Raw genomic sequence first — 65,446 nt, forward strand, 5'->3', positions numbered from 1 at the left:
TCTATTACTAAGAGGTGGATTATGGGATGAAGAGTTTCATATTTGTTATGAAGGTAAAGAAATTATGAAATGGTTTATGCTTGTGATGAGGATAGGAAGCTTCTTGCAGGGGATTTTCTTTTTTGTTTGTTTTCTTGCACTTTTTTATTCTTTAGTACGTATTATCTTTTATTGTTGAAGCAAAAACTTTTCTTTCTCTTTTGTAATTTTAAGAAAAGAAAAGAGCTGTTAAAGGTCCCACTACTAAAGAAGTGTTATCATAAGGGACCCTGTGGTTGAGCCTTCTCAGAGATAGCTCCCTTGTCTAGAAAAGTTCAGTCATTCCCTGATATAAGGAGAATCCATTCTCTATTACTTTTCCAATGAGCCTTGAGAACTAGCTCCTTTACAATGCATTTGGGTCAAGATAGAGTCATGAACTATACCTGAAAAAGAAGCATGCTAGAATAGTACTGATCTATTAATGGACTCTCTTTAGCTCTTTGTGAATTTAGAAGGCTCAGAATTTTACAAAATTGGAGATAGCTTTCAAGATTTTGGATACCACTAAGTGGAGTCACAACAGCTACCATATAATAATAATTATAAATTATTTGACTCACACCTGACCCATCACAAGACCCATCACATGACCCTCACTGGATATACCCAGCCCTTTTAAACAGAAGAACACTGACACTGACATCCCTTAAATTCTACTGAAAATGTTATCTAGCCTGGTAAATGTTCAGAAATCAACCAATAAGCTCAGAGAACGAACATTCACCTTCATCCTACACCTGACCTATCAATATTCACCACCATTGCAAACAGTTTGTTTTAGAGAATTAAGAAATCCATTGCTTCCATTTTTCTTACCATTAAATTTGCAAATTTATTAAATGACCTATTTAACTTCCCAGGACAAACTAATATAAATATTGTTTTATTATCATACTATATAATATTGCACCTAAATGTATGTTTAAACACTGTTATTATGTTATATGATTCACTATTTCCATTTGATAAGAAATAATCTCATATTTGATCAAATTTACTTTTGCCTATATCATCTTACAGTCTCATCATTTTAAAGATGTTAAAAATTCACAAGTTGCCACATTATTCATCTCATAAAATTAATGCATGCTTGACAGGTTTTGTAAACATCTGAGTCTCTGTACTGCTCTCAGTCCACCCTCATGTATAGCCCACCCTCTTGAGTGCATATAGCGTCTCTGAAGACGATGTGTTTTGGATGTTGACTATTGATTTCTCCCATCTTTTCTTTCTATTGCTATTATTATTAGGATGTGATTGCAAGTCTTTGTAGTCTTTGACCTAACATGTATGATTAATAATAATGTATGAGTTGATTCAAAACAGATATCCATGGAATAAGCAGGCAATAAGCATTGCTGTTTAAGATTCAGAAAGGGACAATTAAAAATACAGAAAGAAAAGTTTTCTTTTCAAGTATAAAAAAGATTTGAATACAGGTTCAATAACTGTTTATCCTATTAGAATCTATTTCACTTTTGTTTGATAACTTTTCTACAGAATTTCTCTGACATTCTGTTCATCTGAATGTAAGCTTGATTGCAGATTGGATTAGGTTCAGGGTAAAAAGTATAATAGCAACTGCTGTTTAGCCACTGCAGGTCAAAGATGTAGATATAGATAGTGAATAGACCTAGACATAGACTTGCATACAACTACATGAGAATCAATTTTTCACAGATATAAGTGATGGAATATTGGTATGGGTTTAACAAATCAGATATTGACCTACTTTATTATTAATCATAAGAAGGGATTCAATGCTGCGGGCTTATTTTCTGTCACTGGAGAAATTGACTATCTCCATTATCTTGACTTTGTGGTACCCTACTTCATATTTAAAATGTCTATAGAGAATTTTAAAGAACTAAATGTAGCAAAGAACCAGGTGTAGATCTTCAAAGAACTGAGGCAATGTGGGAAATGTAAAATGGCAGTTCATTCCCATGTCTATTGGAGCCATGACAGTATGACCAATCGCTGCAGGGTATAAATCAGCAATTATTGTGAGTGGAGAATCTGTGCCTGTCTGTGCCAATCCTGTCCAACTTGGCTATTGATAAGAGAAGATGAACATTATAGTTCAGCATTGTCCAGAGAGTAATATGTTCCTAATCCTTGGCCTACCAGGTTCCATAGCTGACTCAGGCAGTTGATCCAGGACTGTTATAGATTTAATCCACTACAAAAATAAGTATTGCTGATAGAAGATAAAGAAATGTTGTTTCCTTTTATGCAGTACCTTCCTTGTCTGCATACACGGATAAAGGCTTGCCAAATCAGAATGTTTCTGATGACAAAAATAACCAAATACACATTTTCCTCACCTAAGAAAATGATCTCTGTGAAAATAAAACTATCTAGGAACGAGTATGAGATATTACAAAGACACAGCAAAAACAATTTTATTTCAGATTTTGCCTAAAATAGATAATATGAAAACAATCCATTCTTAAGAGCCAGTAACAGCCATCAATTTTTTAAAATACTTTTGCTATATTCAGCGAACCAAATAGAAACTGAATGGATAATTTACACTTACAGGTGCTACTAAGGTGACCAACCGTCCTCCTTTTGGGAGGACAGTCCTCCTTTTTTGAGTTCTGTCCTCCCTCAAAAAGTGTCCTCCTAAATGTCCTCCTTTTCCATATACTGTCCTCCTTTTGGGAGGACAGTCCTCCTTTTGGGAGTTCTGTCCTCCCTCAAAAATGTCCTCCTAAATGTCCTCTTTTTCTATATTTGAAGACTTATCTGCAGGGCTTTTTTTTTCCTCACAGAATGCCCAGAAGGCGTTCCGGGACCTTTTTTTGATGGTTTTTTTCAACTTTTGCCTGAGCTGTGCTACTCCCCTTATTGGCTTTCGAAAGCCAATAGGAATTGCTTCTGAGCGCGCCAAAACACCCAGGCGGCAAACTTTGCATGTGCAAGTTGCAGGAACTTTGCACCCCTCACTGCTACCCAACTACACCATCTCTTACTTAGTTCCGCAGATAGCTGGAGGAGACTGGAGCAGTAAGTTTCTCTAGATGTTCCCTGTTCAGTTCTACACAGGGATGCACAGGGTAGGCGGTGGTGGTGGGGGGTGGCTGCAGGGCCGAGCCAGCATGGCTGGTGCTTTGCGAGCCATGGGGCCGGCTCTACGGGGATGCGCAGGGTGGGCAGTGGTGCTGGGGGATGGCTGGGGGGACAGCTGCAGGGCCGGAGCAGCTGGTGCTTTGCCTTTGCGAGCCATGGGGCCGGCTCTACGGGGATGCACAGGGTGGGCGGTGGTGCTGGGGGGCGGCTCAGGTCCGGAGCTGGCTCTGCTGGTGCTTTGCGAGCCGCGGGGCTGGCTCTCCACAGCAGGGCAGCAGTGCTGGCGGGGTGGCTGTGGGCGGGGGCGCAGCGGGCAGTTGACCTTCCATGGGCATAGCTGGTGGTCTACGCAGTGCTGACCTGCACTGCCACCACCTCACCCTGCGCATCTACGTGGCCATCCTGGAGCGCCTGGCTCACAACACCTGCCTCCGCCGCCCACCCCCGCGCATTCCAGCTGTGTAGATTTTTGGACAAGTGAGAAATCGAGATTAAATGTTGATACTCTAGCTGCAGCACTTGCCGTAAAATTCAATATGAAGGATATTTCTTGTTCAGATATTTCCAATATATTGTTAGAAGATGATACATTGACAAAAAAAATTCATTCAATGGAAAAGTACTCATTTAAATAATTAATAGGCATGTAAGCATAATTACAATATAAAATGTTATTGTTACAAATGTTTTTTATTATGCATTGATCATATTATAGTGAATTCTGTATTATTGTTGCAATAAATACAATGTTTCTTTTATTTACGATATTTTTTCTTCAATTTATTCGTGTCCTCCTTTTTGTTGTAAAAAAGTTGGTCACCTTAGGTGCTACAGAACAATTCATTGAAGCATGACCTGAAAATTGTGTACTCATCTATGAATTTCTACAAAATAGTGTAGTGTAACATCTTACATCATTTTTTCAGATGTATTTATCTCACAGGAGCTGTCTATTTTGATTGTCTCAAAAGTAACACTACGTATTTACTCATTTAGTAAGATAAGTCTCACCTTCAATCAATAAGTAACTGGTCTAGCAATACTTATATGTATAAATAAGAATCAAATAGTTCATATTATGAGGAATGCTTTCCTTGAATTATATTTCTATGTTGACAGTGATCTGATTCAACTGAAACAAACTACACTTTTCCAGTGAGAGGATTAAACATAAAGAGGGATATTATCTGAACTGTCAGAAGTTGGCAGAAACAGAAATCTCCTACCTCTTTGTCCATCTTATGATAATCAGACTGTTTGGCAATCAGATGAAGGAGCCCTAATTTAAGTAACCCTTTTAAGCATTTGTCTCACTGGGACTATGAAATGTGGTAGAACGTAGCAGTTAAAGTCTGAGCTACGAACTTGAAGTAAGAGCTTCACTTTTTTTTAATGAAATAAATGACTCCTTAAACTCTTTGAACATTATGAAGTGCTATATGAGTGCTAACTATCCTGTGAAGCAAGGAGGCAGTGGACCCTGGGGATCAGGATAAAGAGCTGCAAATCAAAGGCAGAAAGCAGGCACACTTGAGCACTGAAATGCCATCCCAAGTTACATGCATGTATACCGGTTCTTATACACAAAGATCAAGTGTGCATTGTTCACATTCCTATGATTTCTTTTAATCATAGTTTATTGAGTAACTTACAGCTGACTGAGTTCATACATATTACTTTATAAATCATAAAGGCTGAATTTGCACAATATTATAAGGGCCAGATTCAAACAAACATAATGCCAAATTGGAACAATTTAAGATAGTTGGTACAGCAAAACCACTGCACAAGATTCATGGCTTGATTCATGTCCCCCCTTCCCATTCAATAATATTTTTGCAAATGTTTGAAAGGTACCACACTGGCTAGGCAAATGAAATTTATCCCATTTATACTGTATACAGGGGAAATTTCAAGACAGTCAAATATCTACCAGAGCAGAGTATTCAATTCAACGTAACCAACTCAAGATATCCCTAAAAACCTAGAAGAAGTCTGAAATAAAAATGTTCAACAGATACCAGCTGTGGAAAAAAAAAAAGGTGGGAAGGAGAGAGAACAGTCTGTCGGACTCATGCAAGTGCTATGCTATAGTGACATATACACAATAAAATGGAATAACACAGCCTTTCTCAACATAAAGGTTTTTTTCCTCCTGTTGCCTCCAGGGAGCTTCCTTTTTTGTTTTGTAGGAAACCTTTCAACTAAACATGTCAGGAAGCCCCTTTGAGGTCTTATTAAAATTCTTCCTTCATGCTGCAATATATGTTGTACAAGGCAGATGACAGCACCCCAACAGTTAATTCTTTATAGTGTAAAAATGGAGGCAATAGAAGCAAAGCAAGTAAGCAGCTGACATCTCTGGATAAAATGCACAGTTGGCAACTTGGAACAAGAAATTAATCAGGAGGGAGAATCAGTTCATAATCCCATGGCCAGCAGTCCTGAGGAGCTGGTCTGCATTATTTACAGTGCACAGCTGTGAACCAGATTTACAAGCAATGGCTGCAATCTTGCACCTGGTTATACAAGCCCAAGATCCAGTGACCTCAAGGGGATCAAGTTTAGTAAAGATCTATAGAACCAGATTAGTACACATTCTTGACTGATCATGCAGTAGCTATTTTGACACTTTATGAACTAGAATCATTTCTTTAGTCTGCTTCTGGTTGTGTAAAAGTTTGCTTCATATTCATATACTGTATAAATACGAAAACCACTCTAAAAGAGTCAGATCTTTATAAGTCTATTAATCCCACCGACTGAAATTCTGCTCTTGAAATTCTGATCATCAGTGTTCTAGAATCAAAGTACAAAATTGGATATTATAGCATCCAATTAATTTAATTATTTGTTAAGATGTTTAGTCTGGATAAACAAAAAATTAGTATCCTTTAATGAAAAACACAAACTATTATTAGAATTAATGCATAGTTATAAACCTAGTATACAAAATGAAGTAGCAGAAATTGCAGATCTTCCTTATCTAAGGTACTGTATATTCATTTCTGTAGAAGGGCTAGACCTTAGCATGCAGCCTTTTGTATACTATTTTATTTGCAGTTATAAAAAGATTATCAACACAAAAATGAGCTATTGTGAGAATTAGCATGAGTTGGTCTGTAAGCAGAAGTTAGTCAGATATGTAAATGTCATAGTAACTTACCTGCACTACCTGCCAGTAAAGGATTCAAGCTGAGAAGCGAGAAATGCCAAATCCAAGAGTCCAAATCTGTAGGGGGTGACCTTTATTTATCAAATTATTTTTACAGCCTAGAGCATTTCTACTGCTTGGAACAGTAATTCTCAGTCTTATGATTCTCAGTATTATTGGGCTACAACATGAATCATTCCAGACCACTGCCCGTTCTGCCTACCCCTGGCCTAGACATAATGTGAGTTTTACTCTGGGACCTAATGTTGGCAGCCACAACTCTAGAGCAATCTTCCCAGCTCACAAGGCATTTTGGGACTATCGTCTCCAAAATTCTTCACCAGAAATTCTGGGTGTTGCTCCCCCAGGCTACTGAAAGTTGGAGAAGACTGATGGACACAAATCACAAAATAATTTTGCTTCCCTTTACAAAATCATTGCCTTTTTAGAGATCTGTTTATTTATTGAAAACATTTACATGTCAACCCTTGCCATATTCCAATTTCAGGAAGAAGTGCAATGCAAAGTTTTGTATTATACAAAATATATTAATAAAATAGCAATTAAAGATTTATTTTTCAGAAGAGTGGGACATTAAAACAATTTATAATGCTTGGGTCAATTAAATGTTTTTGCCTGGTATACAAAGTACTGCAGTGAGAGCTCCAGGTGAATACCTTCCATAATCAGAGTACAATTGTCAGAAGCTTGTCTCCCTTTCTACTGAATAATCTGCTTCTGATAACACACTGCATCTGAACAAGAATCTTACCAGAAAAACGTAGTGTATGGGTAACCTTGTATAATTCTGTTTCAAGGGCTTGGGTCCCATGACATTTTAAGGCTTGAAAATAATCCTGAACTAATTTTTTAAGAGTAAAAATTAATTAATTAATTAATGGGAGACAAAAAATGCCCATCTTTTGAGAACTGAAAGTATTAACTTGATAACATGAATTAAGAAGTATGCAGAAGTATGCAACTGAGGCTGTTTAATAGTTTCTAGCAAACAGACAGAAAGCCTGGAATGCAAAAAAATCTACTTTCTTAAGTCTTTTTCAGCTTACAGCCTTCTGGAGGAGATATAATATGTTAATCCCCAAAATAAAGCCATTCTTATTAAAGGTACGGATCCAAAATATTGTAACATGTAGACAAAGATTGCGGAGACATATTTTTCTCATTAAGATAGCCAATCATATCTTCATTCAATTGTATGGTTCAATGCACAAGGGATAAAAATATGAACATGTACCCAAATCATTATCTCCAACTGAAGGTGCTTTTCAAAAGTGGATTTTCTTATGTGTTTTTTTCTTGAAAATGTTTCACTTCTCATCCAAGAAGCTTTTTCAGTTCTCATTTCAATTCTCAAGGAAAATAAACAAGACGCTCCAGTTGCCTTCTGAAAAGCAGCTTTGGAGCAACCATGATCTAGATCACGGGTGTCAAACTTGCACATCACGTGACGTGTTGCGATGTATCACAACTTTTTTTTGCATTGCCAGAGCTGGGTTGGGCGCAGCCTCTGTATGATGCAACTGGCCCGTGGGCCAGCAGTTTAACACCCCTGACGTAGATGATTGAGAATCTTCGTGGACATTACCTCCAACATTTGTTTGTTTACATATTTATGTTTCTGACATCAAAATTCCTTTGGTTGTCTCAAATTCTGCTGTATTATTCCCAAATACATACAACTTTTAGCCATCCCAATGTCTAAATTTTTTTGCATGGAGATTATTGAAATCTTCAGGTTCTAGAAAGTCAGCAACAAGAAAACAAGTTTAACCATGAAAGTTAACTTTTTCTTTCCACTCTTCAGAAGGTCCACAGCAAATTATAATCAATGTCATGCAGATTCTTAAGAAAACATTTTTCCTACTTGAATTACATTCCCATACCCACTTTTCTGGAATAGGTCCAACTGAATTCAATGAATTTATTGAATTGATATAACTAGAGTTCCACCATTTTCCTGTTATTCTCAACTCATATTTCTTTTCTCTCTCTTCAAAAAATTCTACTTGCTAGTTAGTTACAGAATACAGTTGGAAGGGACTTTGGAGGTCTTCTAATCCAACCTTTTGTTCAAGCAGGAGACCCTATATCATTTCAGACAAGTGGTTGTCCGATGCCTTCTTAAAAACCTCCACTGATGATGCACCAATAATTTCTGAAGGCAAGCTATTTCACTCGTTAATTGTTCAGTTAGAAAGTTTCTCCTTAATTCTAGGTTGCTTCTCTCCTTGATTAGTTTCCATCCATTATTTCTTTTTTACTTTCTGATGCTATAAACTTAACCCCATTTTTTGTGGCAGCCCTTCAAATATTGGGATAATGCTATCATGTCACCCCTAGTTCTTCTTTTCTCTAGACTAGCCATATATAATTCCTACAATCATTCCTCATGTTTTAGTCTCCAGGTCCTTAATCATCTTAATTGTTCTTCTCTGCACTTTTTCTAGTCTTATATTTTTTGTAATATGGTGATTAAAACTGAATGCAGTATTCCAGGTGTGGTCTTACTAAGATTTCATAAAGTGGTACTAATATTTCACATGATCTTTATGCCTGTTTATGCAACCAAGGATTGCATTAGCTTTTTTGGCTGCTGCTGCACACTGCTGGCTTATACGAGGGCAATTCAGAAATAAACGTCCATTTGGTTATCAATGACACTCGCAGATACAGAACTTTTATTATACACATTAAAAAACTACATTACATTATTTTTGACATAATTGCCATTCAAATTGATGCACTTGTCATAACATCTTACAAGGTTTGAAATTCCTTACTAGTCGTCACTTGGTGCCAAATCTGGACTATTGTGGGGGGGGAGATTAAAAATATCCCAACAGAACTGCTTCAAAAGTTCTTGGGTGCATCTAGCTGTGTGCGAGTGGATATTATTGTGAACCAATTTGCCCCGACACTTGTTATGGATGGCTTGTCTGAGTTTTCATAACATTTCACAGTAGACTTCTGAATTGATGGTCGAACCACGCTCCATGAACTTCACTAGCAGTACTTCTTTGGCATCTTCACATTTGGCAGGATTTTCTATGGCACCACTTCCAGTGTGGTGTTGATTCATGATAATGCTCACCCGCATACCACTAGACCAGGGGTGTGGTGTCAAACTCAATTTCATTGAGGGCTGCATCAGCATTGCGGTTGCCCTCAGGGGGCCGGTGTGGGTGCAGCCTACTGGGTAGGCGTGGCCACCTCTACATCATTCACGTCAAGGGTGCCTGTGGGGGCCTGGGCAGGAGTGGGATAGATCTGTGGGTCTCTGGTAGAAGGGAGTGGGACCAGGGCAAGTGTCAAGGCATGGTCTACTGGAGGAGCCTCACTGTTCCTCTCATGCCATGTGGGGGGGGGCTTATGGACCTAAGACTGAATGTGTTTCAGCATAGATGGCCACCAAAAAATTGTACATGGGCTCCTGGATGGCCTGGGCCAGGGCCAAGGCAGAGGGGGCCGTTCCCTCACTGTTTCCAGGATGGCTTTACGGGCCACATGAAACCACTTCGCCGGCTGCATCTGGCCCCCGGGCTTTGTGTTTGACATGAATGCACTAGACATACCCAAAAACTTTTGAAGCAGTTGTGTTGGGATGTTTTTGATCACCTCCCCCTATAGTCCAGATTTGGCGCCAAGTGAGTATTACTAAGGAATTTCAAAACTTGTAAGACATTATGACAAGTGCCTTAATTTGAATGGCGATTATGTCAAAAAGTAATGTAATATTATAGTTTTCTAATGTGTATAATAAAAATTCTGTATCTGGGAGTGTCTGTCATTGATAACCAAATGGAGGTTTGTTTCCAAATTGCCCTCATATTTATGTGATCATCTACTACAGGGGTGTCAAACTGCCAGCCCATGGGCCGGATGCATCACGCCAAAACCGTGCCCACCCCATTGCCGGCTATGGGGAAAAAGTTGCAATACGTCGTGACACGTCATGTGATGTCGCGAGTTTGACACTTGTGGACTACTAGGACTCCAAGATCCCTCTCATAGTTACTGTTTTTGAGCCAGATTTCACCTAATCTATACTTGTACCTTTTCTTTACTGTTCTTGCCTGAGATTTATATCTGCCACATTGTTTGTTACTATAGGTTAGATTGATTTTTACACAACTGGCTAAACTATATACCATGGATTATAGCACAGTCAGAATCAAGCATATCTCAATATGACTAGCAAAATGTATGAATCCAGCTATTAGAAAAACTATTTTTATGCATGTTTGGTTTTCAATATGACAAACATACATGCAAAAGCAGTGAGGCAGAATCCCAACATGTGTTCTTGTTTTATTTGCTTATTACATTTAAATCCTGGTTTTCCTCTAAAACTGTAGCATACATGGTTCTCTCCATTTCACTCATTTTACTCAACCCAAGAGGACGGTCAGCCTGAAAGATACTGATTTCTACTCAGAAACAAGCATGAAAGGACATAATAATGACTGGTGAACTGATGTGTCCTGAGCCTTGAATCTACTTTAAATCCATTTCCTCAATGAGTTCTAATGTTCCATTCTTTTAATTGTCTTCTATTGGCTTTACAGGTAGAAAGAAAGAACACAAATATGTTGCTATTCATACTCAGAATGGTATATGAGCACAAAATACACATTCATAGGAAACACAGTATTTCAAACAGCTGAAGGATCAGAGGTGCACATGGGTAGGAAAGAGAGGAAAAGGAAACTGGCAAATAGTTCTTCAGTTATGGTGGCAATGATCTCATATTTTCCACCAAATAATTTCTATACTATCACATGTTAGTATTGACAACCCACAGGAAATGAATAATAGGCCCTTCCCCTAGTGTCCATTTGTGGGGCCTGGAACTCTTCAGTGGATTTGATTTGCTGCCAAAATTCAGCTCTGTAATTTGTTGTCAGTGCTATTCAAGAGTTGTAATGTTCATTTTAATTCTAATGTTTTAAAATGAGTTGGAAGTAAAGATTTGATTTATCTTCCCATGCTTCTTCCCATGGCATGGCTTTGTAGCCCTCAGCCAAGTGGAAAAAAAGAGTACCGTAAGTGAGCCCTTACCTATAGTCAGTGACATATATTTTATCTTCTTTGAAAAATGTTAACCTCAAAACCCATTTTAAAATAATGAAAATAAAATAAGACAAGGCTTTGAGGTTTTCTCCATTTTCTTTTCTCCAAAAAGAGTTTCCTTCACTTTATGATTGCAATTAATATTTCCATTCTACTGCAAATGCTGGTGTTCAGTATAAATATTAGCCGAGCGAGCAACACTGCCATCCTTTCCTCTGCAGTCAGGGTAAACTCCCCCAACCCATCACCGCCCAGCTGTATTTTTCCCATTATTCGTTTAATGCAGAGCAGGGCTGCTGATTACAAAGAGGCAGTTTGACTCCAGCAATAGGTCTTCTTCACTAATCCTCACTGTCATAGAAATTCCAGCTGCTACATGAATAAGAAGCTCAATCCATATTTGCCAGCTCTAATATGAAATCTGTCAGCACCCAAATTAATGAGTTCCAAATTCCTTACATCACGATAACAGGTTAAGACTGGTCAATTAATTACATAAATCCTTCCCGATTCATTGTGAATTTTCAAGCAAGATTGTGTCTTACATTACTCCATGACACAAGGCCTTTTGGCTCTTGTTGTTATGGACGAAAAGGCCCCTCATTTAAGCTCAGCTTGGCTGCCACCAAGAAGTGTTAAATGTCATGCATTGGATTTGCACTTTTCTGTAATTGCTTTTGTTTAAAAAAAAATTAAATTAAAAGCTTTAGCACAATAGTGCTTTCAGGAAAGAGAGGAGACAGGAAGGAAATCCTGTATTCCTTGTTACCATGAGACTAACTCAATGAATGTGAGTGGGATTCCCAGAATCAACTATATCTTCCATATACGTTTTTACTGGTTAAAACAATTTCAATATAAAAAATATAGACTTTGAAAAATACCCTCATGTTTTGTGATCAAATGAGTAGCATTTGCTCTAATTCTAGATTATCCTGTAACCAATGAGAAGACACTGTACTTTTACTCTATCTACACCAGATTATTGTATTTTTTGCAAAACTGTTCCTCTGTATAGGCCCCCTTGTGGTAAGATCTAAATTTATCACAGTTTTAGTCTCAGTTTTCAGTATACTTTCCCTGATTATTCCCAAACTACTTTTAATATCTTCTTTATGTTCTTTTAAATGATGCATATAAGAATCTTATATAAAACTACAGAACCTGAATAGGACAATTGGAAAATTCACATTTGCATTTACTATTTCTCTCTGAGGGAAGTTAGCCCCAGAGAAGGAAATATTAAAAGGGCAGGAAAATATTTTTTTTCTCCAAAAGGATTTTTAAAAGCATTTTTTTTTGAAAAGCAGAAACCAAATCTCTCTGGCCTCAAATCTCTGCCCCAAGCAAGAGCCAGCCCTATACAAATGCAGATGTAAAACCATCAGAAAGTTGGAGCCAGAGAACTCAAGAAGACAAAGAAAAAATCTGCATACCCCACCCAAACTCTAGGAGTCATTAGCCCCATCATCAGGGAAGCAGGATATGATAATAGGATTAAACCACAGATATCAAGGCCTAGAAAAACACTCAGTAATAGCCTCAAAGTTCATGCCACAGGAACAGGAAACTATTCCAAACAAAAGGCTGGAGGGGGTATAAAAACCTACTACCCATGTGTTCACCCCTTCTCTCTCCTCTGCTCTTTCCTGCAAGAACCATCTTTCTGCTTCTTCAATAAACTGTAACCATCTTCCCAAAGCAGTCGCCATGTTGCTTAGTTATTCCCGGCTTGGATGAACCAGGATGAAGACTTACTTCTGACATCTCCTTGCAGCATCTTTTTTTCTTTTTGGGGGGAGAGTGTAACAGCCTTGCCCAACTTCCATCATCCAAAGGTCTTTGACTTCAATTCCTAACATTCCCATTCAGAGGGCATTAGATTAGGAGGGGAAACCTGCTCTATAGCATGCTACAGAACACTTATAATTCTTTTATGCATGATTTCAATTTTGGATAAATTAAAACATTCCCAAGAACACTTTACTGCAATAAAATTTATGGAACGTTCCTCTTTCATCTAGTGAATGTAGTATTTCCTGAGCATGTTTCTGTGGTTTAAAATATAGAAGGGTAAAGTATAATTTGTGCAAATAATCATCCTGATCATCCTGTGGCTAATGTAGTAGTTTGCTCCATCCACATGACTGCCAGTTACTACCATACCTCTATAATTATGGGAATTGAATTTGAAACTTCTGTTCAGGCTGAGTGTATGCAGTTAAAAATAACAATGCATGATGTGTTTCTAGAATTAGGAAATTATTCATTAACAACTATTGATGACAATAGAGCATTGCATATGATGACTGCAGTTGGATGGGAAATTATGCAGAAACAGAAAATTCTAATGTATTTCATCCTTAGGTCCTTATATTTTTGATGATGCATCAATAACGCCACACCCATTGCTCTTTCATTTACATACACAGAAACTTGGGTGGTGGTGGTAATCACATAGTTTTTATCAATAATATGCCATTCTTTTCCTTGTTAAGTATTTGTTTATTGGATTTATATTCCATCTTTTGTGAGGAATGTAAAATGTTCATATTCCGTGAAGTAAGTTGTTCTGAGTGTAACTGACTCAAAATGATATGCAGAGATTCGATATTAGAAGCTAGATCTTCACTAAACTAGATTCTGAATAAAAAGGTGAACTATAAATTGAAATTTAGTATCATTTGCAGCACTTAAAACTCGAGTCCTTTATTTTCCCATAAAAAAGAAAATGCAAGCTTCAATACAGCCATAATCTTTTCTTAGGTCTTTCATTGTAAGAAGTGTTCAATATCTGGAATGCCACTAGTTCTTCAAAGCCATCTCTTAATGAATAAAATATTTAAATAAAAAGGCCAACAGTAAAACAATAAAATAGGATCTGGAATAATATGTGTTAAATATCAGATGTAAGAGGATGCAATTTAAGGATTACAGTATTGTACTTCAGTCAGCTATTCCCAGTGAGGATTTCCTATTTCCTCTACAACTTCCAGCCAGTATAAGGAAGATGTAATTGCACAAACAATAATATATTTTGCCTGATTTTGGATTAGTTTATTGTTGCTATGATCCATAAATCACAAATTATGCCTTAGTATTACATGAATCCAGCCAGTTAATTCAATAAATCAGGGTTTCAGATCAGGCCATTTGAAGTTTGAAAATCTCCAGTGACCAACAGGAGATTGAGCCAGTTGGAGCTTGCAAACCTCCAAGGAGATCTTCTCCAACCAATCAGGTTTTATGGGCCCGCAGCTTGCAAGACTCACAACCCAGGGATATGCAGGATATGGTCTGCTCAAAGGTCCAGCACACTCAACTTTTTTTTTCAGATTCTGAGAGAAGCACCCAGCCGGATATAGGACCAGCTTTCTTGAGTGGAGTTAAACTTCTGTGTCACTGCAGGTCAAGGAAAGTATGCATTTGTCATTCAGAAATAGTTGCATAGCTGTTGCATTTATACAACTGTGAATGTTAACATTCTGGCAAGAAAGCACTCAAACAACAAAATACAGAAAACATATTTGTTAAATGAGTTTTGCTCCACTTTATCATCTTTTTTGCCACAGTTGCTAAGTGAATTGCTGCAGTTGTTAAATTAGCAACACAGTTGTTAAGTGAATCTGGCTTCCCTTCGCAAAATGGGATTACATGATCCCAGGACATTGCAACCATCATAAATACGAGCTAGTTACCAAATACACGAATTTTGATTCTGTGACCATAGGGATGTGCAACAGTCATAAATGTGAAAAACAATCGTAAGTCTGTTTTTCTTAGTGCCATTGTAACGTCGAATGTCACTAACAAAGTTATAAATTGAGTATTATTTGTACTTTCAGATTGTCCATGTAAAGGAAGTGGGATAGCTTGGCAGATATTTTTGATGTTGATAGCCATGGCCTGACTTGTTCAGTTTGTTGACAGAGGAATCAATGCAATGACAAACAGTAGCAGTGATAGTTAGTCTCCTTGAAAGATTCCTCTCTTGATAACCTGTCCGAATCTATCACCATTGTAGTACTGATCTTTGCACAGATCTTCTCATGTTTCTACTGTTATTCTGTTATTTCTAGATACTTGATTATCCAGTCATGTGTCAAGGAGTCAAATGTCTTCTTGTAATTAGTTTAAACTACATTCAAGGGTTTTTTTCTTTTGCAGTTTTCCAAAATCATCTTGTCAGTCTCTGTCTCACACTGCCTCTTTCAGATCCGCCATGGTCAACCAGGTGTCATCCTTTATAGTGTCCAGCCAGCAGGTACTAGGGCAGCCCCTTCTCCTTCCGTTGATCACTCCCAGCATGACTTACTTTTCAAGTGAGTCAGCTCTCATGACATGACCAAAGAATGACAGCCTGTTTGATGATCTTGGTTTCAAGTGATATTTTTGGTGAGGTTCAGTGTAGGACCTTTTTGTTATTTTTACAATCTATGGGATGTGTAATAGTTGCCTCCAGCACCACAGTTCAAAGGCATCCATCTTTCTCCTATCTGCCTTTTTCAGAGTCCAAGTTTCATAGACACAATTAGCAATTGGGAAAAATTATTGTGTTGACTAATCTGCAATGATTGTGAGGCTGATGTCTTTACTCTTCCACATATTATTCATGTCAGACATTGCAATTCTTCCTATACACTTTCTGATCTCAGGGCTGCAGTCATAATTTTGGTCGATACAGAGCCCAGGAAGATGAATTCCTTTACCGTTTTGATGATCTTATTGTCGATCTACACTGACACCTATGTGCAATTGTCACCTAAAAATATGGAGCCACCTGAATAGAAACAGGACAGCTCATGCCAGAACTAAGGCAAAGCTTTTTAACTGAGTATTGGCAGAGAGCCCACAATGTGACTGTGGTGCATCAGAATAAACACATATAGTTCAAGTATGTCTCCTCAGGAAATTTCAATGTACCTGGGTTGATCTCATCAACCAGAAGCAGTTAGATGATTAGCTTTCTTAGCTATCAAATTATACACCTATGCTATTGCAGCTTATTATTGAGATTTTATCATGGCTTTATTCTAATTTAATATTTTATCTCATCTACTGTATTGTCCACATACCTTATATACATGTATTTGTTGATGATTTAATATATATTTATGTTTGTACATATGTGTTTTATCAATGTTGTTTATAAGTGACTGTATGATCTATGCCATACAATAAGTAAATAAAAAGTAGGACCTGATCTTTTGACCCTCTGCTTTTTGGCTTGTTGATTGATTGATTGATTTAGTTTGGTTTGCTACTCCTCTTGCCTCAAGGCAACTCTGGGCAACTTACAACATTAAAAGCCAATAAAATCATAAAATAAATATTTCTAATAACAGTAAAAATACAATTAAAAAGATGGGCAGGAAGAAGGCAGGCTGAACAATGGGGGAAGGTGGGGGGTCTTTTCTTAATTCATCAATCACCTCCAGCATGATGCACACACTAAAACACAAACAACTGTAATCACATTAACAGAGTTCATAAATATACTGAGCCAGAGTACCAAACTACACTATTGCTTATATGATAGAAACTGAACTCTAGTGACATGACAAATATGTAGTAAATCATTTTCAAGAGTCACAGATAAAGTCAAACTGTGGTAGGTAGTTTAACTAGTGTATGATATTAACACCAACCAGTGGCCTCATAAGCCTTAGTTTGTAGTTAATAACCTGATTGAACTCTCCAGCTGTGATTCCTTCAGTATATCACGTTTAAGCCAATCATATCTTAGCTTGTTGCATGATCATGAGATATATGAAGATTTTTATTTCAAGAGGAGCTTGAGAAATTACTAGACTATGCCTTATTCTGAAATACTCATGGCCACTGAGAATGGAAAAGTCTTGCTGTCTCTTCTTTAGAAAAGGTGTCTTAGGTTTGGATCTTTAAGGATATTTTAAAACCATACAATCTTTCTCGTTTTTAAAAGGAGTCCAATCTCTCAAACCAGGCTTGCAAGCACATCCTGCTTTTTTTTTCCCAGCGTTTAAGCTCCTGTATCACTGCACAGCGCTGGGAAAACAATAACCCTCTTCTTCTGTCCGCCCTCCCTCACCAGCTCTGCTGACCTTTATTTCAAGGAGTCATTCGACTACCTCCGTCCCTGCACAGAAAACGACAGCCGGCTGCCTATGCGTTTGCATAACAAAAGCCCACCATCCAGCCGACGCCTGGGAATGTCGTCGTCACCCCTCGCCCTCTTTCCCTGACTTTCCCCCCCGCCGCCCCCACAGTATATTTGCCTCTCATTTTCCAGCCTCCTGTGTCTGTCATTTCATACATTCATCCAAAAACGCAGGGGGGAGGGGAGGAAGCAATGAAGTATTTGCAAGGAGAGCAAAGCCTTGAAAATCCTTTGTCGTTTGCAACCCCCGTCTCCGCATTGATGTTCCAGGGCTACCGCATCGCTTTCTGGGAGGAGGGAGGGAGAGGCGCGCGTTGACGTATTCTCTATGGGCCTTTTGGAGCAGCAGGCTATTGCTCCCTTGATTTGGGCCGTTGCTATGGGTTACGGGATTACGGTCGGCGACAGGCTTCTCTCTCTCCCTGACAAACAGCCCCCAGCAAAGCTCAGGCACATGGAGGGCGCCTGGAACACACATTCCCCGGGCGGGAGGGGCAGCGAGCGAGCGGGCGAACTACTACTGCTGCTGCTGCTGCTGCTGCTGCTGCTACTGAGCCAGCGCCCTGCGCGCGCCGGCGGTTCCGCGTGCGGCATTTGCAGCTGCGGGGGCAAATGTCCAGCATGTGGGGTTGAAAACAGGGGGGCGGGTGGAAGAAAAAAAATGAATCAAGGCCTTGAGGTAAGAAACCAGCGAACTACTATGCACCAGGTCGAAGGTGCAAAACTGGCCCACGAAACCAGGGAGAGAGAGAGGAACGCTAATGGCTAACTGATGACGAGGCATTCCTGTTTCGCTTCTCCTAAAATGAAGCCAGATGGCTTACGGATGGATTATTTTTTGCTTCGTGCAGGGAGACGGGGGAATCTTGAAGCTGCAGGCGATCCCAAAAACCGGGGAACGAGGTATCGCTGAATAGAGTATCTTTTTTTAAAAAAAAAAATCCTATCCAGCATAACAATTAACAATGACAGGGAAAGTTTTTGAGCTGAAGAGCCGGTTTGACGGCGCAATGCTAAGCAGTTGGGTTGTCAGTTGCGACTGTGTTTGCAAAGCAGAGAAGGCCAGCAAGGAAAGGGTTACGTGGAAAAGCGGAAAAGTTAAGATGCGTCAGCCCGTGACCACGTATTCTTTTTCTTACCCGCTTGGCCTTTTGCAATTATAATTCTGTTTTTCTGATTTTATGAGATTAAATTCGAGAGCTAACCAATTCTTCCTAGTTGATGGATAATTGTAGGTAAAAAGAATTACATTCCCCAATTATTTCTAATCGAGATAAAATGATGAGGAAGAGAGTAATGTATCCGCAGAGGAGCTAAGCGTATTCGAATAATAAAAAGGTGTATAGAATTTCTTTCTTTCTTTAAATTTTGTAAAATATGATCTTCTAAAAAGAAAGGGCTGTCAAATCCACATTTTATAAAGGATTTGTTAGAAAAAAAAGTGGAACAAAAACTTTAAAAAAATTAGGCAAAGTTAAAAGTATCATTGCAAAAGCACTTTAAAAATATACTTTAAAAAGTGAAGACATTAAGGAAAATATTGAATTAATACACTATTGTTTATAACTACTAAGAAAATAAGCTTTATACTCTGCTAGATATTTTTGCCTGATTTACATGAATATTTACCAGATTTAATTTATAAAATGAGCTGTACAAATAAATGTGACTTTATTTGCAAAGCTTTGTAATAGCAAGTTACAAAAAAAAGTCTTCAGAAATGAAGGTGTGGGAATTACATAAAACCTATGTAAATCATAAAATTAGTCTTACCATATTTAACAATAACAAAAATGTCTGGCAGACTATAAAAATATATAAATTTAGAAAACAAATTCCTTTTCCTTGTCTTTATAATGCATAAAAGGAACAATTTAAATCTGAGAGAGAACAGACTGAATCCCAAAATAGGACATGTGACTTGGAAAATTCATGGGATTATTCTTTTAAAAAATTAACAACTTGTTTTATTCATGCTTCCTTAAATATATTATTAAGTTCAGTATGTATATATATGTATGTGTGTGTGTATACACACACACAACATGCTATATAATTGAATATCTTGCAATTTTCAAAATCAAGACCACAAAGACAAAAATAAATCAACATAGAAAATGTTTTATTTTGGAAATATAACAAAATGGAAGCGTTTTCTAGACATTTTAAGAGTTCACACATTTCTGTTTTAAGTATTTCACTAATATTTGATAGACATAAAATATGTAAAGGGTCATGCTGCAATCAGATACACTCTAAACAATTTAGATGGATTTACATCATAGTAAGCATGTAGAGCTTTGCTGTATAAAAATATGAATATAGTAATACTGAAGCAACATGATTAATATGCACAGTATTGATAAAACAAATGACAAACTACATTAAATCCAGCAATTCACAGTGGAATTTTAATGTAACAGTGGTTCCCAAGCCTTCTATTTGCTATACTTAAGGCTGAAATAATTGTTTATCCTCCAGCAGGCATCAATTAAATGACATCACATAAGTCTTTACACATCATATACTAAAATTAGCAATCAATAAACTTATAGCATACACATTGCTTCAAATTGCTTGACAGTAATAATTAGATTTCTATAATTTTAGTAGGCGACAATATCTTATTCCATTTTCTTTGGTCTTTTTTTATCTTCTCTTTCCTCAGAATGCCTTTTGTTCATTTTACTGTAACAGTAGCAAATGCTACACTTGTGATTTTACTTACATGTTCAGGCTGTTATCTAAGCATAAGTGCTTAGCACTTTTTCTTATTTAGGCCTAAATAGTTTTATCCAATTAAATAAAATAATCTGCAAGATTATTTAATGCTCAACCATAATAGCAAAAGGATTGTTGGCTCTAAATATTTACCACTTCTTTCCCCTCCCCCATTCCAAAATATACTCCATGACCTTCAAAAAGTATTACTTAATATGAATAGAATATGAAAATTAGTTCCATAATAAATGCACTTTTTGGACTGGGTACCAGTTAATTTTACTGAGCATTTCCAAAATGAATTGAGCTTATGAAGTAGTCCAGCTAGATACTTTAAACATACATATCCCTAAAAAAATTAAATTATCTTTTGGTGTTTCCTGCTCCTCTGGCTAAAATCTAGTTTCTTCACTGTTATATCTAGAAACAGAAATTTGAAAATATAGCATAACACGTTTATAATGCAAAGAGAGTTTGCTATACAACATTATTTCTTTATTGCATCAAAGAGCAAGACATATTAGGTTCCTTCAACCTGGTGCCCTCAAATGCGATGTACTTCGATTTCAAAAAGATAAAGTAATGTTTATTGTCATTTTTTTTTATTGTGAGCACACTAGCCCACATTAAAAATGAAATTCCGTTGCCTGCTGTCAATGGGAGTACGGGTCTGAAATATATATTTACACAACATGTGACAATTGTTAGGCAAGCTTAAACCTATTGACTTCAATTGCATCTAAGCATACTGACTCAAGCACTTGATGAAACTCTGTAAGTTTGATTATAACATAGTGTTCAAGTATTTATTGGGATGAAGCTAATATTTTAGAATGTTCATTTAAAAGTAATTTGGTCATTTATTCCTGTATTGCTGAGTACATACGCATACTTACCTGGCAATAAGTGTAATTAAAAGCAGAATTTTTTAAATTACATTTTGCATTCAGTTAAGTTTAGTTTGTACAATATGATGGAATTATGTGGCCATATTGTCATTTAAAATGCCAAATGAAAATAGAATTTGTACATTTTGAGGTCAGATATTCCAACATATTTCAACATCATTCATTTAGAGGTTTTCTCTGCTCTCTCTTACAATGACCCCCAAAGGATTACACCAGGAAATCTAAGATACTGAAGGTGTCTCTACAGTTATAATTCATAACTGTTCGATAACATAAATCAGATTTCTCCTGCTTGGTTTGCAAAATGACTTGGACTATTATTTTCATAATTCCCAGCCCATACAACCTCTACTGCATATACTGTATATTTTTCAAAACCATTTTGAAAACAAAAAGCACGTGCTTTGGGAAGTAGTTTGAAGGGTCACATGCAACTTTCAAGTTATGCCTGTCATTCCAGGAACAGTAGAGTGCAAATAATATTTCAGGGTTCTTCATGAGCTGTGCTTGCCTTATGTCTGTGTGAATTGCTATCATTTCCACTGTGTTCAAGCCCAGAGGATGAACTGCAGAGAAAAAAAAAAGGGGGGGGGGGAGAAAATTGGTTTTCACAACACACTCAAAGCCTGAGTAACAGAGGAGAACTTTAATTATCCCCAGTCACAAAAGAGAGACAGGAAATTTGGACTTTTAATTAGTCATTTGGAGTGCAGTTGGATATTTTTTTTTAGCGAGATAATTTAAACGCGAATAATTCAAGTCTGACTAAATGAAATTCACATAATCAGAATGCAGATAATTGAATTTCTACTGCATTCATTAATTCAATGTGGAGGTGTATGCAAAGACTTCTATGATGAGCTGTCACAGCTCAATAAAATCTCAGTCAATTAATTTTTCCATTATCTTAGCATTGCATCAACAACAAAAATGCTGAAGTGTTTTTATTATCATGTATGCCTGTTTAGCAGAATGTAAGGAAGTAACCTCTCAGAATCTGAATCGGCATAATTTTCTTTTTTCTTCTCTTCATGTTCTACAGGAAATCGTCGTTTCAAATAAGCAAAGCCACGGATTGCTTCAGCTACAGAATATTTCGTATTTCCAGATACACAGGCCTCAATGTCTTCAGGACTCAGCTGTGTTTGTACGAAGAGATGAAGTCTACTGTCTGAAAGCAAAACTGGATTCTGGAGTACCCTTTAAAAAATACAAAAATTTCAGCTGCCTTCCAAGAACATTTACTCAATATTTTTTGCCTTAAAATTACTTTTAACTTCATACCCATTGCAATTTGAATGCAGTATAAATGTTAGAATGTTTGAGTAAGTGATACTTACCTTTACTAAAGTATTTGGAATTTTAGGTGAGTAAAAAAACATGAAGCTAATAGTTACGAACATCAGTTATATAAGTAATTTTCAAGGACATTTTTTAAATGGACATTTTTTAAATTTATCCATCTGTTGCTACCATGTGGATCAATTACTACTTTGGCTGGGAAAAAAATGTGCCTCTGTATGTGTGGGGGAACTAATATAATATGGGAAATGATGCATAATCAGTAATTTTGAATATGTAATAAAACTATTGCCTTAAAATAAGGGCATTATAGAATGTACAGAAATTAAATGCCTATGTAAAACAGAAATTTATTTTGCAAATATATCTATTTTTCTATATAAAATATAAAAAAATAGTTTACCACTATGTATGTTAGGTTCAAGGATGATAAAACTATTTGAGATGAATGTGAAAAAGAATCTTTTACTTCAGTTAATTTTTAAAAGTGTTTTGATTCTAGCATATAATCTTAAATGAGAATGCCCAATTCAGCAAATATTTAAGACAATTTAATACAACATTAAATATATCCAACTATATTTTTTATTAACAACAGAATGGTCTTGCTTCTATCACACCATATCATAAAATCTATTTTTTCCAATCTAGTTTTATTCAACATTAAAATACATTTCTATTGGTTTATTTAGTTCAGCAAATACAAATCCCAAAGTAACATTACTTCAATATTAAAGTTATGGAAGTTTAGATCCCTTGCTTTTTTATTTAATATTTGTTGATGTCAGTTAATTATTTGTATCATTCTGAATAACTGAGGGTAGTAAAGTAAACAATTTCAGGACTCCAGTTTATAATTGGCAAGCATTCAGGATAATTTCTACCAGAGAATTCATTATTTTAATATGAGTAACCAATGCTATACTCTGCCTTCTATATAAGGTTATCTCAAAATATCTCATAATCCTGTTCTAGAGAAAGCACATTTGGATTAATTCTATTAAAAATAGCCGTGAGATGATCAATATGGACATTATGCAACCTTCCTAACCTGGTGCCTTATAGATATTATGAAATTAGAGCCTACATTATTTGTCATCAAAACAATGGGACCTATAGCCTAAAATATTTCAAAGATGTCAGATAAAGAAAGTCTGATACAATGAAGAAGATTTTGATATTCATCAGGTCAATAAAACAGAAAACAAGGGTTGGAACTATTTCCTGCAGGCTAAATAATATGAAAAATAATGGCCGTGGCATACCCTTGAGTGGAAGGAAGACGAAAATTAAATCATTTCAAAATTGAGATGATAAAGAAGAGAGAAATAAAATGAGGTTTAGACCAGCCTCAATTATATGTGCTAGAAAAGAAACACAAAGGCATCTCTTTTGACCTAGATAACCAACTTACATATCTAAGCAAACAAAACAAAACAAAATTAGGCAAGAGAATGAAATTCTAATTATTCCACTAAGTATATGTAATATCATGATGCACATATAAAGGGAATCATACTTGTATCATAATGCCTGTTTCATTATTTGCCCCCACAATGGACATCCATAGTCATTTGTTTCCTGAATTTAAGCCCCCACTTAGCCATAAATGCCCTTGGATTTTTCTTCATTCTATCCAAGCCCACTTAAGTTTAATCCACTTTATAAACTTACGAAAATAAAATTGGGGAGGGGGAATCATATATGCTACCTAGAGACCTTGGGGTATAGTGAAATATAAATGAAATAAATAGGAATCATACCAGTCCTTGAAACTGTTCTCCCTTAAAATCAAAACTATACTCACTTCCTTCCTCCAAGTTTCTAATTTAGTCTTTAAAACAAAGACATCTTGGATAATACAGAATTTATCAGTGCCTGAAGCAGCACTCCTGTCTGGAACCACCTCAACTTCCAGTTGAGGGCAAGGTAGCACCTTGATAAAAACAAAAACAGGTTCCTACACTTGTAGATGTCAATTTTTTTTCTGCTGTGAAAATATATTCTGCATATGCATGTTCAGAACACTAATGAACATTTGTCATGTAGCAGCTCCAATACAATACTTGAAAGGATGCAATGAAGAGCTGTGTTCAGAGAATGCTTTGCCTACGCGACAATCAAATCAAAGGGTTCCCTTGTTTTGTACAGATATAATTCATATATACAGACAATACTGCTCCGATATATTATCTAATTGCATGCACATTAACGTAAACATGCAGGAAGCGCAGATATTTGTCAACTCTAGCGGATTCAGCTAATTGCCGTGGTCATTAAAGTTGCTGCATATATCATACTCCTCAGACCACATTGATGGAGGTAAAGGGGACAAAAATATTACTGATAATCTAACCTGGTATTTTATCTTAATCATACATAAAATATTTAAAAAACCTAAAATTTTTAATATTTAATTTTGATCAAGTATAAATTGCCCTTATCATCTCCAATACATCTGCATCAGTGTAAGATATTGGACACTGTTCATAAACAAAGGCACAATGTAGTAAAAATAAGCAGTTTAATGGAAAAAAACTATCTTCTAGAATTCATGAAAATCAGTTGGAATGCGAATGGAGACAGCAGTAACATCCGTGGCTTAAACAAATGGTACATAATCTCAGCTTTACTTTCAGTTTCCAGATATACTCTGATAGCTGAATCAAATTGTAATTTTAATTGATAAATAGGGGGAAATGGTAAAGAATGTGGAAAGCAATCACATTAATGATATCTTTAAAATGTATGTTAAATTAAAGAGTGAATCAATTAAAATTATTTTTAAATGTCTCTTTGTTCCCAAAAGTGTTTTGTTTTCAGTAGCATACCTCTACCTCAGCAACCCATTGAAAGGTTAAGTGTAACCTACATCTGAAAAATGTATGCAACTTTACTTTAAATTCAATTTCAAGCTGAATCATGTTACATTAGAAATCCCAAACAAACTAAGCATTAATCATCCCTCTCCCACAAAGGAGAAACCTATTTATTTCCTAACAGAATGTCATAACCAGATACTATTGTTTAAAGTATGTATATAATGATGTAGATAAAGAGGGGGCAAAAATATTACTGATAATCCAACTTGGTATTATTTTATTTTAATCATACATGATCATACATACAATTTAATTCTCAATAGATATTTTCAGGGGTTACTTTAGAAGTGTGATTGTGTCACCACACTAAAACCTAAGTAACTGTTGATACGATTACACCACAGTTACTTCTTTGTTACTGTTTGAAATGCGTTTTAGTTTCTTTATAAAATAATGGGTAATCTTTAAAATTGATTTTTGATGCTTTGAGACACTGCACCACAAAAATAATGAACACTAATGTCAATGATATTGGACAGAAATTCATTTTAGCTTTATTTCATGTCCAGTGTAATTTTGCTAAGCCTTGAACTGCCAAAGCACTATTATTAACTTGCTGGTAACCTAACATATGGGAACAGCAAGCAAAAGTGATAAGAGTACAGGTTGATCTAAGCACATCAGGGCTACCAATAGCCCTCCCCTGCCACTACAGTTCAATTTCCACTTTTATTTTTCACTGGTTTTATTACTTTACAGTCATTCTTTTTTCTGCTTAATAGTGCCATCTGGAGGCTTAAAAATGATCAGATCAAAGATAATAAAAACATGTAGGGTGTCTTAGAAACGCAAACATGCCAAGTGTGAACAGACATGTGTTGAAAGATCTGTAACGTCTTTCTGTCAGTCCTTTGAGGTAGCCCAGGTCAAGAAAAGGGCACTGCAGGGATTCCAGAAATGCTCTTTATTGCAACAAAATAGAGTAACAAAATCTTACTGCAATATTGTTTCTATCCCATTTTAAACAAAATCAGCATGGGATTATTTTGAGGCTTTTTTTCTCCAAGCGTCCCTCTATTTCAAAACTCTATAATCTTTTCCTTAAGTCTTCCTTTAACAGCTTGTGGCTTCCTTCTGTATCCCCAAGATCAGTTCTATATTGCCATATATTTTCCTACTATTTAGGAAGAACAATATTTAATATTTGCTCTTTGTATCCATGATCCAGATTTTGATTGGAAAGGGGGACAGCTTAAATCATGGTTTGATCAGCTATTATGCCTTTCCCTTGTACACTTGGCTTCTATTTACTGGCCTGTAAACAGTGCTTAAAACTGCTTTAGGAATCACAGGAGAAGGGAATAAATGAAATCTGTTCCTTCTTTCCACATATCTTAATAGAGAGGTGGAGAAACCAAATCCACATGATAAATCCCTATTTGAATACAAGTAGTCTAATCCCTAATCCATTTTACTATCTGGCTGTGCTAAGCTATAATGTGGCTAGTTTGGGTTTGGCTTAGCATGAATCATAATATATAGAGGATGATTATATATCTGACTCTCACAGTTGTCATTTGTTTAAAAGAAAATCTCTAATATTAGATGTATTTTACCATACTGTTGAATGGTATGGCACTATGGTACTATATAATAATATGTAGCTATAGATAGTACTCGAATTACAATTATTCATTCAGCAGCAGTTACGATAATGCCAAATAAATGATGGTTAGCCCCGATCCAGTTCCAGTGAGTCCAGTAGACATGAATCAATTTAGCCACTTGGCAATCAACTCACATTTACAACAGTTGCAGCATCGCACATCACACAATCTCGATTTGTAACCTTCTCTGCCAGCTTCCCACAAGTCAGTGGGGAAGCCAGCAGAGAAACTTCCCCACATCTCTGCACAACACTCACTGCTCATCAATCTCCTTCATTTGGCAGCAACCACATAACTTGCCTGCCTGTGTGCTTATAAACAACCTGAGATTATGCAATTTCCTGCTAGTTCCCTCTCTGACTTTGATTGTGAGAAGCTAACAGGGAAGTGTGTGTAGGTACTTATTTAATAACTCACTTAATGACAGTATCCCAATCCCAATTGTCAACTTCCTGTACCTCAGCCTTAGTAATTTAAATGCATTACCGTAATAGGAATTTTTAAAATTTTGTTAGTAAGCATAGGAGATGCTGAAGTTATGTATGCAACCATTTCTTCATGAAACACAACTTGTCAGCTTGAGATTTGATCTGGCCCTTGTTTACAGTTATCAGAAAAGTTAATTAGACTGCAGAGGGCTGCCAAAGGAAACTTGGTTTCATCTAATCAGCTGAGATCTCAAAAGCGTAGTTTGCAGCCCTCTGTTGGGCAGAAATAGCTATAGTTGAAATACATTAGTTCCAATTACCTAACTGCATATATGGGTGAAGAAAACAAGCTTTCAATTCTATTCATAACTAGCTTTTTATATGCTTTAAAAATATTTTATCTTCTACTTTAGTCTAAGCAATCGCAGGTGACAATGAAGCCTTCAACAGCAATCGGCCTCGTTGATACAAATGTTCACAAACATTTCAACTATTGAGACAAGGACAAACGTGTTCTAAATTTGAATATTTACAAATAGTATTTTGCTGAAAGAAGCAAAAATCACTATGGGTATAGTGATGGAGAGAAATGCACACAAACTGCAAGGGAGGGGGGCAAACTGCAGTCCAAAACAATGACAGGATGGAGAAATCAGTGCAAAGAATCAGTTGAAATAGAACTGCTTAAAGAGCAAAAAGCTTAAAAGGAATGTGATGGAAAACAGGAATTTGTTTGTTTTTTTTTAAAGGCAGTTAATAATCACCAGGATGGACAATACAAATTGTTGAGAATATGATGGGCTGAAAATTGACTTGAAATAAAGGGAAGTTTTTTAGCACCACTGAATAAGAAATGTCTTTGTGGCCACTATGTATCTCCTTTCTATAGATTCTATATCTTAACCACTTTTTAAAAATGATTCCTGTGGTTTAAATAAGAAACTGGCTTACTATTAAACAAGAACTAGCATAATATATTATTGTGATGTTAGAATAAGATCACACTGGAATGGCTGACATTATCCTCAGCAGCTAATTTACTCTTTTGGCTTCTATGGCAGGCATTTTGTGATTGGGCGACTATTTGTGAAATGAGCCTTATCACATCCTCTAAATGCACTTCCAGTCTCAAACCTATCTCTGAGGTAACAAAAGTCATACCTGTGTCTGTGGAGTAGTTACTATCTATCTATCTATCTATCTATCTATCTATCTATCTATCTATCTATCTATCTATCTATCTATCTATCTACCTACCTACCTACCTACCTACCTACCTACCTACCTACCTACCTACTTGTCTACTTATTTATTTTCTCATTTGTTCATTCATTCATTCAATCATTCATTCATTCATTTAAAATGTATATGCCCCCCCTCTGACAATCTTGCTGTCCAGGGAGACTGTGGGTGGCTTGCTGTCATACACATAGAATCTCATTCATACGAGGCCAGAAAATTGCTCTAGCTTATGATGTATGAAAGAAGAAAAGCAGAATATTTGTCAAGGGTATCACAGATATTAGGCCCATAACTCCTATAAGTCTCAAATTGCTTGAGGCAGTACTGTTGTGGGACTGATGGATGTTCTGGGCTAAAACTGACAAGATTCAGATTGGAAGGAGGCTAATTAAAACCTTGCTCAAAAACACACATCTGTGAAAAAAAGGGGAAAGAAAATGGGAACAGATAAGCACTAAACTCAAAATGTTTGAACAGGTCTACGCTATAGTACTGTACTAAGACACAAGATAACTGAAAGTTTTGTTGCATCTTAAATTACAAGAGTTTAAGGTGATATCAATTACTTTGTATAAGACTCAGATATTATTGATATATGTTATACATATATACAAAATATTACAAAATATTAAATATTGGTGCATGCTAGTGCTCAATAGAGATCTACATATTATTAAACTCCAATTCTAAAAGCTGCTCAGGTAGGAAGAGTGGAAAACAGGCATGTGCTTCCTTATTCAGATCTACTGCTTCTATTTCATTATATTCAGCCTAGAGAACTTAAATATAACAAAGTTTCAGAGATTAAAATAAACTTATTCTGTATGAGGCAGTCCTCAAGACGTTTTGTTTATTTAAAATATCTATGTGAAGTCTGGATGTTTTAAAAATAAAACCATATTTTTAAAATGTAAACAAAATGAATAGTTACTTTGTTTGGACAAAAATGGACGGGGCAGATTGCAATGTTTTGTTATGTATTTTGTAAACTATTCTGTTAGAAGAGAACATATAGCGGAAATGGACTGTAACCTATTCTAAATAAAACTTTTTTTGTATCTTATGTAGGCCAATATAGTGACAAGTGCATGCTTGCATGTGTGCAGAAAGCTAAAACACTCATTTGTTTTCAACAAATTTATTCAGCCTATTTACTTCATTTCTTGACTCTAGGTACATGTTCATGAGAAATCTAATCTATAGAAACAAGCAAACACCGCCTGTGTTTTAGTGCCCTCTATTGAATACATACAGAGACAGATTTCAACAGGACTTCATCAAAAATTCAGCCTACAGTAACATACAATAGATGAGATTGCCCTTTTTTGCTCTTAAAAAGAAAACAATGAGTCTTAAAGTTTGAATACAGAGTTAATTAATATTAAAAGTAGACTCTGTTAAGAATAGGCTCAATGAAACCAAATGGGAAATTACATCACATTGATTTCAATGGTTTTGCTCTATGAATTGTTGGAAAATAACTACTCCTGCATGACATTATTATTCTTGAATAGAAAAAAAATCCAGAAACAAATTATGTTTGTATTTAAATGGAGAGAAACAAAAGTAAACATTCTGAGCTTGAAACAGCTGTTTCAGCTTTTCTTCTACTCTGACTTGATTTACAGATAGTGCTCGACCTACAACAATTCATTTAATGACCATTCAAAGTTACAACGGCACTGAAAAAAAGTGACTTATGACCATTCTTCACATTTACAACCTTTGCAACATCCCCATGATCATGTGATCAAAATTCAGATGCTTGCCAACTGTTTCATATTTGTGACCATTGCGGCATTCCAGGGCCGTGTGATCCCCTTTTGCAACTTTCTGAGAAGCAGTCAATGGGGAAGCCAGATTCACTTAACAACCAAGTTATTAACTTATCAACTGCAGTGATCCACTTAACAACTATGGTAAGAAATTTCATAAAATGGGGCAAAACTCAACAAATGTCTCATTAACAACAGAAATTTTAGAGCATTTGTGGTCATAGGTTGAGGACTACCTGTAGTTGTTTAATTCCTTTAACCATGGAACCTTGCAGAGAACTTTAGCAAATAACTGGCACAAAGTTAATTTCTCCTGCTATAAATTATTGAAAGGAGCAATTGGGACCAAAGGTAAGTTAAATGGATGCTCCAAGATTGGAGCCATTTTGGATATAAGGCACATCAGAACTACTGTTATCTAGAAGTCAGATGGCATTTATGGTATCCTTGGATTTTTCTCTCTTTTTTAATGTATTTCACACTTGAGTACCCATGCAAGATTGTGTTGCTGCACTCTGCAAGAAGAAATCAATTACTCCAGATCTCATAGCTTCCAGGAATTAAAGACCTCCTAGTAGTAGTAAGCCACCACTGGTGAGTCTTCAAGAAGTGACAAGGAGAACATTCAAGGTCGACTCAGCCTTCCATCCTTCTAAGGTTAGATGGTTGAAGACTCAGATTGTTGGGGCAATTTGTTAACTCTGTAAACAACTTAGAAAGAGCTGTAAAGCACTATGAAGTGGTATATAAGTCTAAGTGCTATTGTTATTATTATCAACTTTTCATCTGGGATCTGATATGGGGAGGAGGTAATGGAAATCATGCAATAGTTTCTCAGAACTTGAAAAAGAGGGTGGCAATTTGATATTACAAGCACAATCTTTATCACAAAGGTGAGCTAACCACTTGTCAGTGTATCACTAAGTGATTAGCAAAAGATTCAAGAATATCATCCTAAAGAATTTAACAGATAAAGTGGATATTAAAATAAATATATCCTGTTATCAAGATTTTTGTAATCTGTAACTCTTCCTTCTGCATAAATCTTGTTAAAGAAGATTCCAAGAGGACTTTGATTCTAGTTATAAGTGGCTGCTAACTGCTTGAAAAATAAAATAGTTAAAAATAAAATAGTTATTACAGAAAAAGTTAGATATGTGGGGTCAATATTCCTAAAATTTAAATATTTGAATTTATGATACTTTTATACCTTGACAAGATAGTATATAATAGGTATAGAATAGAAGATATAAATGTGACATAAATAAAATATGAGGATAGCTGACTAGAGCAACTTTGGTACAGGTTGAGGAACAAATCTGACAAAACATATCATAGGTTTTATTGTGGGGTTTATACTGCAGTAATTAAGTAAAAGGAAAAAGCAATGAAACTATCTTAAGAGTGTTCTTCTAGGCTGCAGGTAGAAACCAAACTTCCAAAACATTTGGTTGATGCCCTGGTGCCATCTGAGCTGTTATGAGCAACCTGATGGTCTTTAACAAACAAGTTCACTTGGATTTGTTCCAAGCTCAGTGTCATTTCTTATTACCATGGCATGTCTTATTATCATCTGTCTGATGACATCAATAAGCTAGTTACATTCAGGTAATAACCTCAAGCCTGAACTATTTTATTGTGCTCTTCATGGGAGGGCCTTGAAATGTGAAAAAAAATGGCAGGATGGTTGATGAATAGATCCTCTTTGAGATCTTTGATTATTTCCATGTTGAAATAGTTTATTGATTGCCAATGGTCTTTCAAATCTAATTCAAGGTGCTGATGATGCTACTTTATATAGCTTACAGCCAAGCTAATTACAGGACTCCTGTTTCCATATACGCCAAGTCATCAATATACCATGGGTATGTTTGATATCAAAAGCTAATTTAGTTTTCTCTACTAACTAAAAAAAAAACACAACTAACTCTACTTCTCACTTTTCTACTCCCTTTTCCCTTCTCCATCTTTTCCTCTATTTACTTTGTATTTTGATTGTATCATATATCATAAATTAATAAAACTTTTTAAAAAATAATTTAGTTTTCTCTTTTTAATTTAGGAGATATCTCAAAGCCTTTTGTGTTTTGGCTTTCATGTGGAGAAGACTTCCTGACCTGATCTACCTAATGAGGCTGACACCAATTAAAATGTTTCAATCCATTTTGCCTAAGTAATGGTTCTTGTATAAGCTATCAAAGTCATCTTCCTTATACGCCAAAGCAGCTTTCTAAAAAACAAAACATCTAAGTTGATTTTTTAAAAAGAAAATATATAGATAATATGATTAACATTGTCAACAAATATCAATCTTTAAATTCTCTAAGAACCACAGAAAAAGAGTCACGTGGCTCATGCTTTACCTAATCGGATGAATGTCTAATATTCAACTATTGAAAGCTTTACTACCATTTTTTCTTTAAAAACATCAAAGAGAATACTGGTTCTTTATTACCTCCACATGATTGACTATGGAGCATATCTTTGCCTTGTATGGATTAATTAAATTCTTTTGCTTTTCTTCACACTGCTAAAAAGATTCATCCACATATCGTTATTTTAAAACAACTTGGTTTTCAAATTCAATAATAACAATACACTATTTAACAAATTGCTGGTTCAAAAAAGGAAATCCCAAAAATTCAAATGCCAGAGTAAAGAAAGCACATCTGCTATGTAAACTTCTTCCATAGAAGATTAGAAGTGCAAATTCATAATTATGGCCACAAGGTGGCTGCCGTGCACAAGAGATGAACTGGTATTGCAGGTATAAGAAATTAACCACTTCATTAAAGCCAATAAGCAACAAACAATTCTCAAAGTTAATCTACTCACTTTTGGAGAAATTCTTGCAAACCTTGGCGACGCTGGTCTACATGTTGAGAATTATTTGAATTAAAAAAGGGAGTTTTAGGTGGAAGGTCTGGTAATTGTCTTTAAAAAAAGAAAAGAAAATTAGTGTTCCAAATGAATACATGACTGAAATTACTTTAGAAGAAATACTGGACTCTTAGCAAAAAGAGAAAGAAAAAGAAAAAAGAAAAAAGCAGATTCATAATTAATTCATTCACTTATATTCAATTCAATTCTAGAAAGAGTACAGAGAAGAGTAACAAAGATGATCAGGGGACTGGAGGCTAAAACATATAAGGAATGACTGTTGGAACTGAGTATGTCTAATTTAATGAAGAGAAGGACTAGGGGTGACATAATAGCAGTGTTTCAATATCTCAAGGGCTGCCACAAAGAAGAGGGAGTCAAGCTATTTTCCAAAGCACCTGAAGGCAGGACAAGAAGCAACGGATGGAAACTAACCAAAGAGAGAAGCAACCTAGAACTAAGGAGAAACTTCCTTTATAATTAAATATAAAGACTTCCACAGACTCCAGTAAAGACAGCTGTTTTCTGCAACCCAAGGATGCCATCGGAAAACTGATAACTTTATGATGAGTGGACAGAACTCATCTTTGACTTATGACCACAATTGAGCCCAAGATTTCTGTTGCTAAGTGAGACTGTTGTTATATGATTTTAACCCCATTTTACAATCTTTCTTGCCAGAATTGTTAAGTGAATCACAATAGTTGTTAAGTTAGTTACACGGTTGTTAAATGAATTTTGCTTCCCCATTGACTTTGCTTGTTAGAAATCCACAATAAGTGATCACATGACCCCTGGACAATGCAATCTTCATAAACATGAGATAATTGCCATCCATCCGAATTTTGATCACATGACCATGGGGATGTTGCAATGGTCATTAGCATGAAAAACAGTCACAAATCATTTTTTTCAGTGCCGATGTAACTTTAAATGGTCACTAAATGAACTGTTGTAAGTTAAGGACTACCTGTACTTTGTTTGATTTTTTTTATTCCCTAAATTTTCTAAGCTTTTCATATGCCTTTTATCTGAAAATTAGTGACAAATCCACTTTTCACAATTCCTACCAAAACCTCTAAAATGTCAGGAGCTGCAAAATAAAAAAGGGTTGAATGGTCTCATCATGTTCATGGAATCCAGAAGTGTTGCTATTTATTGGATATCATCTATTGGATTATCTCTTTGATCTAGGAATATTATCTCTTTGATCTAGGACATGTTACTGGATTAAAATTATTCCATTCTATTCCTAGGAAAGGGTCATTCCAAATCTGAAGTAAAAGTCGAGGATAAAGGAAAGCCCTTGAAAACAATGATTCAGCAATATACAAATTCATAGTTAGGAAGGGTTTAAAACAGTTTGATGTGGTATCTGCACTGATAAACTCTGATTTGTGAATTACCATATGTGTGGATCAGAAAGTATGGTTTGTTAAGTGTCTAAACTGCCAATTCAGCGAAAGTTATTACTGTTTCCAGAAATTGCTAAAATGTTAAGTAAATGGGAAACAGGAACAGACAAGCAGTTCTAAACACGTATTCTTTTATATGCAGAATATTTGACTATGCATCCCTCTTCTAGCAGCGATCTCAGATGATTTTTTTATATTGATTTGCTTCTTGTGGCCTCAACTACTGTTATTCGATGCTACTATAATGTCTTTATTATATCTTTCCATCTTCTTCTGGTCTGCCTCATGCTCTTTGACCTTCTCCTCTTTGTATATATTCCTTATATGGTATGCAATTCCCAGACATTCTCTCCAGAAGGACAAATCTTTTTATTTGCCATCTTTGTATGTAGTTTAATATTGGTTCTATCCCAATTCTTTCCTTTATAATCTCATTTCTGAGTTTATGTCTTCTAGTTATTCCAGCAACTTTCCTCAAACATCTCATTTCCATAGTAACTTGCATTTATGCTTTATTATAAGTGTTTATGTTTGGTACTGGTAACATAAGGCAGGGATGAATATGCTTTCTATGAGATGCTCCTTAATACTAATCAGTACTCCAGATTATGCTGTAGGACTGGAACTACTGCCTACAGTGGTTTTTGCCTTACTGCAAAGCATGTTAATCTCTGTATCTATATTTCCATTTTCTGTAAATGTTGTTTCTAAATATTTGAACTCTGATATTTGTTTTATGCTTATTCCCTCTATTACAGTGGTTCTCAACCTTTTTAATGCCGCAACACCCAGCCGGTCGTAAGTCGAGGACTACTCAACCGGTCGTAAGTCGAGGACTACTCAACTCGTGCAACACTGTTTGCAGAATGGGACTTTTGGTGGGCTCAGCAGGGCAGAAACAGCCTGGACAATTCCTATTGGCTTCTGAAAGCCAATAGAATTAGACTCTGCTCTAGAACCACTGCTCTATTACTATGTTTAAGGTGTACTTTTCTCTTCTGATTATCCTTACTTCTGTTTTTTGTTTACTAATTCTCATATTATTTGACTTATATTCCTGGTTCATGTAAATGAGTTGTTGTTGCAATTCTTATCAATGCCTGATCATCTGCAAACAATAGTTCTTTGATATTATTTTCTTTTCTGGGCTTAGCTTCTTTGCTTATCCTACCGGTATCAATGTAAAATAAATAACAGTGGTGATAAGATGCAACCATGTTTCCAGATGTTATTATAAAGGGTTCTTATGTGGTTTGTTTTGTTCTGAACTACACTTCTGCAATCACTATGTAAACTTGTATATAATCTAATAGATGATCATTTACTTCTCTTACTATGTTTGCCATAGTAATTTCCTATCAACTCTATAAAATGCTTTCTTTTGGTCTACAAATGTGACAAAGAGATTCTTATTGCGTGCTATATTCTTTTATATTAGTTATACTAGCTGCATCTGTGCAATTTCTGTGTCTCCTAAAAAGTCATCCCGTTCTGCTAATTGTGATTCTATAGTTGGACTTAACCTCATTTTTATTATCTTGGCATACATTTTCCCTGCATGGCTCAAGAATGAGATGCTTCAGTACTGTGTGCATTCTCATTGCAGTTACTTGTGTCCATGCTACAATAAAGATTCTATATATCCATCTGATGTTATTTTCCCCAGATGCTTGAATTATATCTATTGGTAGCCCATTCTGGTGATTTATATTTATATTTACATGACTACTTGTTCAATTAATATTTCTGGTTCTAGTGTTTGTTACATTGTAGTCTTGCATTATTTTTTCATCATAGTTTCCTAAGGGATTGAGGAGTTCTTTGAAGCATTCTCTCCACTTTATTATTTCCGATGGTTCTGTTAGTGGCCTTCTGTTCTTATCATTAATTATTTCTGTGGGGTTATACTTCTCTTCTTTTTTCCATATACTTATGACTACTTTGTAAAACATCCTGCAGGTTGTTCTCTCATTATTTATTAAAGATTTTCTCAAACACTCCCAGGATTGTTGATTGCTTGCTTGATTGTACTGTTGGTATCTCTACACTGTAATCTACAGTTTATATAATCTTCTCTGATTTTACCAACATTTATAGAAGTAGTCCTCAACTTATAACCACAACTGAGCCCAACATTTCTGTTAAGTGAGACATTTGTTAAGTGAGTTTTGCCCCATTTTGCAACATTTCTTGCCAAAGTTGTTAAGTGAATCACTGCAGTTGATAAGTTAGTAACCTGGTTGTTTTATAAATCTGCCTTCCCCATTAACATTGCTTATCAGAAGGCTGCAAAAGGAAATCATATGACCCTGGGACACTGCAATCATCATAAATATAAACCAGTTGGCAAGCATTTGAATTTTGATCACACGATCATGGGGATGCTGCAAAGTTGTAATTGTAAAAAAAAAGGTCAAGTCACTTCCAGTGCCATTGTAACTTCAAATGGTCACTAAATGAATACTTGTAAGTCAATGACTACCTGTATAACTTTTTTTTCAATTTTATTGCATCTTTAGCCTCTTCACACTATCATGCAGTGGGTTTGTTCCATTCCGTCTTTTTCCACTTTTCCTTTTTTTCACATAGTTCTTCTATGAAGTTAGGCAGGATAGTTCTGTATTCTTTCCATTCATCCTCCATGTTTCCCACCTGTAGTGGCAGTTGACTAAATGTTGTCTCCACCTCTTGTTGTAATTGTTCTACTACTTCCTTTTAAGTTTTGCTATCTTAATGATTTCCTCTTTTTATTTGGTATTTTTCTTTTTTTTTTTTGTTATTAGCACTACAATCTTATTATTAGCATCACATAGTCCACTGGGATTGTTTTTATATCTTTTATTTTATTTTATTTCCTTTTTATTGCTTTTGCACTTAGTGTTATGTATCTTCTGCTTATTTTTATTAATGTGTAATTGATCTGACTTTTGGTAGTGATCTCATTCTATTTATATGTTGAGAATTGATGTTCAAAAAAGGTATTAGTGATAAAAAGGTGATGTTGGCTGCATAAATCCAGTATCTTTTGCCCATTCTCATTCCTTTCACTCTGTTCTTAGCAACATGTGAGCCAATGAACTGCTCAGACTTCATTGTACCCACCCTGGCACTGAAATCTTCCATTACATACTAGTACACTGTTAGCTTCCATTTTCTCTATTTCCTCAGTAGTTCATTGAAGAATTAATCCTTTTGTTCTTCTGTGTAATTATTACATGATGCATATAATTGTACATATGTTTTAATTTGCTCTTCTGTCTTGATTTTCAGAATTATTATTCTGTCAAGAAGAAATGCATCAGCTTAATGTGAAGCTTGTGAAAAAGGCAATTGAAGAAAACTAAGGGATTAACAGAGCAAAATGCAAGCTTATAAATACAAGAAAGGTTTGTGAATTAAAATGTGAAGATGGCTCTGTAGAACAATACAGGAAATATTAGAAATAATAGGAAAAATCTATTCAGAACTATACAAAGATCAAGACTACTCAAAAGTAACAACTCTCATGAAAAAGGAAATGGCAGATATACTAGTGGAGGAAATATTGCGTTTCCTAAAATCAATGAAAAATGGCAAAGCTTCAGGAAATGACTGTGTCACGGTTGAAATGCTGAAAGCTGGTGGTCCAACTTAACACAAGATACTAGCAAAACTATACCCGAGATGCCTCAGAAAACAAAAAATACCTGATGCATGGAAAAATGCTGAAGTGATTGTTATACACAAGAAAGGGACCAAGATGATTTAAAGAACTATCGCCCAATAAACCTTCTTTCAGTCATTTACAAGGTTTTCAACAAAATAATAGCAGTAAGAATGTTGACAATATTAAGTGATGAACAGCCAAATGAGCAGATAGGGTTCAAAAGTGGGTAGAGCACAATGGATCACATCCAGGTTGTTCAGCAAGTCATTGAAAGGCACAATGAGTATACCATACCTCTGTGCATGGCTTTCATTTACTACGAAAAGGCTTTTGACTCCGTTTTCCAGCAAGCAATAATTAATGCATTAGTAGATACTGCTTACATAAACTTACTACAATCAATATATGAAAAAAATCAACATAGAAATTATATATTGCAAGGTGATACAATATCACCTATCCTTTTGTCAGCCTGCCTTGAAGAAGTATTTCACAAACTACATTGGGCAAAAGATGGAATAAAAATCAATGGCTCCTATTTAAATCACTTAAGATTTGCAGATGATGTTGTTTTCTTCTCACAAGACCCAGAAGAGTTACAAAGACACATACAAGAGCTGCAGAAAGCAAGAGAGCCATATGGCTTAAAAATAAACCTGAAAAAGAGCCAGGTTATGTTTAATAAATCACCAAATAAAGAAAAAAATATTATCTGGAAAAGAACTAGATGTAGTACACCACTACATATACCTTGGCCAATGGATCTCAATGAAGGTAAATACAATAAAGGAAATTGAATAGTGTGCTAAATGTGGTTGGCAGGCATTTGGCAAGCTAAGCATAATTTTCAAGAACAACATCCCCCTATGCCTAAAAAGAAAAGTTTTCAATTAACGTGTGAGGTTAGGGACACTAACCTCACAATAGATACAAACGCTTTGAGTAGCGCAATGAGCCATGGAAAAATACATGCTTGGCATTACAAAACAATTTAGAAAGACCTACACATGGATTAGAGAACAAACGAAAAGTATACAATATCATCAAGAGAGTAAAAGAATGGAAATGGAAATGGGCTGATCACATAGCAAGAAGAACTAAAGGCAGGTGGACCAACACAATCATACAATGGATCCCACTTGATAAAAAGCATCCATGAAAGAGACTTAAAACAAATTGGATCAATGACATCAGCAAGTATTGTGGGTCCAATTGGCAAAAGAAAGCTCAGGACCATATTGGTTGGAAACATGCGGAAGAGGCCTTCATCCTGCAGTGGATAGACAATAGCTAAAATGATGGTGATGATGACTAAAATGAGTTAATGTCTAGTATGCATTTTGCTGTGTCTGAATCTACCAAGATGATCATTCCATTCTTTGCTGTATCTCCTCCTGAGTAGATAAGTATCCTTTATGAATTTTATTACTACCATGTCCTTTGTGTCTTATATCGGCTAGTCCCATTATTTTGATTTCTTCTTCTTTCCATTATTTCAAAACTTTCTGTTTTATTTCCTAAGTCGGTCATATTCAAAATTCCTGTTTTGTACTTTGCTGTTCTATGTCTTGGTCCTTTGACATTGCCACGATTATTTCTCATTGGATGTGTCCATTTGTATCTCATGTGGATTTGTGTAGTTCTATAATGTCCGTTGCTGACTTACAGGGTCTGTCGCAACTTCACTAAATCCCCTTTAGCCAGGCCATTTCAGGATGGCCCAGGATGCTCTTCATGGCTGCCATAACAGTCCTGTGGCAGCAGGCCATGCCATACTTCTGCAGTCTTAAAAATCTCTGACTTTATCCTGTTACCACCTCTCACAAAATGGACATGGGATTGGGATTTGAGATTTTAATATGCAATGTTGCTAAAATTAATTTTCAAACTTCAAGACTGTGTCAGGGATGTACAGTGTACAGTGAAAAATAAGTCATAATAAGGCATAAGTTGTATATGTTCATTATATTAGTTCTCTAATTTTTGCCTTTCCTTCATTAGAAAGGGAACATAACAAACTGAAACTGAAAATTAATCTAAAGATTGCCTAACCACTTAGATTTGAATTCTGTGCTACTGAATTAGTATGTCAAAGAAGACTTACAGATAGATAAAGATCAGTGACCGGAAAAAAAGCAAAGAGATGAAATTTCTAAGGATCATACTGCATATTATGCAAATTATATAAAATGCTGTAGGTTTTACTGGTTCTACCTATTCACTGTAAATGTGCCAGATTCCAATTAGGATTATCATGGGTGGGTACCGCTATATAAATCTTGAATTATTTCAATGTTTTGTAAATTACTTACATTAATACAGCATTGCTCTGAAGTTTCTGTCTGAGCCACACAAATTCTCGAAAACGGCGTCGAACACAAGATGTTTTTATTGTAAAACACATGCTATTTGTCTACAGAAATACAGAATGTGTTTGATTAGTTGAGTTTAGTGACACAGTGTTTTCCCAGAAGCAATAATCTGCAATCCAAGATACTGATAGTCTGAATAGTTAGCTAATGAATGCGCCATACCTTCATTTCTAAACTGATTCTGTTTCCTAGGAAGCATGAGAAACATTCTGTTCCCATCTAACAAGGAAAAAAAATATTTCCTGAAAAGGGGGAGAATTAAACAAAAGGATTGAAATTTTCCATTGAACTTTCTTTCTTGTTCCATCTCTATATATTCCTTTACCCAGTGAGAGGGTTTTTACATTTTATAAAGGATAGCTCTATATTGAAAAAATATCCAAACAAAAATCTTAGTAAAAATGTTAAAATATTCAGTATAAATATTCAGTACACAAAATTCCTCAGCCTTTCCATGACACTAAATCTATTTCTATTTCTACTTCTAGATCTAAATATATATTATTATACCTGTTAGGCCTCGTCCATGCCCTAAGGCATTTTGTTCTCTGCTTCTCACCGCCCACTTTGCCTTTATTGCACTCACTTACTTTTATCATTTCCACATCTACCTTTGACCTCCAGCACTAGGGAATGGCAGAGAATGGAACCGCAAAAGTAAGCAGCTGGACTGAATGCACGTTCAAGATTTCCAAGATTTTGTTACTAAAGCAGGATTTTCTTGTAATAAGAGCAAAGGTATTGACTTAAGTGTGAAGAGTTACAAAAAGGAGCATAATCTTGCCTACTATGGAAGAATGGATACTCAAGGTGTCTAATTTAGCAGAAATGGCAAAAATTTCCACTTATTTGAAGGATTATTCACAAGAAAGATATATTTTGGTTTGGAGAAGATGGATAGATTATATCCAGAATAAATATGAGACTAAAAAGTATTATTTAGCTTATGAGTAAATTTTAGATTATTTTTAATAGTTTAATATGATTGAATTTATATTATTTTTAGTATTATTGTTTAATTATATTATTTTTGGTTTTCAATTTGTTAATATTTATTTTGAAAAGGAGTTAAAGTATGTTATGGATTTGATTGTTAGTAGAGTTGGATAATGTTAGTTAGATTATGATTGCTTATTTGTAACCCTGTAATCAGCTCTGGGGAGGGGGGGAGGGGGGAGGGGGGAGGGATTTGGGTCATATACTGTAAAAAATTTCTAAAACTTTTAATAAAAAAATTTTAATTATTATTTTTGAATATTTAGCCTTTTTTAAAAAATGTGAACTATTGACATTGATTATTGAAATCCTTGTCACTATTTTCTATATTTTTTCCTTTAAAAAATTATATGTTTATCAATAATTTTAAAAGAAAAAAACAGCAAATGAGCAAGCAAATGGAGAAAAATATGAAAAAGAAATGGAATTACCAAACTAGTACAATTAGTGCTTGGATTATTATTGATGAGATATTCACTATAAAAACAAGGTATATTAAATTACTTTAACAATATGAATAAGGATTTGAATCTCTCTGATAAGTGTTAAACTCTTCACTATTTATTATTTAAAAATCTAAATATAATTAGAAAAAAATTATATAAACATTATAAATTCTAACTTCTAACTTCTCCTTTGTTGTACTGTAATTGATGTGCAAATTTATAAACATTTTTTCTGCAAAAAAAAGGAGCATAATCTAATCAATAAAACAATTCAGTAAGGCAAAAAAGAAAAGGAGGTCCAGAGAAATCAATTAATAATAATTTATTGAGCACATATGCAACTAAACAATTCTGGGCAGCTCACAAAAATCAAACAAGAAATCACAATGAAATCAATAAAATAAAAAAATAAAAAACACTAATCCCTTTAATATTTTAAACCAAAAAATGCACTTATGATTCAATCCTTGAAAAGTAGGGTCAGCTTTTGATATACTGGCCAGGGATGATTTGAGTAGCAATTTAAACTAGGAAAGCTGCTGTTAAGCCTTCTGCCCTTTACCTTATTTTCTAAGGCAGCCTTCCCCAATCTGTAGACTTCAAGAAAAGAATAGACCATATTTCAAAATTCTTAAATTCCACAATTGGGATGGCTAATGCATTTCTCATAAGCACCCTCCACATAGCTTATCACATATATAATTCAGAGATTATGGCTAGAAATGCCTTAAAAGAGCACATCTACTTACATGAATGAAGATTTCATAATCTATATAGGAATGCCAAAAATCTTCCTTCTGTAACTTGGGATCTCGCACCCATACTGTTACAAATTCCTGCAAGAGCATAATAAAGCAATTAATGGATAAAGAGCCTTAACAAAGCTGTCCTCTCTGCTGACTGGAAATGTTTTTGTCACTCTAAGTTATATGTATTAGTAATAATTCTGAAAGAGGAAAAACAACATTGAAACAAATGTAACACCAATCAACTACTTTGAAAAGCAATGACTCATCTCTGCTGGCCTGGGAAATTTCTTGTCAACCAGCCAAGGGGGAAATTCTAAATTAGATAACAATGTGTATTTCCAACCAGGAAATGTATTTCTTACAAATAAATGTTTTTGTAATTTTCAATTAGTCTCCTTCAGGCCATAACTGCTGCTGAACTAATGGAAACAAATGCCATTATTTCTTTACAGCTAACTTATCATAATACTCAGAAATAATAAATACGTTTGCTGATGTTGAAAAACAATGTTTGAACTACTGATTAAAAAGGTATTTGTTTAAAAGGTTCAATTCCAAGTCTAAGTCTTATACATTAATTGTTTAATATATAGCAAATTGCGGTATAACCAAGAAATGAAGAGCACAGTAAAAAGTTACTGTGAGCACAAAAAGGTCTAATGTGGGCATGAAATAAGTCCAGTAAATGCCATTATGTGCTGCGCCACAGTGCAAACCCAAATAGGAGAATATCCATGTATCATTAAGTGATATCCAAGCCAAGGTAGATTCTGTAGCCTTGCAGCTTTGGGTCTGTCACTTAAGCAGCCTTTCCTAGTGGACAGGTTGAAGAAAAGAAGCAGTCTAACCAGGATGCCAGAGGGAAGTAGACCTCTAAAGAGGGAGGGGAAGCAACAATGGAAAAAATGTCAGTTAGTTACAAAACATGTTGACAATTCAGCAATTTTCTTCCTCAAATCACATTATTTACCACTCAATTCCTGCATGCTCTGTAGTAAAGTGTTGTTTTTTTTCCCCCTATTCTTTTCAATTATGTCTGAGTCTCTCAGAAACTGCCTGGACAGGTTTCTGCAGTTTTCTTGGCAAGGTTTTTCAGAAGTAGTTTGCTATTGCCTCCTTCCTAGGTCTAAGAGAAAGGGACTAGCCAGGTTCATCTAGCTGGCTTCATGCTATCTTCATGCCTTAACCACTATACCAAACTGGTTCCCCAAGGAACCATTAGGTAAGACTAACTCTAATAGAAGGAAAGCAAAAATGAGCCGAGGTGGCACAGCAGTTAGAGTGCAGTACTGCAGGCCACTTTAGCTGACTGTGTTCAGCAGGTCAGCGGCTCAAATCTCACCGGCTCAAGGTTGACTCAGCCTTCCATCCTTCCGGGGTAGGTAAAATGAGGACCCAGATTGTTGGGGGCAATGTAAATATATATATATATATATATATATATATATATATATATATATATATATATATATATATATACTTACTGGTGTACACCGCTTAGAGAGTGCTTGCACTTAAAGCGGTATATAAGTCTCATAAATAAATAAATAAATAAAAAGTCAAAATAAATTTGGTCTTAAGATTTATATAATGTATATTAAAGATTGGACACTATTTTTAATTAGACATTTTAATAAGTTCTTGGCCTATGGCTGTAATGGAGCCTCCCCTATACTGATTGAAGTCAGATGATTGTTATGTGATCATCTCACTTAATCCCTGCTCTCCCCAATGCAGTCATTAAACAAATGTATGGATTGTTAAGCAGACAAGAGTGCCTTGGGCCCAAGAGGAAGCAATGGCTGAAGTAGATCAAGTTCTGTCTAGGGTCTCTCAAGGCATCCCCCATGCCCAAATGCATTTCGTGCTCTGCTTCTCACCTCCCACTTTGTCTTCACCACACTCAAAGCCAGCCACTCCCTTTCGCCATTTCCACCACTCCCTTTGCCTTCAAGCACCAGGAGAACGGCAATAAGTGGACCCAGCAAAGGTAAGCAGCTGGCTTGAATGCATATTTGCAAGATTTTATAATAATAATGGTAGTACTGATGTACCTGGTATTGGTTTTTGAATCTGGTTTACCATGAAGGAAGAACAGAAATCCGAGTTACAAAGATACCCAAAAAAGAGAAAGTCTCAATAAATTTCATTCATATATTAATTGCACTAAGGACAATACACAAGAAATAACATCCCTGTTCAGGTTCATAATCAAGTCTCTGTAACGTTCATGGTTCTCAAACTATGAATATTACAAATATACATTCTGTAGATAGACAGCTTAGTTTTAGTTCTTACTCTATTGTTGTAAAGGAAGGGAGGGATCCGTGTGTGTGTGTGTGTGTGTGTGTGTGTGTGTGTGTGTGTGTGTGTATCTACCAAAGTTATTTAACATTCAAAACACACTTGTTGTACAAATAGAAGCTATGTTTGCAAAGGGGGAAAATGGCTAAGAAGATTAATAGCAACAGTGTAATTGTTCACCTACAAGAAAAATATTTCTGCATTACCTACCAGAATCATGTAGAAAATTAAAATGAGAGGCTTGACTTAGTTGACTAGCATCACTCCTACTGCCAAGTAAAATTATCAGGGCCCAATGATGGGAATAGAGACATTTTGTCAAGAACATCTCTAACCTCTCTATTCACTAGTAGTCAGAAATTTCACTTGGGGAAAATTACTTTAATAAAGTTTAATATTTTAAAGAAATATACATGCCAAAAGTCTCTAGTTTTTCTTTGCTTTCAAACCTTAAGAAGCAGAAAGTGAAATTTCCTCTGGTTGCAACTTTCAAAAGCTGTATGGCTCTAAGCATTTCGTATTTAGTGAAAAGGAATTTTTACCATTTCTTCAGATTAGTAGTTACACAATCTTCTTCACATCCTAGGATGCTACCAAAAATATCTGAAAAGGGGAACTTGAGTTGCACAGTTCATTCATAGCAGTTGGTCGTATGTCTACTTTCACTGAGGCAAAAACCAGCTTAGTGTTTTTAAAATGTAATATTGCAGTTCTTACCTGTTTTTCATGCTTTGGAGTCATCTTCAAAGCCGTATGTAAATCAATCTAAAATATAAAAAGTAGTAAACTCTGGTTAAATACAACTGAAGGAATTGGGCCATTTTTTAAACATTTGCAGTTTTCTTGGCATGATTTTGGAAGTAGTTTGCCATTGACTGCATCTTGGGAACTGAGAAAGATTGACTGGCACAAGGTCACCAAGCTGGCTTTATGCCTAAAGTGGAACTTGAACTTGGAGCTTACTGTTTTGTATCCTGGTGTTCTAACTACTTATATCAAACTAATTCTCGCATCGGAAATATGCTACCATTGAGAAGAGTATTATATAATTTGCCAGTTCCGTATTTTGGAATAGTCAGAGAAGTGAAATGGAAAGATACATGTTTGAATCTCATATGTTGCCATGAAACCCTCTCTAAATGGCTTTGGCCCAATGACTTTTTCTCCTACTTCATAGGATTATTGTAAAGATGAAGTAAACTGCCCAAAGCATTTTGGGAAAAAACTAATGTAATAAACAAAAATTGAAAGCACTGTCGCTCCCATGCTTGCTTATTAGATATTTAAAACATTTCTCTGTCACATATCATGTGATGTATACCTGGGCAGTGTGCAAGAAAAAAAAATCAACAAATTAAAATAATAAAACATGTAAAACAATATAAGAAACATACAAACGATATGACATTTTCTGAAAGTAACTCAAAAATACTATTATGAAATCTTAAATGCCAAGGGGAAAAATATATTTTAGCATAAATCTAATTGTACAAAAACTGGTGTATAGTTCATAGGCAGAGGAAAATATATTAAAAAGACAGACTTTAAATGAATGTGATGCTTTTGTGGCCCTTCCTTATTCAAAAATGAGATTCCTCTCTCTTTCTTGCAGTCAAAATATATATTGCATGGTCAAATCTCTATCAGACCAAACAGGAATGGAGTTTCTCTTAACATGTCTCTTTCTTTGCATTGGGAAAAGTCAGGGAACACAGATAATAATACTCAGACAACCACATGCTTACATGGTTTTCTTGAGATATGATGTTGAATTTACATGCTCTGCCATGCATACTAATTTGTCTCCAAATCGTGGTGGGAGATAATACATCAAATGAATCAAAAATTGCATTAACCACGAGCAATAGAAAAAAAAGAGGTATGCTATGCCACCCTCTTAGTGCAATTGAAGAGCTCTGCCCTTGGATAAAAGACAACAAAAGACAAATAATGTTGGTTACCCAACTTTATTAAACACCCAAAAATATTGGCATGTTTATTATTTCATTAGCCCACATTTCTATCCAAACTTCACTTTATGTTTTAATTAAACCACATGCTGGCTGAGGAATTCTGGGAGTGAAGTCCACACATCTTAAATTTGCTCAAGTTTGAGAAACACTGGTCCAAAATGCCCTTTAAACAGTTGTTGCTCCCTTATCTATGGTGAAGAAGGTATGGAAGCTTCCAAGCCAGTTTGTAATGAACTATATTAACTCTGCAAATAGCCAAAACAGCTTCAAAATGGTATAGTGAGCATAACAGATCTGCTGTCTTCACTAGCTGAGCATGTACTCCCAAGCTATAGCATCTTTTTTTATATGTCCTAACCAAGTACCATGTAAGTACTAATCAGATCTGAGTGATTTAAGCTTTCTGAAGATTGCCCAATAAATAACTATTTTTCAATGGCAAGCTGTTTTTCAATGGCAAGTTACTTTCTATCTAGGTAGCATTGTATATTTAGACTGATTCCTGGCCTAACAGAATGTTTCTTCCAAACTTGACTTTTTTGTAGCCCTCCTGAAAATGCCAGTGTTGAGACATAGGATCTTGTACATGGAAAGTACATTCTGATCACTTCTTCTACACTCAGTGAAAGCAAGAGCTTTTTGCAGAAGTGTTCAATCACATTCTTTGCAAATGAAGCTTAATTATGTTTGCTTAGTCCTTAGTGCTGAAATGATTAAAAACACATCCCAGCCAGATTTTAGCTGAGTGCAGAAGTAAACAAAATGTTCAGGAACTGAATTAAGAACATAAGCAAGCAGAGTTTTAAAATAAAACACAGGTACTAGAACAAGCAATGCTTTATGACCATAAAGCAAAAATTACTAATGCCACTGTACATCAAGTTTCCAGCAGGCTGGTACAATAATGATTATGAGACACGAGCATGTTATTCATCATATCTTATGACACACTAAGTATTTATCATGAGTACTGCACAAAGTAATTTGGAAAATTGTTGTTAGTCTCCCTCCAAGATCTTCTGATATCTCATTTCATGATAGCTCTCCAACAAGTTTCATTGGGGGGGGGGAGAGAAAAAATGTACATGATGGCCAAAGTAAGTTCTAGAATTATCTCAAATAGGTTGTGGAAAGCATATTTTACTTCTTGTATGGTTCTACAAAACAGCGGCCCCCATTTTTTTGTGGCACCGGGGACTGGTTTCCTGGAAGACAATTTTTTCACAGACTGGGTAGAGGACAATTTTAGTTTCGCTCGCTTGCCTGCCGCTCACCTCCAGCTGTGTGGCCCGGTTCCTAACAGGCCATGGACCTATAAAGGAACCTCCACTTATACATACCCATGAGATGTAAAATTGAACTTGCAAAACAGCAGTTCAAGCTAGTCTTAATTTTGGTTCACATAATATGGCAAAACCAGGGTCAGAACAGAAAAAGACAAGCAATTCTTAAAACATTTCTGGACATTGTTTTGGAAGTATAAAGATATTTATGATTGAAAGATATTTAATCTCTCACCAGGTTCTATCCTTTCCACCCCAGAGATACCAAAAGAGTGATGTTAACATAATTCAACATCATATATTCATGTGACAACAGCAAACAGCATTTTCGCATTCTTTTGGTAGTTAGCAGAGAAACAGTCATTATTTGTGTTGTGCTTATTGAAGATAACTGACTAAGGAAGTAGAACCTCAAGACAAAATAAGCTTCAAAGGAGAACAAAACATTTTTAAGTAGGTAAATTATATTGAATTACTGTATTTCTATATCCACTCATCATTAAGTTTTTTCATAATTCCTAAAACAGAAAATAAATATCAAAACAATCTTTTGTAAGCCAACAGAAACGAAAACAAGAAGACATGTGCTAGCCATGCAGTTAGCTATTTTTCAGGTGAGTGTGTACCTCATTGTATAATATATAACATAGTACAGTAAAGTGAGAAATATCTTAGCTATGTTACTTTGCAATCCCTGTTGTTTTTTTAAAAATTATTTCTGATGGTTGGACAGTGCTAAAGGTAAAGAGGTATCTGTAATTAAAAGGTATTTGGGGACTGAGAAAATATCTATAGACCCCTTACATCCGAGATATAAACTGTTCAACTCTTCCCCTCAAAGTGCCACTATAGGGCATTGCATACCAAAATTAGACAAAGGGACAATTTCTCTCTCCCCCCCCCCGTGCTATCACACCACTGAACACCTAATTCTCACAGTACTATCTAATTCTATGTACATTTATCCTTATTATAATGCCATAGCATTATTATATTCTTCTTATCTTATTTACTATTCCTTCTTATCTGCATCATTATGATGCTTTGCATGCACATGGACAGCTTCTGCACTGGAGACAAACTCCCTCTGTGTCTATTCACACTTGGCCAAATAAAGCTATTTTATTCTGTTCTGTTCTGTTCCATTCCAACAAAACACTATACAATGGATCAACATACTAAGACCCCTAGGCTGTGGATTTACACTTCCTAAGAGGGAGAGGGGCTCCAATGACTTAATCTACATCGAACAGTCTACAGGGATCTTCTCCAAGTATTTTTTTTTTTTTGTTCTTGATTTCTATGCACATAGAGCTCCAGTTCCCTCCTGGATTGGACCAGGTGTGACCTGCAAGCTGAAATATAAGTGTATCGATTTCAAAGAAAAGTTATCAATAAATCTATTGCTGAGAATTGAGACTATTGTAGATGCATTATGGCCCTTAGCCTTTTCTAATTTGTAGCATATTTGAAAAATTGAGAATATGTAGGTGCTCTCTGATATTTACTCCCTGGCCAAATGTATCAAGTTATCAAGCTTATAGAGGTGTCAAGTCATATATTACGCATTTATTGGAGAGTAAACCAATAAAGGCACTCCCTAGTCCAGGGCTTTTCAACCTTTTCACCTATTGTACCACTTTTAGGATAAGGCAATATCCGAGTACCACCAGTTGCCTAGCAGGGTGTCAAAAACATGATGATCAAAAAAAAAAAAAAGGAAAAAAATGATAAACTACAGATAGTCCTCGACTTACAACAATTCGCTTAGTGACTGTTTGAAGTTACAACGGCACTGAAAAAAGTGACTTATGACCATTTTTCACATTTATGACTGTTGCAGCATCCCCAGGGTCATGTGCTTGGCAACTGATTCATACTTATGATGGTCACAGTGTCCCAGGATCATGTGATCACCTTTTTAATAAGCGAAGTCAATGGCCAGGAGGGCGTGGCCAGCTCATCACTCAGGTTGCGGGGTACCTGTGGGGGGTGCAGGCAGGGATGTGGGGGGAAATCCGTGCGTCTCTGGTGTAGGGGGGGTAGGACAGGCGTGGGCGCCTTCCTTCCCTCCCTCTCTCCCTCCCATTGTCCCTTCTTTCCTTCCTTCATTCCTTCCTTCCCTCTTTGTCCCTTCCTCCTTCCTTCCCTCCCTTCCATTGTCCTTCCCTCTCATTGTCCTTCCCTTTCTTCCTTCCTTTCCTCTTTGTCTATTCCTTCCCTCTCCCCCTCCGTGCCCAGGAAGGGACAAGGGGAGGGGGACAGGTTACCAGCGTGGCTGGTGGCTGTGCTGCCAGTGGCCATGGCTTGAAAGACCACTGTAAATTGCGGGACAAGAGCCGCACAATGTTAAGAGCAGAGTGGCGGGAAGATATTTGTAATGAGGGAGAAAAATAGGCATTCCCTGAAGGAGACCAGCAAATGGCCCTCGCCCTCTTCACACATCCGTGGACTCCAGGGGAGGGGACGCTGTGACCGGCACACAGGCAGATTTGGCATGTCGCCGGTTCGCCACACCCAGCTGCTCCGTGCAGTGAGGAGAATGCGGTGCTGCCTGCTGAAACCAGGGTGGCATCTGGGTGACGTAGAGCAGGTAACGTGGACTCTCATGCCACTTGCAGTGTCCCCTCCCCTGGAGTCCACGGGTGCCTGTCCCCCTCCCTTTGTCCCTTCCTGGACAGGGTGGGGGAGGGAAGGAAGGAAGGAAGAATGAGAGGGAGGGAGGGAAGGAAGGACTCTCATGCCACGACCTGTCCCCAGCTGCATTTCTTACCTGTTTGTCTCTGCCACCTGTGTGCATACCCGGCCTGTTTTTTGTCCTCTCCTCTCTTACCTCTCCTCCTCCTCCTCCTTCTTTTACCTTCGGTGCAGCTCCATCTGACTCTTCCTCCAAAGGCTGCCACCCAAACTGCCTCCTTTTATAGCCTCTCCTGTCTCTGCCCCACTCCTCCTCCTTTCTCTTCCAGGTGTGCCAGAAGTGCTGATCCTGGGGCCTTTGCCTTGCCCCAGCAGCCTTGCAGATCCCAAGGACTCTCTCAACCTGCCACTCTCAACCCTAGAGCAAGGGTCTGCAACCTTGACAACTTTAAGACTTTAAAGTTTAAGCTGTTCTGGCTGAGGAATTCAGGGAGCTGAAGTCCACAAGTCTTAAAGTTGTCAAGGTTGCAGACCCCTGTCCTAGAGGAACTACGGGGTGTCTTCATTAGTTTATTTTCCAGTAATACATAATATGTGACTTGCCATGTCTATAAGTTTACCATGTGACTTGATGGGTGTGTGTGTGTGTGTGTGTGTGTGTGTGTGTGTCTGCATGCGTGTTGAGGGGAACAGGTGGGGGATGCTTCCAAGGAAAATGCTGTGGTGTAGCCATTCACTACTTTGATCTTCTGATCCCCATGTAGAGGTCAAAGACATGATTCTAACAAAAAGTTGAAGCAAGAAATCAGTATTGCGAAATGAAAATACTATAAGACAGACAAGCTTTACAATAAAAGCAAATATTGCCTCAAACTCACGTCACACCGCAAAACAGGCAGCAAACAAATTTAATACAGTAATAATAGACTGGTTAGCTGCTACAAAAAGACTGACTACAAACAATGGCATGACAAAGTAGCAACAATGGTGCATTGAAAGATCTGCATTTGCCTGAAAGCAAGAACTGATGGGGCCATAAAATGGAGAAAGTAACAGAAAATAAAGAACCCGAAGTGCTTTGAGGCTTTAGAATTCAAACAGACAGGCACCTGTCACATAACATCTCAGACTTAACAAATGTCAATGAGAAAAACCAAAAAAGTCTGAATAGTGGACGTAGCAGTACCTGGAGACAGCAGAATAGGAGAGAAAGAACTGGAGAAGATAACAGAATAGAAATAGAAAGACAAAGGAAGCAAAGTAGTACAACAGTACTAAATAAACTTACAACCATTGATTTAGTGACCATTTGAAGTTACAACGACACTGAAAAAAGTGGCTTATGAACATTTTTCACACTTACAATCGTTGCGGCATCCCCTCGGCCACCACCTGATCAAAATTCAGAAGTTTCAGATATTTATAATGGTTGCATTGTCCTGGGGCCATGGGATCACATCATTTGTGACTTGACAAGCAAAATCAATGGGGAATCCAGATTCACCTAACAACCATGTTACTAACTACTGCAAGGATTCATATAAACAACTGTGGGAAGAAAGTAAAATGGGACAAAACTCACTTAACAACTGTCTCACTTAGCAACAGAAATTTTGGGCTCAATTGTGCTTGTAAGTCGAGGACTAACTGTACCAATAGTAAGAGGCACATGGGTGGAATTGCAAAAGTCAGCTTTCAGAACAGCTTACATCCTGCAATGATACCCTTAACACGTCCATATCTGCCTATTCCAGGTTCTTGGTAGGGATTCGTAGATGGACTAAAATGCCAAATCCAGTGGGAACATTTATCCTTTTGTGTAACAAACCAAAATAATAAAATATTGTTGTTCAGATGCTATCCCATTTTTAATTAGATTGCCAGAGGTGAAATCTGAGAATGATTAAAGGAAAGAAGACATCTGTCAATTATGTTCTATAGACTTTGTCCTTGAGGAATTCAATTCAGCAGATGGATGCCTCGTTTTGAGTAGAACTCTTCACTTATACTCTTTACCGATTCAAAAAGCTTTTTTCTATTTGACTTTGCATTTTCTTATCTCATCTCAAGCAGACATCTGGGATTACACCATGTGCTAAGCCACAAACACTATTTACAAACCAAAGTGGTTGAGTCTGCAAAACATAAAAAGCCAAAACCAAAAAGATCACATGTCAACTTCATGCAATGTGATATTTCTTTTTATTGTACTTGAATTTAGAAACCTGTTCTGAACGTAACCAGAATTTTCAGCTTTTCCTACTTAAGCAACCACACAGGTCATTAAGCAGAGCATAGGGTATCTCAGGAATTAGGGAGGCCCTGGGATGCATACCATTTGCCCAGACTTACCTGTCACAGATCTTGCCACCTCCTGAGGCACTCTGGGCTCCTCTTCTTACCCCTCAGGGTCTTTGCAGTCCTTGCCCCCCCCCCACACACACACATACACACCAGGTCACTGAAGGCCTTAGGTCTGTTCCTATCCTGTTAGGCCAGTGGTTCTCAACCTGTGGGTCGGGACCCCATTTGGGGTCGAATGACCATTTCATGGGGGTCGCCAAACAACACAGTCCGCCATTTTTTCCCCCCTTTTCCTTAGTTGTGCTACTCCCTTTTATTCTATTGGCTTTTGAAAGCCAATAGAATAGACTCTCTTGAATAGAGTCTAATTCTATTGGCTTTTGAAAGCCAATAGGAATTGTCCAGGCTGTCTCTGCCCTGCTGAGCCCGCCAAAAGTCCCATTCTGCAAACGGTGCTGCACCAGTTGAGTAGTCCTCGACTTGCGACCGGTTGAATAGTCCTCGACTTACGACCGGTTGGGGGTCGCAGCATTAAAAAGGTTGAGAACCACTGTGTTAGGCCCTACACTCTTGTCCCTACCCCAATTTTGCACTTACCTTTGGAAGATACTCAGAAGGTAAGGCTGCTCCACCCCTCAACATCTCTGCAGGTAGTCAGGAACAGTTCCATCCCTAGGGCACATGGTTTCATGGTGAGAACAGCAATTGTCAGAGAGCTACAATTGAGCAGCTGCTTCCAAAATGGTGCCTGATAGTGGGATGGAATCATATGGCCTACAAATGGCTTTCCTATGCCATCTTGACTCATCTCCATCCTGCACTCTGAAACAGCATCCTTCGAGAGATATGAATGACTCAATTCTCGAAATGTTCCAGGAAGCTCTTAAGAAAGACCTAGGTCTATTCTCAGATCTGTTATTACCATTTCATTTATATAATTTTATCCAGACAATCATGGCCCTTTTGAATTAAGTAGTCTTTTAAATACTGTATGACACTCGGATTCATGAGGGGGGGGGGATTAGACAGCATTGAAATCCAATAAATAAAATAACAAACCTACTACTGTAAAAATGTAAAGGATTAAGGCTGCACATGCTATGAATAAAACTATACTGCTACTACAAAACTGTGAAAAAACAATCTAAAATGCAATAATATGACATTATACATTTAGCCATATCTCTATGTAGTTTCAGCACTTAAATTCCAAATAATTCAGGGGAATTAATCTGTCAGATATTTGTAATGGCCTCATTATCTCCTGCCAAAGCTTCTGAAAGGGGCCATAAATTGGCTCATTACATACATTCATGCAGGGCTAACGCCACTATAAAGCTATTTGCCCACCTGAAAAAGATAATCCAGTCTCTAACTAGACTGAAATTTTATACCTATGTAAATAATTGATAGGAGAAAGGGAGCTAAAATAGACCTGGTGTTCTCATTTTTTTATGAGGGCCTCTTTGACATAGTTTTTAGAGGCCAAAATAATGCATGATTTGGAAAGAATTGAGAAGAATTAGGATAGAAGCTTATGAGTTTCACCAAAGCCTTGCCTTGCCCTTTCTCAGATTCAAATACTACCAGAATTTACTATTTACAAAACAATTTACATTGTCTAAAATCTCACTGATTTCAAAGAGATTTAAGTGGCAGAACTAAAGGTCTGTACTATGGAACCAAGGTCAACTTGAGTCACCTTATTTCCACTGTCAAACTGCTCCAACTCTATATGAGTTGTGTATGAGCCAATCTTTCCCAAGCGTCACATCTGTTGCAAAAAAAACCCTCTAGTCCAACACAGGTGGATAAATCAGGGAATACAGTGAACCTTCAGGGAGTGAGGAAATACAGAGACCAATTACATCATATATTTGGATAACCAAATGGAGCATACTTCTATCCAATGGTTAAGATCTGTGCCAATTTTCAAGGTGAAAAATGATAAACATCCATGAAAATCTGTGATGTCACATGTTAAACAGAAATCTTGAGAACAAAACAAATAGTAATGTAAACATAAAAAGGACATTTTATTCTTTTTAAACCTAAGTTCAGAAAATAACAAACTAATCAAAACAAAGTATATATAGATGAGCTTGACAATTTCATTTGAATGTTGATTCACTTAGTTAACCATTCAAAAAAATTCACTAAAACAACAATGGAACTGATTTATTTCAATGACTGAAATGGGAGAGAATTGCAATTGTGGTTTTTTAGAGCTAGGAGAGCTAATGTTAAATAGCGATTATAATGTCAAAATAGCACAGAGGACTTCTGGATTCAAGTCCCCAATAAGTCATGGAGTTTTCAGTCTGCCTTCCAGGAGAAACAAAGATATTTGCCTACTCTAGGGAATTCAGAAACTTGAAAACTGTTTTTGACATTTTGGTTGTCTGCTAAAATATTGCATTAATAATATAGTTTTGATTTTTGATAAGGAATACATGACAAAAGATGAAAATTTTGTACAATGCATAATGAAATATGAATCAAGTATTAACACTCAACATAAGAGGTCTTTGGATAGAAAACAGGAACAAGAATTGGAAATATACATAAAGTTATTGTGCAAATTAGATTATTGTGGGTTAGATTGAATGTAGATAGTGTATATATTGTATAGAATGCAGATCCATAGTATATAAAAATGACATAGTCTGCTGAATATGTACTGTATAAAGGAAAATGTTAATAAAAATAAAAATTTGAAATTTGAAAAAAGAGGTCTTTTTGTCTTATAAATATGGGTGGAATAAGTCCATAAAATATTTAACAATTACAAACTCAGAATGCCCCTAAATAGATACCAACTTTGAATTCTCTCCTATAATACAGATATGCTTGGTTTACAGATTATCCCAATCCTTAAACCTGAATTATTAGAACATGATACCTGTATAAACATGACATATTATGTCCACAACACATGCTAAGCCAATATTCATCATGCATTTTGACTGCCAGTTGATGTTCATGGATGCATTCCGTCCATCTTGTCCTACATGTAGGACAAACAGGCAGAATGCATCCATGAACACCAACTGGCAGTCAAAACACATGATGAAAATTCTTTAATTTCACAACATATAGATAGATTTAACCAAAGTTTCAATTGGGAAAATGTGACAATCATAGACCAGGCCAAATCCAAAAATGCCAGGGAATTTCTAGAAGCCTGGCACTCTGACAAAACAGCCATCAATAGATACATAGGCATTAGATATAGATTATGCCAAAGAGACAATCCACCAGCCCAAAAGAGAAAAAGACTCCAGCACTTCACCAGTAATCAGCACTCAGATCAGCATAGATTAACTCCAAGGTCACCTTCATACCAACAATCAAGTAAGCAATACCCCAATCAAGAAACTTCCACAGAGCCATTAGTAAACAACCCAAACAAAGACTTCCTAAGACCACCCCTACCCACCTAGACAGGCAAGACACCAGAATATAAACTGGTAGCAAACAGCACTCCTTACTAGCACTGATGATGTTACCTAGTTAGGGTAATGAAACGTCTGCAAGAAAACAAGCAAGCTCAAAGAGCACCAAGGACCCCCTCATTTCAACCCTGAGCTACAAATATTTTCCTTCATTGATATCTAATACTCCTTCCTTCTATTTTCCACACAAAACACGTGAGATGGGTTGGGTTTATAGAGAGTGACTGGCCAAAAGTCACCCAGCTGGCTTTTGTGATTAAAGTGGTACTAGAACTTAGTCTCCTGGTTTCTAGCTTGTTCCTTAACCATTAGACCAAACTGGTCTAAGTGCCACCAAATGTATTCTATTCTCAAGTAATTGAATCTCCTGTCATATAAGACTAACAAGCTATATTCTACTTATCACCTATATTAATATTCCTTTGTAAACTGCTGCCTCAGTATAGAATGTTCAGTTACACAAGATGCTAAAGTTGCTTTGTTTAACCTTTGGAAAATCCCTTGTATCTAGAAACCGAACTTTAGTTTATTGCTAAGAGCATCAAATGGTATTTGGCCAGTCTGTGGAATTTTTCTTAAACTGTCATAGCATTAAGAGGAATCTGGGTGCATTCAGCTGAATATCTGTATTAAACCTATTTTAAAACAGGTTGCCTTGATGGTCACATCAGATGTTGCACAGCCATGTCAAGGGCCCTATTCCAAAAGTAAAGTTAAGTTCATAGAATAAGGGTTTAGCTGGTATTTTAATGGATCAAGTGGGCATCCTAAATCTCAGCAATTTTTAAGGCACCTACATTGCTCTTAAGCTTCTCCCAATCCCTAAATGCCAGGCTGAAATCCATGGCTGAAATCCACCTACTTAGGGGGATCTGGGGCATCAAACTGGGTGCTAATAGACCCCACTGTTTGCTCTGCTGCCTTATCTTCTTTTCTTCTTTATCTAATTTCTTAATACCCAATTCCATTGTTGCAAATGAATGTATTCCTGACTTTGGGGAATGGAAAAAAAAAGGAATTATTAACAGGGTTATCTCTGAAAAGATTATTGGATCTTGAGAAAAAGCAAAATGGGAGAAAGAAACTTAAAATAACCTCACCTTCATTTTGTTGAGTATAAGATGGAGTACAGATAAACTCTGAAAGAGGAGGTTCAAGATTCTGTTACTCTACTCTACAACAATAAAAAGAATTCTAGGAATATCTCACCTACTACAAAGGGCTGACATCTAAGATAAGATTGTGGTTGAATGGCATTAGCAACAATTCTTTAACTATTTTAAGTTATTAAATATAATCTCTCATATTTAATACATGGAGCAGCAGAGGTGTAAGAAAGTATATTAATTTATATATATACAGTTCTTCGACCAGCTTGCCTGAAATAATTCTGAGCATGTTTGGTGTAGCAGTTAAGGCATTGGGAAGCATAAATACTACTCCTGCCTGAGGCACAGTGCCAATGAGGTAATCTTGGGCCACTCATACTTTCTCAAACTAGGAAGCAAGCAATGGCAAATCCCTTCCAAATTTTAGTGAGGAAAACAGCAGGGATTAATGCAGGCACTCCTCAGGAATTGACAATGACACAAAAGCACAAACAAATTGTAGTGAGCTCTTCTCACAATCACTGAATGCATTGATATAAAATACACAATACTGGGGAGTAGCAAGACAACTGTACCCATCCATTTCATCCATTAATTTATTCTGAAAAAAGAAAATACAAAAATCCTTCACAATCATGGAACATTAGAAGCAATATTAATGTTATTTTTAAATATATTTAAAATAGATGATTTTTAAAAATGTACAAGTTATCCAAATCTCTTGTATAATGAAGAGTTCTGGAAAATTCAGTAAGGATTTGGGGTTCTCTTAATAATGTTCATGTTTGTTTGAAATCTTATATTTAAAAGAAATCCTTCTAAAATCAAATGCACATGTTTAGGCTCACAACAGAAATTCAGATATACACATGCAAATCAGAGATAAAGACAAGCAGTCTAGCTCTGTTCTGCAGCCCGTGTTCCAAGTTTGAATATATACATAGACTTTTCTTTCCAGAAAGCAGCTCACCCCATTGTCTTCAGAATTTTTCTTATGATTTGATTTCTGTTCCTTGCTTAGCTCAAATTTTGTGAAAAGCTATTTTATCTCCAAATAGCACAAACTTATTCCCATTCATTCAAAAAGAAAGATTAAATTAAACTGGTTCTGCAAAGCTAAAATCTCTCTTAACAATTGTATAGGTTTTAAATCTGTATATTTGATTCTATCAGATTACTCTTTTCTTCTTTTTACAAAAACACATTTTAAAAGATATTCCTTTCAATAGGCTTTTTAGTTTTGATCACACCACAGAATTAATCTGCCTATATTTTACAAAAAAAATCTATATGAGCAGTGGGAGAAGTGGTCTATCATGGAGCATTGAGGGAAAACTTACTCAGTAAAAATTAAATGCATCACGCTCCTAGGATAGCATTTTTGTATAGTTTTCAGTATGTTTTTCATTAATGCGAATTTGGGGGGGTGGGGGGGCAAGGTCTAATAAATTTGCTTCCTTATTTCTTGTAATAATCAATACTGTAATACTGTAATAATCAATACTGTCAATAATATAGGAGTCAATACTGTAATAATATAGGAGGAATGAATCATAGTGACGTCCTTCCAAACAGATGCCATCAAGAGGAGCAGAGGAAATCATACTGTTCCCTGTTATTATAATCATTATTTTCTTTGACTAACCTTTTCAGCCTGTGCATAAGCATCAGCCACCAGGAAATAAAACTATAGTACAAAATTTAATTTTAGACCAATTCGGATTCCAGTGCTTATTTGATAAGCATTCTATGCGCCGCACTTTCGGAGCGAATCTTTCAGGGAGGCAAAGGTAACGATGGAATGGAAATTCCTCTTCTAAACTATTTTGGTAATGCCAAATCACCGTCAAAGCGCAATCAGAGTGAGGCGGCGGAATTAAATCAAATTTAAAAACAACGAAGAAATGACTTCATGCGGGGAAGGAAAAGTGAAGAGTCTACCCATTCAGAGACTGGCGATCAAGGGTAGCAGTTTCCTCTCTCTAAACCGGTTGCCTTCCTGGAAGGGTTTGGGATTTCACAATATCCACCCAGCGCTGTCTGCGGATAATGGGGCTTGAAGTCTATCCTATTTGGAAGAGAGCTGCAGTACACGAATCTTATTGTCGGGCCATCCTACAGCAAGGGCAACCTCGCTGTAGGAAAGGCGATTCCACCATGTTTCTGTTGTAGCCTCCCAGGTACCTTCTGTTGTATCTTGGCTCTTCCTCTCTTTCCAACCTCAAATTACTTACCGGACTACCGCGGCTCCGCAGGAACGAGGAGATGGGCAAAAAGCAGCAACCAGTACGATTCTCGAGCTCCTCGCGCGCCACCACAAAGCCGACAAATGCAGCAACAGCTGACTGAATCCAGGCGTGGATAAGGACTTTGCATCCACGTGACCTCTTGCAAGAGGCGGAGTTGCCGGGATTTCGTCATCGCCGGAGGTTGCGTTAAGCAAGGTGAGTCGAGGGAAAAGGCCTGGAAAAGTGGACAAGGCTGACTGGAGGAGCCCGAGCTGGCGAAAGTGGTTGGGGCTAAAGCATGAGGGGCCGCCCTGGCGCATCCTCACTTCCAACGGTTTCTGGCCCCTCGAGTTCAATATTTATCGCTTTATGTATTGATTTTTAAACATTGGCTGAGGCACCATCCTCCCTCTGCCCGCCCTTTTCTCACAACTCTGCTTCTTTCATTTCTTTTGCCCCCTTGGGAACCGGAGGAATAGAAAAGAGCTAGAAACGCCCAGGACCCTTTTAAGCCAATCTGCGCCGTGGAAGAAAGCTATTTAGGAAGCATACTCTCCTGATGATTTATTCCGAAACTATCCACTTTACTGTGTTAAGAACATCAGAGAATTTAGGGCAGCGGTTCTCAACCTGTGGGTCTCGATCCCATTTGGGGTCCAACGACCATTTCACGGGGGTTGCCAAACAACACAATCCACCATTTTTTTTTGTCAGCCGGCACAGGGGCGGCGCTGTGCATCTGCGCCGCGAGGGGGCAGTGCTGCGCAGGGGGCGGTGCCATGCAGGGGGCAGTGCAGGAGGTGGCGCTACGCATGCATGCTGCACAGGGGGTGGTGCATGGGGGCGCCGTCGCGCATGTGTGCCACGCAGGGGGCGCCGCCTGCTTATGACCGGGGTCACCGTATAAAAAGGTTGAGAACCACTGATTTAGGGTGTCTTTTGTTACCACTGCCTGGGATTTGGGAGTTGAAGTTTCTGCACGCCGGTAACACCGATTTGGGGACGGCGTATTCCTGCTCAATCGGCCTCGTGCCAGAATTGGTGGGCCTCTAGTCTAGTCCAACAGAAGCGTTAGTACAGTATTAGAGCTTCCATAAAGCTGTGAAAGGCATCCAATTCATCCGATGGTTTTATAGTTATATGTAAATATTTGTAAGAAAAAGTGGCTTAGGGAGTCGTTGCTCCACTTTTGCTATGTTTTTTTTTGGAAAAACTCTTTAAATATGTGTACTGTGTGCAAAATCTGTGAATGTATATACTGACTAGCAATTTTAAGAGGAAAGAGAAAGAATATTCATTAAAATGTTCTAATTCTCAAGAACGATCATTCCTGCTTCATAAATGAGTACTGTAATGTGATTTCTGAATAAGTGCTCCTCAGAACACCATTCTGTCTTGCTAGGTGGTGTCATGAAGCTCTAAAGATACTGGAATCAGTGCCTTTTGCTGAGTATAATATTTTATTTGCTCATAAAATCTGGACAGCCAGCTTGTAGATCATATCTTTATTGAAGAATGAAAAAAGACCAATTGCATCTTAGTGTTCCAGGCTAGTTAAGTTCCTTACTAATTTTTAGTCAAATTCACACTTCTAGTCACAAAGTCAAGGGATCTACATCTTTTGATTCCTCAGATCCATTTTGTGTTCCATATTTGTTGCTCAGATAAGCGTGCAATATGTATTTTCATTAGGTAAAAATATAGAGGGATCTGCTTCTGCATAATGTTGTTTAGGTTTATAGTAGTGGTGATGTAATACAATAGCACTGCTGAGTTTCTTTGTATAAAATATATGTTGTCTGTACCTGGAATCAATTATTTTTTCTAGATTTTAACTATGTTGCTTGGTGAATAATTCTTAGAGCTGATGGAAGTTGGTCCCATACATCTCAAACCACACTGAGAAGTGAATACTAATCTCTCTTCACAGCCAAATTTTTCCAATTCCAGAAAGGCTGTGATTACTAATGGTGAGTTCATAATAAGCAGCATTCTGATTTGACTCTAATCTGTCGTTGAACCAGTATTCCCACAAACACACTTACCATGGCATTTTACATGAACAGTAAAAATCCTACCCATCCCTCCACAGTTGTCATATTGCCATCTTTTAAGCAAAACAAAATTCTTAATAAACATATTGGAAATAGTGAATGGAGTGGTGCAGACCCATTTTGTTCCACCCTTCTAAGTGAAAAATTATTCTTAACTACCATGTAATATTTAGTTTTAAGATTTAGCAAAATCTCTAACCCACTCTATGCCCTTTATACGGCATACAGAAATCTTACATATTCAATGGCACTTACATAAAAGTATACATACGTAAGTTTGAACCCCAAAGTTTGAACACTGAATTTTTCCTGTGATAAATGGATTAAGAAATAAAAATTGAAGCTAGTCTGAAGCTAATTAAAGCACTGTTTACTTTCTAAGTCATGGAATATTTTTTAGTAACTTGAAACTTTGCTGGTATGGCTTATCTGTAACATAATCAAGTTCTTCATGGCTAAATATCTAGTTTGGCTGAAATATCTGCAGGCTTGGCATAGTTGAGAAGACATTATGAACTGCTAAACAACTTCTGAATATCCAGCCTGAGTTCTCACATATTTGGATCCAATAAAATTATTTCCTTGGTTGTCTTGTGTTTCTTTTTCTATGGCATTGAGACAATGGCATCAGTCCTTTAAATTATAAAGGATTATTTATATTTCATAATGTTATAATTACTTCTTAATGTACAATCATTCATATATATTAGTCTATTTCAATTTAATTGGAACTTTGTAATAAGACTTCCCATAAGTACATTTGACTACAATATTTTCCAGCATAGAGACTGTTGTGTTAGATTTGCTGACCATAGGACAAAAGTAGAAATATTAAATGGAAAATATGTGTCTATCTATCTGCCTGTTCCAGAGTGCTTATAAAGGTTCCTGTTTCTTTAATTCCTTATATTTAAAAACATAACCTAAAGTCTAAGAAGCACTCAAACCCCTCAGGGCATATCTCGACAGGAACTACCCTCATGAAGGACTATAAAAGAAGGAATCACACTTTATCCAAGATTGAAAAGCAAGCTACTAAATACAAACTTTACTCTGCTGTGCACTAATGATGTTATGTAGCCTGATAAGAAACATCTGCAGAAAAGCAGGGTCAGAGAACACAGAATCCAACAATTCAACCATGAGCTATATATATTCCCTATTAATACCATTGTTCAGAGTGTAAGCGATAAAAGAGGAGGTAAAGAAGTATCTGGAGATTAGGCCTCTTGCTCTCTAGTATATATGTTGTATGATAAACAAAAAAGGAACATTTTTGTTTCTAATGAGGCCCTGTAGAGACTGCCTGATTTTGCTGGATCTGATTATCCAGAAATAGCCTGTCTACTTGCAATAGCCTAGGAATAGTCTATCCTAATTCATTTCTGGTTTTAGAATTAGGTTTTGGGAGGAGGAAACCTTTTTTCTTGCTGGAAATATTCCACTTGTAGCGATAAAAAAAAATCCTCAAGAGTTCATCCATTTGTGTATAAAGTTTCTTCTGTTCTGAGCAAGTAATTAGAGTCAAACTATTGGTATGTGGTCACATCCCTTTTCATTCCTTTCTTCTTGTACCAACTATACCACTAATGGGCAGTGTTTGAATTTAGAGAGCATGCTCATTATGCTTTTGCTCATTAATAAATCATTAACATATCAGCCACAACAAAAAAGGCTAACTGCTAAATTGCTCTCCAGTATCACACATTGCTTGTGGGTGGTTTTTAACAACCTTAGCTTACCTTTATTTTAAAAGGAAATAATATGAAATAAAACTAAGTCAATACTGCATGTCTTTTATTTATTCAATAGTTGCTCTACATATTTGGTCACAATTTTCATTTTGCCATAGTCATTCTACTTCTATTTACAGGTCTCTATTTTGTTATCTTCTCCAGTTCTTTTTCTTCTACTCTGATGTCTCCAAGTATTGCCTTTTTTTTTTTTTTTTTTTTTGCTTTATTGACAGTTGTTAAGCCTGAGGTGTTATGTGGTAGATGCTTGGTTGTTTGAATTCTAAAGTCCCAGAATGCTTTTAGAACATTTTCTTTGAAGGTAAACAAGCTTAATTTAAAACTAAAGTTTTTTGTAATTGCCGGAGCCTTTTGGATTGCAACTTTGTGACACGCGCCACTCTTGAGACAGCCTAAAGAAAAAAAACCTCAGAGCTTTGCACTTGATTCCTGTGTCTTTAAGGATACAGGGAAAGGATGGGGGGGTGCATTCTTATTACACTGTGGAAGCAGAGCTAAGAAGGGCTGACCAGTTAGCTCAGGGGTCTGCAAACTTAGCAACTTTAAGACCTGTGGACTTCAACTCCCATGAGAATTCCTCATCCAGCCATGATGGCTGAGGAATTCTGGGAGTTGAAGTCCACAAGTCTTAAAAGTGCCAAGTTTGAACACCCCTGAGCTAGCTGGTAGTGGTGCATATTAATAAACATGGATAAATTCATCATACATTTGTCAGTGCAAAAGGAAAGTGATTCAGCAAAGGAACAGCCATCAAAGAAATTAAAACTGGTACTTTTTCTCTTTTTTTCTACAGTTTGTAATATTTTATTAGATTATAGAATAAAATACAAAAATACAAAGCAAATAGTAGGACACAATGGGGAGGAAAATGGGAGGAAAAGTAAGGGGGAGAAGGGAAAAAGAACAGACTTCCTCTGTTGCAGTAGGAGGCATTAACGATTTTTTTTACTTTTTACTTATAATATTATAAACTAGCCATTTCTATAACAACAAATAAATCTAATCAGTAAAACCCCAAATCCCCTCCCCTTTTTTTTTTAGTCATCAAGTTTTTGACACCTTGCTAAACACTGGTGATACTCAAATATTGTCATGTCCTAAAAGTGGTACAATCTGGGAAAAGGTTGAAAAGCCCTGATCTAGAAGAAGAGGTAGAAAAGGAGTACATCAGATTTGTAAACAACACCATGCTGGCGGGAATTGTCAACATAGACTTGAGCATTGGCCCTATCCAGCAAAATACAATTCAGTGGTGAGAAAAGTAAGATCCTGCACTTAGTAAGGAAGAACAAATGCATTAAGTATAAAATAAGATGTACCTGGCTCAATAATAGTAAGTGTGAGAGGGATCTATATGTCCCAGTGGATCACCACTTAAGTATGAAGTCAGCAGTGTGCTGCAGCTACCAAAAAAGCCAAAGCAGTTCTAGGCTGCATCAACAGAGAGATAGCACCAATATCATGGGAAATGATAG

At 36.5% G+C, this 65,446-nt stretch overlaps 1 protein-coding gene and 1 long non-coding RNA gene across 7 annotated transcripts; one reads left to right on the forward strand and one right to left on the reverse strand.

The window, feature by feature from the left end:
• Positions 1-18,186: 18,186 nt before the first annotated feature.
• On the forward strand, positions 18,187-25,225 carry LOC120307353. The gene is made up of 2 exons (XR_005556498.1): positions 18,187-18,404; positions 22,173-25,225. It is a non-coding gene; the product is annotated as an uncharacterized LOC120307353 (long non-coding RNA).
• Positions 19,603-60,307, reverse strand: SNX10 (sorting nexin 10). Of its 6 annotated transcripts, XM_039342044.1 has the most exons (9): positions 60,170-60,196; positions 53,969-54,043; positions 45,892-45,939; positions 44,925-44,943; positions 42,871-42,957; positions 40,620-40,720; positions 33,202-33,300; positions 22,118-22,330; positions 19,603-21,696 (listed from the first exon to the last, which is right to left on the reverse strand). In XM_039342044.1, exons 3-9 carry the CDS (start codon positions 45,900-45,902, stop codon positions 21,615-21,617), a joined length of 612 nt encoding a protein of 203 aa, XP_039197978.1. In that variant the 5' UTR covers positions 45,903-45,939; positions 53,969-54,043; positions 60,170-60,196; the 3' UTR covers positions 19,603-21,614. The 6 variants fall into 6 exon arrangements, with proteins under 6 accessions (XP_039197978.1, XP_039197977.1, XP_039197979.1 ...); XM_039342043.1 differs by lacking the exon at positions 44,925-44,943 and having other exon boundaries at positions 60,170-60,307; XM_039342045.1 differs by lacking the exon at positions 53,969-54,043 and having other exon boundaries at positions 60,170-60,271.
• Between the last annotated feature and the right edge of the window lie 5,139 nt (positions 60,308-65,446).

Source organism: Crotalus tigris, unplaced genomic scaffold (genome assembly GCF_016545835.1).
Source record: "Crotalus tigris isolate CLP2741 ecotype Arizona unplaced genomic scaffold, ASM1654583v1 scf7180000017774.6281472, whole genome shotgun sequence".
Taxonomy (NCBI): Eukaryota; Metazoa; Chordata; class Lepidosauria; order Squamata; family Viperidae; genus Crotalus; species Crotalus tigris.

Bases quoted from the DNA above. Each gene is read 5' to 3' on its own strand.
- SNX10 (XM_039342043.1), bottom strand. From the start codon at position 54,013: ATGTTGAGGGGTGGAGCAGCCTTACCTTCTGAGTATCTTCCAAAG. The intron at 45,940-53,968 runs GTAAGTGCAAAA...TTTATATTTTAG, and splicing joins CTTCTGAGTATCTTCCAAAG to ATTGATTTACATACGGCTTT. The intron at 42,958-45,891 runs GTAAGAACTGCA...ATGCTCTTGCAG, and splicing joins CTCCAAAGCATGAAAAACAG to GAATTTGTAACAGTATGGGT.